This window comes from Excalfactoria chinensis, chromosome 1 (assembly GCF_039878825.1).
Source record: "Excalfactoria chinensis isolate bCotChi1 chromosome 1, bCotChi1.hap2, whole genome shotgun sequence".
NCBI classification, from domain to species: Eukaryota; Metazoa; Chordata; class Aves; order Galliformes; family Phasianidae; genus Excalfactoria; species Excalfactoria chinensis.
Window position 1 is genome coordinate 143,540,354 of NC_092825.1, and position 72,089 is coordinate 143,612,442.

The following is a 72,089-nucleotide window of genomic DNA, read 5'->3' on the forward strand; positions in this document are numbered from 1 at the left end:
ACTGAGTTATACAAAGAACCTTTCTATACTAAATCTCTGCATAGCATAAGAGGAATGAGAAAGCATTGTGTTCTTGATGTCTCAGGCCAGGCCCAGACTAACTTAGACTAAAACCAAGCCATCCTACCTTGCATAATGTATATGCTCTTGGAGGACTGCTGAAGCAAGCACATGCTTGCTCCTCTTCCTTTCTTTTACGTTACAATTCAGATAGGCCAAAATGAGGTCATAATATGGGAGATGATGTGGCTGATAAGATTCCTTCAGACAGCAAAATTCATTCTAATTCAGTGTGTTTCAATATGCTGAGCCTCACAGTGCTTCACGTGTTTTTTAACAGAAGCTCCATATCCCAGATCCTGCATTGCATTTCATGTTTTCTTCAGCACAGCTATCTACCATACTTAGTTTATTAAAAAGCTTGTTTAAAGAGCACTAAAGCTTTTTTATACTTGCTGTTTTGATGTGGAGATTTGGTGGAAATCTGAGCTATTCAGCCTCTGTGATCTATTTCACTTGTTCCCTCCCCTGTATTGATTGTAATGAATTTGTTAACTGTCATATCTTGGAGATTAAGCTTTTGTACAAGTTCTTCAGGACAGACATGTGTAATGGGGCCCTTTCAGCTAGTGAACAAGTGTTTCTTAATGGCCATATGCATTTTTTTTTTTTGGCACACATCCACACATTGGCAGTATGATCAAACATATTCCACCAGACAGTAGAAACAAGACAGTTATAGGTATAGAGACCTCGGGGGCACAAAGAAAAAGTATGTCACTTATGCTTTCTTTTAGGACATCGCTCAGATTGAAGGCCCGCAGTAAGTGGTGATCCTGATTTCTTTGGTGTCATCTATGAGAACTCTCTGGAAAATTCAATACAAAACAAAAAGACTGCTGAGCTGCCTTACAAACAAATTAACTTATCAACTGGAGAAGTTTTGATTTACAGTGAAATTCTCTGTTGGTAACAGAGAGTCTCCCATTTAAAATTAATGACCTCATAGCTGATGGATGATAAAGCAGGAGAGGAAGTATGCTGAAGACTGAACAAAAATCATCAGGTGAAAGGGGTACTCTGTGATTATGGAATAAAAAGTAGTCATTAGGGCTTTAAAAACAAACAAACAAAAAAAACCACGCTGCTCTGCTTTTCACTGATGCTAGTGGTGGATGTTTTCTTGGAACAGAAAAATGACTTCTCCCCCTCCCCCCCCAGGATCTGTGGTACTATAAAAACAGTCCCCTTTAGAAGTAACTTCCAAATCTGCTAGCATAATACTTCTCTGAAGAAGAATAAGGATGTTGGTTTTACAGTTAATTAAGGGGCTTGGGTCAGGAACTTGAAATATATCCATTAGCGCATGGTATTCTGGTTAAGGAGTCATAAATATACAGTACACTTTATTAAATAACTTGAATAAGACTGTTTTCAAAATAAGATAGTTGTTTGGCTGTGTTTAGCAACAGGTAAATCTATGTTGAAAAAAGAGAGACTATTCATCTTGGTAATAATTAGGTGAGTCATTTCTTCAGAAAAAATGTCTTTTGTAGTGACCAGTGCATTCCTTTTCTTTCTCTCTTAATAGATTTGAGGATGGAAGAAGGCATAGTAAAGGTAGAAGGAGGAAGATAGTGCAAAGCAGTGCAGATATTTATTTTTGAGAACCCAAGAAGCACTATTACAAGACAAAATCAAAGAGAATACATTAGAGAAGCACCATATTAGATGACCACATCCTGCCATCTGGGATAATCATTTCAAGAAGAGGAGATGATTAGTGGGGCAAAGCATAAGAAGAAATAACTAGAAAGGAATTTGTGGTGGAAGATGTATAAAGAGACACATCCAGGTGCCAAAATTCCAAATCTCCCTTTGTGGCTCTGCCTCCAAAGAAGTCTTTCCAGCGTTGCAGGGAGTAGAGGTAGGGGGAGAGTGAGAAGCTGGGCCCATGCAGGTACCTTGAACAGTGCACCATTTGTTTGTAAGTAGAATAATCTTTTAGACAGTTCATCTTTTCCACGACTATTCTTATGCTAATTCCCCAGACTTTGGGAAAACTTAAACTCTTTCCCTTGCTGAATGGAACCATTCCTCCATCAAGAGTTAATTTTAAAAAGAGAGCAAGCAGAAGGACTTCATGTTTGGCAAGCTTGGGTTTAGAATGTTCCCATATACACATACACATTTAGAAGTATCTCAGTATTCATGATACTTGGTGATAGAGTGGCAAAAAGCTTTCAATTAGGCATGAAAAACAAATATCACAATTTATCTCAATTCTTCTGTCTTTCGTGTTCTAAAGGTATTTTTTAATGTGGATTCTCTGCCCCCCTTTCCTTTCTCTCCCCCCTCCCCCCCCACCCTCAAGGTTTTTGTGAGTGTCTTTCATTTCAAGTTACCCTTATTCTGGGTCTTTTTTCCATCCCTTTGGTCAAAGCATTTCTGAATTTCTGCCAAGAAGTTACTATGTAAAGCCTGTTGTACTCAAAGAGTTGGATTCCCATTCCTGGAATCATGACTAGCAACCCCAAAATAGAGTGCATTGTTGTTTCAGAAGGAAAACAAGAGAGGAAAGAAACCTTAGGAACAAACAGAGAAGGATGAAGCCAAGCGACAGTTACAGACTCTTCAGAAAGCTTCTCTTCAATTAGACATTAAGACTGGCTACAGATGAATCTAATCTAAATGGTAGAAAAAACTGAATTTGAAGTACAGCTAATTCTTACAGAATAATGCTATGTGGAGCCACCTATTTTTTCTTCCTTGCTACTTGTGTTTAGGAATTAGCATCTTTACAAACACTTGAATGACAGGACATCTTGGAATGTCCTGTTTCTTCTACAGAACAGATTTTTTTTTGGAACACAAAGTAAAACTTTACCATAATTATACTGAAATTTCATTCCCTTGGATAAGGAAGGAAGGAAGGAAGGCAGGAAGGCAGGAAGGCAGGAAGGCAGGAAGGCAGGAAGGCAGGAAGGAAGGAAGGAAGGAAGGAAGGAAGGAAGGAAGGAAGGAAGGAAGGAAATTCATAACTAATACAAGAAGAAATAAAATATACAATAAAACAGTAATAAACAAGTTCTTTTGTTTTTGTTATTTTTTTCATATGCTACTTTAGGCAAATGGATTATCAGAAAAGTCTATGTTTCAGCGAAGCAATATCAAAGATTTACAAAAAGACTCTATGCTGGTGTGTATAGGTCTTTCAGGAGATATCCTTAGTTAAAGTGTGTTCAGGAAGGTCTTTTGCTGAAGGTGGTATGTTACTGAATCCTCACTCAAATCTCTGAAACAAGTCATCTTGTCAGATTATGATGCTATGCATTGCTTTTTGCTGATTTTTATCATACAGAAGTTTAAATTTCATGCTTATACCAGTTCTTAATCCTATAACAGTAATTTTTATTAACAACAGAATGTTTAAAAACATGGAAGTCTTGACTGATTAAAACAAAAAAATCCAGAAAAAAAAAAAAAAAAAAAAAAAAAAAAAGAAAGATTGGCAAACTGTATTTTATATTCTTTGTAAGGAATATGGGGGAGGTTGATCACTACTATAAAAGCTTTCTAGAAAATTTAGTTTAAATGAGTTCTCAGGAAGACTGAGTTTAAATCATTTGAAAAATATGAGAATATATTTTAGATGCCTAGGAAAGTAAAAACATTTGAAAATTTATGGTGCTTGTAAGATTCTCTGTGTTCCCACCAGGGCTTTTATAATGATAGCATGAGGGAATTCAAATTCAGTTCATCCTGCCCCAAAAGCATGAAATCGTTTCACTTCTATTAAGGGGATCCATCTTAAAAATATGTTTTACAACACACAGTAAATGTGCCTGATTCTGTCAATTTAATAGCTTATGATGAACTCATTATGATATCCACAGAAAGTAAAAATTTACTTTTAGCTTAATAAAATTACGGACTACTAAAATGCTCATGTTAAGAGACACATGAGGCAATATAAGACAAAACAACAGTGTGAGTCTGTTTTCAGTGGGTATCAGTACTATGATATGGAGCTTGAGGAACTGTAAAACTGAATACTGAAGTGGAAACGTGCCCTTGAAAAGTTCAGTCTGTTCAAAGCACTGATAAAGATGCTTTTGAAAGTGTTGGCTTGCAGCATTTAAAAAATACATTTGTAGGTGTACATATGTGCAATATCAAACATAGGTTAAAAACCAATCTTAATATTTACTGGAATTCCCAGGTTAGAAATACATGGTGACATGTGAATATGGACACTGTCAAAAGAAAGGAGTGGGTGGATCTGAAAGCCTACAGGTTTTAGTTGCCAAGGTTTAGATGCCTAATTTGGGCACTTAATACAACAACAGATGTGTTCTCAATCTGGACATCATCTTCATATATATTACAGAGGGACTTTAGCCCTAACCTTTTGGACTACACTGTTTGCTCCAACAGACCACTAAAGCCATCAGTTGTATTCTTGCATTAGAGGAATTGAAATTTCTCCTGAATTATCTTAGAGACAAGCTTTCAAAATGATATCATATTGACTTTTCTTTAAATCCTCTTAAATGTGCCAAAAGGTCAGAAATATTTTCTCCTCCACTTTGTGGGTAAAGGGGAAGAGGAAGAATGGGAGACTTAAATACAAATAAAGCTTATGCTCTCACAAAACTGAATTAAAACTATAATGCTGAAAGCTTTATCAAATGAGCATGCACAAAGTATCCTTACAAAAAAATTTCCTGATGGAGTTGCTTGGCCAAAACACAATATAAGACAATACCAGTGAAATCAGATCACAAGGGACACACTGCTTTATTCTTCTAATCCATGTTGGTTCATACTCAAGGCTAATGAATATAGAATGCATATGCATCTCTAAATATACTAGTGTGCTTGCATTTTAAAATGTGAGTATGTCAGTTTCTGTAATTAGATCCCTTAGCATCTGTTACTGATCATTTGTGCACTTCTTTAGCTTCCACTTGTGAATCAAATAAAATATAGAATATCAGCATTCAGAATAACAGCGCTGAAGAAAATATCTATCCTGTCCAGAAATACATAGCCTGACTGGTGTGCATGGCTATCAGTGTAACCTGTTCTTGGCCCACAGCATAAGTCTCTGTCATCTGCAGAAAAGCTGTCTTTGGGCAATCATGTCCCACAACTACAAGGAGACAATGTTCAGGCAATTGGGACAGATAAAGCTAGACTGGGTGAGAGAGTTCACAGACAGACACTCCCTGTTTTAGCACAAACTTGCACTGCCATTTTTTCTTAGGAATGACAACATACTAGAAGAATGTGGAAATGAGTACGACCCAATTCAGATAGTGAGAGCTTCTCCTCCCAAACAACTCACTTGCTTTCATACACAGAACCCAAGCATACTGTTTTACACCATTCAGTGCCTTATTCTGCAAGTAGTACTCCATTCATTTCTAGCAAGCCTCAGTGTATTACTTTCAAGTGACCTGCTAGATATGTGTCTCCAAATATGGGATCCAAAACAAGGGAGAGGTGGATATTACAAGCTCTGACTCATTGCTGTTTTGGACGTAGCTTTGATAGCGGTTGTGATGAACAAAGCAGATATATACAGAGCCTGTATGTTTATTATTTCTAACTAGGCTATGCAAAAAATCATTCAAATTTCCAACAGAACAGACTGGTTTGACACCAAAAAACTGAATTCCATAAAACTTTACTGTAGGTCAGAATACCCAAGGGAAATGAGAAAATGATAATAAAAATGAGTCACTTGGTCTTCCACAACTTTATTTCTTCATAATTCTCACATTTTAAATGTAAATAATAATAATAAGACAAAGGAGGGCTCACAAGATTCTATGTAGAATGTGGAAGTGGAAACTTTTCTCATAGTTCAAAGACTGTGAGGGATTTGATTGAAAATTAATGGAGAAAGTAATAATCATGATAATTTTTTATGTGGTTACTGTTGCTAATGATGACTGAGTGTTACTTGTGTCTTGGATAACATATATAAGAATAGTAAAGTTATAACAATGTCCAAAAATCTTGAATAGGAAAAAAAAATTAAAAAATTGTATCTACAATAGATCAATAGTCAAAATAGTGAATGATATATCGATGCAAACATAGGAAGTAAATCTCATTTAGCTTCCATATTGATCTTGAAGATAATTACACTGTACATCAAAAACAGTTCAGATACGTTCATGAGTTAATTTGTGAACTGCATTAGCATCAGTTGGACTGGTGATCTTGCAGCAGGGTAAAAGCTTCCATATTTAAACAAATGCAAACTGCTACAATTTTTTTTCCTCAGACCTGAAGTATGCATTACAGACATGCAGATACAGTGCCTTGTTGATGTGGTTCTACAAATTTTAACAGAGTTTGAAATACAGAAATATGATGGTCAAGATAGTCTACAGTCTTGTCTTCTACCTTATTTAGACTCAGAATTCATATCTACAGTTATTAGCAAGCTTGCAAGCAGAGGTCTATTAGCATGTCTCAGGTGACTCCCTGCAAGATGAGGCAAGGTTTCTCTTTTGCTACTGAGGAATGCTGACTCTGTGTACAGAGAAGGACTGCTGCACTGTTAACTGCCATTGGCTGGATTGTGTTGTAAAACAGCCTTGTCCTACGGTCTTGTCCATCTGTGTTCAGTTCCACCAGGGATAGACACTTCCTTTGACACCCCATGAGGGATGCCCATCCTTGTATTTTACACAACATACTGTATGAAGCTTCATACGTTAAGCAAAAGAGGCTGATAAATGTGTTGTCACTGCAAGAATATAGAAAGTCAAATGGAAAGTATGAAAATATACAGTTGTTTGAATTAAATGTTAATGTTAGTAACATAGAGAATGTTTGTCTGAGCCAATTGTTTGTATTTTTACATTACTGCATTCACTAGATCTATTAATGAAGGCTGTAAAGCACTTCCAGATGGCCAGCCTTCTGAAAACAAGAATGGGCTGAACCTCACAGCCAAGCAGAGGAATTCAGGTTCATCTGATGCAGAAGAGATGGGGTCTTTTTCCTAAATACATCCCACTGATATCTTGCTTTATACACAATATAAAATGTAAGTATCACCCCCTGACTGGACAACTGACCTATCTTTTATGTATAGCTGAGGGTGTAGCTCAGGAGGGCAAAGGCAATCAGGCATTGAATATTATTAAAACAGTTAATCCTTTGCTAAAGTGATGTAACCCTTTTATTTAGTTTCAATGGCACTGCTGTAAAAACGCATCTTAATGTTGTTAAGGATCTTAATATTTTGATCCCGAAAGAGTTAAAAATGTGCAAGAGTTACAGTGATCAAAGGAAAATTGTGTACTTTTCATATATTAAAAATAATAATAATATTAATAAAATTAAAAAAAAAAAAAAGAGGGTTGTATCTCTACTTAATTTTATCTAAGTTTGAAATTCTCAGTTTGAGATGTGATTGGAAGTTCACTGCTGGCCTATTTCTTTTTTTCACTTTCTCGGCTACTGTTTTTACCAAAGAGATGATTATCACAAAGAATTTAAAAGGAACTGGCACAATATGAAGGTTATGAATTTTGTTAGGACACCCATGTATATATAAACATCTTGAATGAATATGAAGATTTTAACAACTTTCAGAATAAATGAGCTAGTGGATCTTATTCTGATCCATGAAAATCATTGTCAAGCTAGATAAGGTAGGATTTATTGAATTCAGGTGTCGATATCAGAAGCAGTTATTGAAGTTTATCTTTATAACCATGGAAAGAATTAGTTTCATTAAGAATAAGAAACATCTGACCTATTTTCAACATCTATTTTAGGATGAGATGATTCATACTCTAGAAGTGTTCATTTCATTTCACTGAACATAAATGAGAGTGCAGAGAAAATACTTAGGATATTAACTACAACCACACTATGATTTATAGTGATTATGCTGATGTCTGTGTTTGGTCAAATAAATTCCAACCACATTAACTTTTCTGTTGACAGTGAAAGTCATAGATCATAGAATCATAGAATGGCTTGGGTTGGAAGAGACCTCAATGTTCATCAAGTTCCAAGGCCCCTACCACAAGCAGGGCTGCTAGCCTCTATGTGAAGTACTAGATCAGGCTGTCCAGGGCCCTATCCAACCTGGCCTTCAACACTTCCAGGGATGGGACATCCACAACTTCTCTGGGCAACCTGTTCTAGCAGCTCACTACTCTCTCTGTAAAAAACTTCCCCTTGACACCTAATCTAAATCTCCCTTCCCTTAATTTAAAACCATTCCCCCTTGTCCTCTCACTACGTACCCATGTAAAAAGTTGTTTTCCCTCATGTTTGTAAATTCCTTTTAAATACTGGAAGGCCACAATGAGGTCTCCCTGCAGCCTTCTCCTTTCCAGGCTGAACAAGCCTGATTCCTTCAGCCTATCTTCATAGAGAGGTCTTCCAGACCTTGGATGATTTTTGTGGCCTTCCTCTGGACCCTCTCCAAAAGTTCCACATCTTTCCTGTGTTGTGGGTCCCAGACCTGGACAAAGCACTCCAGCTGGGTCCTCATGAGGGCAGAACAGAAGGGGACAATCACCTCCGTGTCCCTGCTGGTCATCCCTTTTCTGATGGAATCCAGGATACCATTGGCATCCTGGACTGCAAGCACAAAATGTTCACTTGAGGGCATATATTATGTCCAGTCAAAAAGGTACCGTGAAAAACTAAAATAATAAAAAATAAAATAAAATCAGGAAGATGCTATGGTCTACATGCAGAGCAATTTACTGGATTGTTAACATACTTGAAATACAAGAAGGAACTTTGATGGCCTTTTCTTCCATTAGCAAGATGTTTTCCTTCAACAGAGATCTATGATTACATGTGCTTGTGCAATTTAATTGTTTATGGAGGCAAGGGAGTACCATAGCATGTAGTTTGGGATTATTTTAAAGGTCAGAATGCAGAGAAAGGAACTCTTTTAGATTCACTGACACTGTGTAACTATGAAAAAGAAATTTCTTGATGGCTAGAAGGAAATCTGCCTCTTACACCAGTATTACAATAAGTAGAGGAAGTCCTATGTTTATATCATACGCATTGCATTAAGAGGTAAAACATAGTATATAAACAAAACAAACTAGAAGGACCTAGGAAGTAGAATGGTTCCTTTCTTGATAACTTCTGTTTTGAGAAGCAGGAGGGTACTATACTTACAGCCATGGTAAGTCGAGAGCAAGTGGTGAGATATTTCTGTTACACCTATTTTTTTAAAAAAGCTCTTCACAAGACAGAAATGACAATTAACTTACTCTTAGTACTCATTCCCTGTTCATTACCTGAAATTCTTGGAAAGCTTCCCATGCCCTTAATTTCAGTTACAATATTCCAGATTTGTCTTTTGGCATTGCCGTTTTTATCTCATATTCATATTGTCTAGAGCCTTCATGTATCAGAGAATATGAGCCTTTTAAAGTGAGGTTTTGTTTTTGTTTTTGTTTTTTTTTTTTTTAGTAATATATTGTTAGCAATGTTGTATGTTAGCAACACTAAATCCTAAAAATTCATGTCTGAGACATCCAAGTGTGACAGAAGTGGCAGGCCAGACATATTAAGCCGTTTCCCTCCCCTGGCAATATCCTCTGGCCTGCAACAAGAAAGAGGAATCCAAGTATGCCCAAAAGCAAGCTTGTTTACAGCTGCATTGGAAGAAGGAAACTTTCATTTTCTTAAGGGTCTTCATTAAATCCAGTGGGTACACCATCAGATCTCTGAGATGCAGAGAGGGTTTTTTTTTCTGCTGGTGCCTTTCTTTTCCTGCTCAGAGGTATTGCTGGTGGCTGTATGCTGGGAAGGAGCTGTTGATAGTGGGTTGACTGCATGAAATTTCACTTCCTGGCCTGGCTGCCTTAGCATAGTTCTGATCACAGTGACACTGTCATTATTTTAACTCTTGTGGTTAATGTGGCAAATCAAATCTGGCTCAGTAAACAGCTCTGGCAGTGCTGTCTAGCCTCCTTAAGATTCCTCCTTAAATCCCCATTTTCAGCAGCTAGCTTTCTGTCAGTAAGCTCTGGGTTGGCACAAACCACTTCTCCTCACACCTGTGATTATATCAGAGGAAAAAAGACCAAAACAAATATTTACAGTGTACATGCAAGAAGAAAAGGGCTGTTTTTCCTTTTCTGTCATTGATTTCCTCTGTTCCTCAGTTACTAGTCATACTCTATTTATTTATGATATTGTGTCTAACTTAGACTGCATTTCATGGGCAAAATTCCTTGTTGCTTTGCCATTGTTTTTTTGTTAGTCTTGCATATGATGACAAAGAATAGGAGAATTAAAAACACTGAGAACACTTTAGATGAAAGTAGTAGTAAACCCACCAAAATTGTCTGGAAGACTCAGAAGAAAATAGTTTCTAATAGAACTCTGAAGTTCCTTTCAAAAATTCATTTGTTTTCACATTTATAAAGTCTATACACAGTACTGTATACACATTAGAAAACTGAATTTAAGGTATCAGGCAGAGCTGGGTTTGGTCCTCATTTGGAGGTCAGTACATTTTCTATTTATAGAGGACTTTAACATCCCAAAGCCCCTAAATAACTGGAGTTCTTTACAATACAGATATTCAAGAGATCATTTTGATGCCTTTATAAGTGAATAATAGTGTCCAGGAAATAAAATCCTATTAAAATGCTGAGTATTCTATAAACCAGTGTTAGTCTGATTCTGATTGTAATATTCTGTAATGTTTTAAAATCACGTGTTTACAAAATAGATGCGTTTCAAATGGGGAACGATCCCATGTATTTCTGGCAGGGTAGATGCTAAGTCTAGCAATGCAAGTTTCAACATGCCAAGTATCAGAAAGAAGGAGGGCACAAGGGAAAGGCTTTGTATCTACTTGCATTTCTTGCATCTTTTCTTAAACACATCCTACCAGAAAAAAAACAAAAAACAAAAAACAAAACAAAACAAAAACAAAAAGCAACAACAACACAAAAACCAAACCAAAACCAAAACATGATGGGATAAACAGACATTCATGTATGAGTGGTCTGATGTACAGCACTCTCATCTCAAGCCTTTGAAAGCTAACAGCTTGCTCAGTCCTAAAGGAAACACTTTCTGCGTACAGGGAGGTACATCTGTCTGCCTTTGCTTTTATCTACTCTGGGGCTAATGGAAGACACCGGTTTCCTGTTCTGTCAATCTTGCCTGTCAAGCAGACACTGAATTCACTTTAATCAAAGCCACAAACCTTTAACAGGGCATACAAGGAAGATCCAGCATGTCCTTCTTTCTGGTACATACATATTTTACCTTTTGAAACATCAACCACTCACATTATGTGATGGCCAGATGCTGAGAAGGTGAAACCCTGCTATCATCCCACTGACTTCAATAACTGTGCTGATTTGTACCAGCTGAGCTTCTGCTCAGTAATTTACATTTTCAAGTCTCTCTACAGTGGAGAAAAAGACTGAGATTCTGATTTTCTTCAGCTGAAACAAATGTACATATTTCTAAATATATATATATATTAAAATAAAACTTTGGTTGCTGCATCTCTTTTTATCATGGCTGATTTCTTTCATTTATACTTTTATTATTGTGATTATCATCATCATCATTATTATTTAAGACTTGTTCCTGATTGACCAAGAAGAAAAGCAAAGATTCGTTTATTTGGATAGAACTTCATGGGGTGTTGTATTACATGGAATTCTATCTTTTTCTGGTATTTTGAATGTGACTGAGGAATGAAGGACAAAGATAGTGATGAGAAACAAATCTGATGTAGTGTGGCCAATGGAATATTGGTCCTACCCATAGTGACACTGCTACCTTTAAAAAGCCAGTCTTTAAAATTTTATATCATCAATCTTCACTTCTTTGTTTTAGGGAATTAACTCCTAACTAACTCTCAAGTGCAAAACAGACAAGATCGCTTAAGACCTCAGGGCACTTGTAACTTGAGTATCCTGCATGTCCTTTATAGATTACTTACAAAGATCAGATAGTGCAAAGAAATTCAGAACAAACCATGTGCACTTTGATACTGTTTTCTTACCAAATGAGGAAACTAAAAATTTCCTTTCTGAAAGCCAAGTTGCCCATGCTATAAAAGCAGCAAAAGTTCCATTATAGTAGTGTTTTAACAAAGAGCTTCCAATTTCACCACTTTTTCGTAATTTGAATGTTAAATTTTTGTCCTGTTTAAAAGAAAGAAGGGGAAAAACCTTCTAAAAATGTTTTATTTATTTTATTATTTTTTTAGCAGAAATGTTAAAACAGAAGCTAAAGGATAAAAAGACTCTGAAGTGCTTTTTGAGACCTATAAAGTCTTCTTTCACTGAAATGCTAAAAGTCATGATTAAAAAGAGCACTTATGATGTCTTACCAAGGTGAAAAAAAGAATGAAAATATTTTTCCAGTCCCATTTACAATGTCATATTCATAATAGTCATAGCTTCGACCACAAGTTCTTCTACTACTGATTTAGTAAAAGCAAATACACTTGCCTCCCCTAGTTTATCAGGAGTAAATACTGGATATCAAGCACACACATAAAGCAAATATCCGGTCAAATGGAGGAGATGGGATTTTTCTGCCAATTAGTAAATTATTCAAATGCTGGTAATTTTGCAGCTGTTTAACTACTGCGAATTACCTTGCTATATCTATTGAATACCTAAATGAAGAAAATCTTCAAATAAAGATGATTTGCATAACTGATATGTCTGACCCAAATCATCAATGCTTGCTGTTGTACTTGAGTTAGTTTCTCTGGAAGTATAAATATCCTCTTGCTGGAAGCTCTAATGGTTGATGCTAATGGCTTCTGTTCTCTAAATGCTTATACACATATGTACATTTACTCAAGTAAACAGCGTATAAGACCATGCCTGTGAACAATGTGACAGATATAGAAAAGTATAGACCATGCTGGCTCCTCTGATGTTGACAAAATGTCCTGTTATCTGTTGGTTAAAAAGTAGACAAATTCAGATATTTTACAAGTTATATCTGATGTTAACTATTTCACTCTTTGTTGTGTCATTGATTGGGACATTTGACATTTCAAAAGAATGTCATTGCAAAAGAAAGTAACACAGTCTGTGACATTGTTCCTCTTCATATTTCATGAATATTCAGACTTTTAGCAATATTAATCTAGATTTTGGGTTTTTTTAGGATAGAAGATCTTTTTTTATTATTTATTTATTTATTAAGTCTCAGATAAGCTAATCAGCAGACATGCTAAACAAATTCAAGGCCAGTGTTCTCCTGCTCCACTAACACCTAATCCAACTAATGCTGTCTAAGTATTTCAGTTTTTCTTAAAATTTTCCTTTCAGATGTAAAAGCAAAGCAACAATGTATTTTCTGTATTTGTTTTTGTTGTTGTTTGTTCTTAAATCAGCTTTTATGCTGTTTTTATTGTTTTTGTTTATGACCAGCATTGCCTCTTTTGCACTATGCTACACTTTCTTGCCTTCCACATCTGTTTCTTTGCTGTACATCAAGTGGCCATACATGCTCACCTCTTGGTTTGATTCCTTGCCCAGACCCCTGTTTCTTTAGCAATTGAAGCTCCATGTACCTGAGTTCTAAGTGAGGTTCTGCAGCCTGTGAAGTGGCAGTGGAAAGGATCACAGGAAACAGGAAGCACCAAGCAACTGGAAGATGCCAAAGCAGATTTTCCCTTGAAATCTGTGTCTTCTTAAGGTTTTACTTGAATCATTTAGTTTGGAAAATACCTTAGAGATCACCAAGTCCGAACATCAACTTGACCTACTGAGTCCCATCACTAAACCATATCCCATATTACCACATCCACATGTCTCTTAAATACCTCCAGAAATGGATCTCTACCACTTTCCTGGACAGCCCATTCCAATGCTTGCTCACACTCTCTGTGAAGAAATTCATCACTATATGCAATCTAAATCTTTTCTGTCACAATGTAAGGCTATTTCCTTGTCTCCTACCACCTGTCACCTGAGAAAAGAGTTAAAACCCTTCTTCTTCTGGTAATCAAATGGCCAATTTAAACCCAATTTCTAAGATGCAATGGTTTCTGTCAGATCAGTGACGATACACAATATTTTAGTCATAGATTACTAGCTCAAATTCAACCTAAACTGAACATTAATATTGCATGATGGCTGTTTAGCAAGCTTTATAAAGTGATAAAAGGAGATAGCGGCACACTGATTCTCAGTAGACAGGTATCTTAATGATGGGCCCACTGATGTACTTGGCACACTTTGTGGAGACAGTCCCAGGATTAAAGCAGTAAACTCCTCAACACTAGGAGATTGTGCCCAGAGTTAGAGTGCCAGAAGTGTGATGATAGGAACCATGTGCTATTTTGCTTTATGCTGTATCTCTGCAAAGATTGCTTTAGATGCAATCACATGCCTTCTATGAATCCTGAATGAGATAAAAGAAAAGCAGATTGTGCCTAACTTCACCAGATAGTGAAGTTCATCTGAAATACATTGGTTTACATGAAAATCAGCAACACATCAGTAACAATATGACACAAGGAATGGAAACAGAAAAACAAAAATGGTTGTGGATCCAATATTTCATTTGTATCTAAATTAATCTTGCTGATCTCTTATTATATAACATACTGAGACAGGCAGAGTGTATTAAATTACAGACAGTCCAGCCATAGAATGTTCTGAAGAATGTACTTCTTGTACTCCTTGTAGTATTTCTACCTCTTCTTTACTGTCACCATTAAGATACAAAAATAGAATACAAATGTTTTAGTCTGACAATGAAATGTTTGATGACATTTAATTAAATGATAAGGGACAGAAGCCAAGGAAGATATTACAGCATAACATCACAACAAATTAGTCTTGCATTTGACATTACTTTGACATGAGAGAGCAACATACAGGGGGAAGAGATTTTCCAAAGCACCTCTTTGCTCTTGATTTAAATTTAAGGTGCCCAAATCTACTGTTCCACAGAAACTCGTGTGCACATAGTCTTCTCTTGCACTTTCTGTTAACTATGATCAGACACCTATTCTAGTGTGTGATAGTTTGCAAGATTCGACCTTTAGTCCCTAGTTATTTAAAATGATCCCTTTCACACAGTTTATGTTCAGACTCGAATCAAAATGACACTGCAAATTTAACCAAGAACAAATGTGGCTCACATTGGCTGTCAACAATTCCTAGTTTTGATTCAAAATGCACACATATGTCAATGCTATCAAGAATATCAGTTCTGTATGGCCCCCTCTGAGAAATACGTGCAATTTCTAACTTTGAATATTTAGCTCTACAAAAAAACATTTCATGGTTTTATTTGAAATATCTTTTCCGCTTGTCTATTTGTTCCCGTACTGACTCATAATTTTTTTAACAGGAAAAAATATGATAAGAGAAATAGGCAGGTATATGCTTATATGTGTGTCTTTCTCTGTATACATGCAGTATGTGGATTCATTGAGATGTTTTTGGCTTCTGGACAACATTTGGAAGTATTAATCAGGCATTCCATTGATTGTGATTGCATTCTTCTTCTGGAAGGATACTTCACTCTAATGCATCAGACATTTTTAAGCAGCAAGACTTGTATTCACAGAAAGGGAGAATGACTTTATTGATTATAACAAGTTATGAAAGTAAAACAGAGAAGAAAAATTACATGCATGAACTGTGATTGTATGTTTCTCATGTTCCGAGGACTATTTCTTTGTGCTTTTCACAAGGGTAAATGCTTTCTTGAGACAACTCCATCTGTATACGTGTTTAATTTTACTTTCCTCTGTAGCTTAAGGTCTACTTCAATGAAATGACAGAAATAGTCTAAAGACCACTGCTATTAATAAGATAACTGATGCAAAGGGGAATTCAAGAGTTAGGAGGGAAGACAGGAGGGTAGAAAAGTGTAAATGCTCCACTATAATCACATTGGGTTATTATATTCTTAAAGAACTGTCCATGACTCATGACAAGGTTTGGCCAACTTTTCATATCCCTTTTCTCTTCTTAATAATGATTTCAATAAATTACTGTCATGTATTGGAATGTCTCCTGACCACAGACTTATTGTCCTTATATGATGCTTCAGAATGCTTTTGAGCACGTGAGTATGTTTGACTTAATCAGGACCCTAAGATTAGATTCATACAGTTAAATTATGAAATACACAAATATGTAGGAATTTTGATCATCTGGAATTTCTAATAATCATGCTCAATGGGCATGAAAGAATTATTTTCATTTTAGCCATGTAAAATTAAAACTCTTATGTGCTTTGTAGGTAGTAATTTAGTTTAAGGAACCTCTCCCTGCTTATAGGATAGATACCTATGTCTGACCTAGTTATTTCATGCTTCTTTTATTGTTAACACACAAGCATTTCTAGTTGGTGGTTCTGCTGAACTATTTTAGTCAACTTATTTTAAGATGAAAATTAAGTGAGGTTGAGCCCATCCGTAGTTTAACATCTTAGCAAAAAATTGGTTTTGTTTTTAATCCAAGAATGATCTGTTATTTATTTTACTTCTGTTTGATGAACTCTGTTCTTAGTATCCCACAAACACACAAAAAAATTCCTTTCCCAAACAAGTTGCATTTTATTTAAATGAAAGAACAGATAAATTTCATGCATAGACTATTATATGCTAATATGAACTGGAGATGGTGCAGAGCTGGAGAGAGCAAAACAGCATAAAAACGATTTACCACAGATTAATACTATATAAAAGCTCTTGATTTATCATCCAAGTACTTCATTTGAACTACAACTAACTTTTTGCACAACCACTGACTTTAAGTCCTAGGAATGTGTATGTACATGATGAGATAAAAAGAATTATTATGGTATTAACCGTAGGAAATAAAGTTACCATCGTGACTCTTCCTGAACTAAAACTATGCTTTGCCTCAAAATGATACCTCAACTGTACTGCAAATGTAAACTACAATACTTAAGGATATATTTATATTGGCATTGGTTTCTCTTTAGTAGTTCTGTATAAACTTAATAAAAGTTTCATTCAGCAAGTGCTTAAATAATTTCTGCATGAAATATTCAAATTATTAAATTCCCCTTATAGTTTGCAACTGCTTATTTTATTTACTTGTACAGCTATCAAGTTGGCCTACAAGCTTCCCAGTTGTACAGCTTGAAACGTGGATTATTCCTGTGGAGACCTATAGTTTCACAGACTTTTTGAAAAGGCTAAAGATTACATTAGTTGGGACACGAATCTTCTTAGAAAGCAATGCTGATGTGGAAAATCACCCTGCTGAGGCCAAAGACATTGTTGCTCTTCCAGTTTTTCCTGACTCTGACCCCACTGCCATCAATCTTTTCCTAAGGCTCACACATATGGAAGAGAACATATCCTGGCATCTACTTGCTAATATTGAGAAGTATGTGTGTGATCATTAGTTTATGTTTAAAATGGTGTGGCTCAGAATTTTTGGTGACATAAAATGTAAATTTTTATTCTTTTAATGATGCTCAATTAAAGATCCTCTTTGACTTCTTTTGTCATCATTTGAAAGGCGATAATTGTTAACTGGAAAGGTATTTGATCTTATTAAATTAGAATGGCTTCCTGCATCCCAAATACACTACAGAATCACTGACAGAGTCTGGAGACTTGGACATCAGCCCCACTAAGGAAGGCTGCTGAAATGAAAACTTTCATAATGTAAAATTGTAACTCTGATGCATTGTTGAAATGAGCACATGGATGCAGGGCATCTGGATGAAACAAAATACAGACAACACACATGTGGATATGGTGGGAAGAGGAAAATAGTTTATTTAAAAACAAAACTAAACAAAACAAACAAACAATTAAACACACTCTCATAAACATTACCTCTTAGTAATATCAAATTGTCTCTCAACTTTTTATTTCTTTTCTACATGTTATTGCTTCCAGATACTTATTATTAGTTTGTATTCTTCTGCACACAGGCTTTCTTATCCTTTGTGAAAACATAATTTGTCACCAACTACTACAGTTTCCTCAATACAATCTACCAGTATACTGAAAGATGTCACTGAGAAGTTCATGGTTTTCTGATGCATGGTGCACAATTATTAGGTCATATAAAGCACAGGGATAACCTGTTTCATCCATAGCCCTTGTGCTCACTGTCCCAGTCTAGACACAGAATAGAGTATGTCTCTGGCTCTGGAATAAGAAAAACTTCACTCATCCTCATTTACAGTCTACAGCTGTGGAGTCCCATCTCAACCGCATGACTTCATTCAAGGGTGCTGCATTCACCTTCGTTTAAGTGCATGTTTACTTTTCTGTAGTTAAAGAAACAGAAAATGAAGAAAAGAAAATGTCCAGTTCATACTCACCTCAAATATTTTAGAACTCAGAGCACAGTTTAAAAACAAACAAACAAACAGACAAAATCCTGCTTGTTTGCTTTCTCCCATCTTGCTGTACCACAAGAAAATGAATAAAATGAACAAAATTTTCATGAGTACTTTGTGAAATATTAGGAAAAAAGTGAAGCAGGCAGTGATCTTGATTTTCTTGGTGGTAGAAAAATGTTTTTTCTTCATGTATAGGAAAGCAAGGGGAAAAATGGATAGGGTTCTTACGATTATTGAAAGAATAATGCAACTCAGTATAGGAAAAACTACACTCATCAAACAGATAAGAAAATAGCTTAGGAGGAGGAAAGTTATTTCAACCTTAGGACTTTTGTCCTGGGACAAGAAATCAGCAATCACATTCTTTACCTGTTAAATCTGTTGAATTTATTTGACTCAATAAAACTTTCAAATTTTGGTTTAACTAGATTATTTTTTTTTTCTTAAATATATAGTGTTAATAGAAATTCATCTGATGATTTTGGAGGGAAAAGGTAGACATATTATAAGCAAAAGTACTGTAAGATCTGCATTTGCTTACTTCTGAGAACTCAACTTTATTCATGCTTTTCCAGAATGGCTAAGATTAATAACAAAAATAAATCCTATTGCTACATTATTTTACACATAAATGCTTGCTCACTGCAAAGGCTTTTACGCTACTAGAAACTAAAAAGAATTTTATGCAGCTGAGAATCACATTTTTTTTTTTTTTTTTTTTTTTTCCATATAAACATTATATTATCATTATGGAAAGTCCCAGCAACATTCGAGTTTCTAGACAGGTATAGAAGCATAGTGATTCATAACATGTTGAAGAAAGGATATTTTAGTCTTTGCAGTTGCAATCAGTCATGTATTTTCACTGCTGAAAGTCTTTGAAAAAGAAGGAACTAGGTCTAGACACTCAGGTGCTCTCAACAAGTCAAGAAAGAAAAATGGATGCCACCAGTGGGTAATACTTCCTAGCAGTCTTTGTAACTGGTCTTAAGAAGGGATAAGCTATGCTGTGGAGAAGTTCACCCTTTGTAGACACAGAAAACCTAAAAAAGAGCTCAGACTTGATGGCTTATTTTGGCTGACATGAATCCTGTTTTTGTCACTTTTACTCAACTGCTTTAAATGTTTACATGTTTCTGTGATTGCCTTATCTTTACTGTTTACAAAACTTTACCACCGGGTAAATGCCTATTCTGTAAAATGCAATGCTTTTAAGGATTTAGTTATCAAACATCTTGCATTATACATCCAATCTATTTCAGTTGTATTTTCCTCTATTTTCCTTTGAACAGCTGATTCAAGACATCCAGTTTCACACTGTATTGCATTTTAAACAGTTTCCCTTAAGAAACATGACTAAAAAAGGGCAATAAATAAGTGTTAAGGACATGTCCTTGTCATTCTTTGTAAGGTCATAGAATGATATATGGTAGGATCAAGTAGTGGATGTTTGGTTTAATTAAGATACCCTTGCTTTATAAAAATGACCTTGTTTGAATATGCATATTAAACAAGCAAATAACTTCTTATTCATCTGGAAAAAGTCTTTGGCTATCAGTTTATTCAAAATATAGTAAAACATTGTCTTCCTTTTCTTGTCTCATGATGTGCAAATTAGATTTAAACCAGCAGAGTGATAACATGCTTACCACTAGAAGAATGTTATGCTATCAAACTGAACTTTGCACACATGCTGTATGCTTTGGAGTATACTGAAATGTACACTGCAAAAGTGGCAAGTGAGTACAGTGAGTTCACAGAAATCAGCATCTGTGTCAATTTAAGCTAATTGAAAAGACAGGCACGGGCACTCAAGAATACTTCAAAAAGACCCTGAAAAAAACGTTCTAAACAGATGTCAGTTAACATTTTGAACACAAAATACTTTAAATAATAATGCATATTATTAGCATGGGGATGGAGAGATAGCTACAGATATACAACAAAGATGGCTGAGCTCATTCTGGTTCTGAGAACAACATTGTCTTTTGTCAACAAGCAAATTAGAATAGCAATAATTCAGATGTAAGTCCAGGGAGAACATGAAGGTGTAATGGAAGGTGGATACAAAACCTAAGGTTCTTTCTTCATGTTAAGGCTATAAAATTAAGCATAATTCATGACTAACATCTATCAGTATAAAATATTCCTGTTCTCATCCAGCAACAATCTTGAAACATTTTTTCTGATAGGGGCTTCTGCTAAGTGTTGTTAGGCAAGTGAAGGACATGTCCAGTTCTGGTGTGCTGCACTGGTAAGCTTGGTTCTTGCACATGCATTGCTGGCACCTAGCACAATGATGAAATAAGACTCAGGAAATTTTTCCTTGGGCTTGTAATGGTCTAATTGGGAGGGACCTCAATCTTGAATGCCTCCAGGGATGGGGCATCCACAACTTCCCTGGGCAACCTGTTCCAGTGTGTCACCACCCTCCATGTAAAAAGCTTCCTCCTAATATCTAATCTAAACTTCCCCTGTCTTAGTTTAAAACCATTCCCCCTTGTCCTATCACTATACACCCTTGTAAACAGCCACTCACCCTCCTGTTGATACACTCCCTTCAGGTATTGGAACGCCGCAATGAGGTGTCCCCAGAAGCCTTCTCTTCTCCAAACTAAACAATCCTGGTTCCCTCAACCTTTCCTCATAGGAGAGGTGCTTCAGACCTCTGATCATATTAGTGGCCCTCCTCTGGACCCACTCTAAGAGCTCCAGGTCATTCTTGTACTGGAGGCCCCGGGCCTGGATGCAGTACTCCAGATGGGGCCTCACAAGAGCTGAGTAGAGGGGGACAATCACCTCCCTCTCTCTTCTGGCCACTAACATGAGTGGGCTGAAGCCAACAGTGGGAAATCTGATGGGCTGTTCAAACAGTCATAGGTCCAGCATACAGAAAAGCAGTAGATGATAGTACATGACATCTCAGACTGCTTTGTTGATTGGAATGTTTCATACAGGGGAAGGTCAAAGAGAACTTGAGATAAGGGAGGCATAGGGATAGTAATTGGGCATAGGGATGGCATCTAGAAGAGCAAGCATGTGGGGAGCTAAGATCTCTACCATTGGCCATGATTGCATGCACTCAGCAAAACATCTGCCATGTGTTATCTACTGTGTTTCTATACTTTCTATGGTGCTCCACCACTAACATTTTCTATGCTGTCATAGGAATAATTGAGGTTGTTTTTTTTTTTTTTGTTGTTTTTTGTTATTTTCATTTCAAGATCAGATTTCCATGAGTCCTAATTTAGCCTGGTTATGTATTTCAGAGTAAACAGCTAGCTTTTCCTAAGTACTTCTGTGAACTGAACAGTCTGCCCCGAGGCAAGCAAATCCAAAGCCAAGGAGGGATGCACCCTTCATATTCTGCTAATTGATTGAAGGGGCAAATGATCTATAGGAAAAGTTGCATCATTAACTTAATTGAGGGCAAAGCCTAATTAGAGGGGAAATGAAGTAGACAGAACCAGAGACACAGCAGGCCTTCATGTGAGATGTCAACAAACAGACATTGTAACTAAAACCAGACAGCAACTGCAGTACTTCATTTACATCTTCAGTTTCAATGTGAAAACATTTACAGTGATTGTGATGTGTATGTGAGATTTCTGAGCAGGAATGCAAGAAGTTAACATAATTAAACTGAAAGCAACACATTCAGAGTTATAGAAAAAATATCCACTGACTAAAGTTAGTTAAAAAATCCTTTGTAAATGGACAGTAGTTTATGACAGCATTCACACTTCTCCAGTATATTTGAATTTGAGATTTCTGAGGTTATTCAACAGCAACTGTACAACAAATTTTACAGTAACAAGTAAGAAAATTGAGAAAATTCTGGTGGATGACATTGCTTCAGTTTCAATATAGAGAATCCATGAATGAAGACATAAAATGTTGCGCTTGCTTGTTTGTTTTTTAAATGTTTACTGTATGTAGTCGCTTTCTTGGAGTCCTCTTGCTTTAACAAAGGTTTGCCTCCACAGTCATGAGCTTCTGAGCTGTGAACTGGCAATGTTAAATTCTAAAGGCTTGTTAAATATTTTAAACATTAGTTTAATATCTGAACTAAAACAGGTGGCAGTGGTCTTTTCAAGACCTTTTCCATTGCTTTTTAGGGGCTCTTTCTTTGCATGTAGCTCCTTTTTTAACAACTGTAGAAATACAAACAAAACCTTTTCATACAAAAAGCCACTTAAGTGAAATGAGGAATGCAAGCAGACATGTTTTGGCTGTGGTGCAAATCTTTAAAGTATATAGGCATTATTGTACAACTCAACGGCAGTCACATGGTTATTGTGAGTCCATTAAAAAGCTTTGCATCTGCTCCCTAAATACACACAAACTTTGTGAGAGTATATATAACTAAATAGTGTGTAGATATGTTAATAACCAGAAAGGAAGAGTGAATTTTACTGTGAAAATCAAAACTACACAAAGCATGAAAAATCACTACATACTAATTCATACATTTGGGTTGACCTTTTCTACAGAAAATTATCAACAGTTTGTGGTTCCACAAACCTAATATTTTATTAGTCAATGTAATTACCAAATAACAGAAAGTGGACACTGAATAAATGCCTCCATATCTGTCTGTATTTTTGTCCCCTTTTGCTAGCACAAAAATCCTCATCTCCCATCTCCTTCCACTCAGACTTGAATCTGACATAGGCTCTGATTTGAATCTGCTGATGCAGCTCTGTAACAAGATATGATAACTTCCACCGATGTGTTAGAAAAATTTACTTATGCTGGATCACAGTGTGATTCCCAAATCAATTTAAGATTTTCCTAGAAACAAGACAGGTGGGAGCCATTGATTCAACCAAGATAAAACACTAGCTTCCTTGTAATTCAAACTCTTATATGTAAAGCTTGAAAACACTGACTTCAGGCAGAAGTACTGAGTACAGTATTAGTAATTATCTGTGTTGTTTGACAGGAACACTAAATGCACCTAAAATCAGCCTAACAAATGCATATTGTGCCATTCTTGCAGCTAAATACCCTCAGGGCATATCTCCTTTTAATTCACTGAAAGTACATTAAGTCAAAGCTCATTTTGGTGGAAAATGGAATTTATAAAATTATGGGTTTCAAGACAGCAATAATTACAGCAGCCGACAAATCACTGGAGCAGTCTTTCTTATTCCAACTTTGTAGTAAAGTTTGTTGTAAACTAGGTAATATGAGGAAATCCTGTTTGGATCATATTAGAGTACAATAGCTGAATGTTAACACATTTATTATCACCTGTCACATCCCCATGAATGCATCATTGTGAACATGCATTTAAATCTAGGACAGCATCATTAATCATCATTCCCTCCCCAAAAAACACAACAGTTAATTATTTGTCTCAACATATTGCGTTTAAATCATCCTCCTCATTAAATACATTATGAAAAAATATAAGTATCCCAAATGAGCTACTAAGAACAGAACCATTGTTGCAAAATAGAAATGGAAAGAAACTACCAAAACCTATGCTATTATAAGTATATAAGGTCTATTTCTTTTATTCTTTATCAGAAATCATACAGTTTGGGAATCAAATTAGGAAACCTTTCCAGGATATATTAGCTGGGGTTTGGCAGCACCCTACCTTTGTCATGTGGCTTTTTGCAGCTGGGAACACAAGCAGAACTTACTTAACACATGCTTATAATATGTACTGTAAACATATCTTATCATGCAAAGGAGTTTTTAACACTTTCCACTGTTCCCAGTGGAATATAGTAAACAATGGAAGCTATTGAACTCTCTACATTTTTGAAAATATGGTCCAAATTTATATCAAGCTTGCTTTCTCAGGGGTGGCATTCAATGAAGCAAATACTGGCTTGTGTGTATCTGAAATATCTGCCCCAGGCTCTTTTAATAGGAAGTCAAGGAAAACATGAATTTAAGACTTGATTCATCTGACTTATTTTAGATATCTGCTTTCGGGTAAGGTGAATCACATCCTAGAGTCGTCTGCTTTTCTTCACTGAACTGGAGTCTAAGACTTCTACCTGACAGCATAAGGATGTCTACAGTTTAGAAATCTAAATTCTAGCCTAAGATACATCAGCCTGGGGACAGATCTATGCATGTAACATTAACCTGGAAACTAAAAAGAATGAAGAGATGTAGTCCTTTGACTGTTTACACCTATGACATCACAGAAGTCATGAATTCAAGGATTTGGTTGCAAGGGATGTTTGGACACAGCCAAGCAAATAGATGTGGGAAATGGCATGCCATGGAAAATACAAAGCAAATTATCCTATGAACGGGAATATTCCTAAAGACAACATTGAGTAATTTGTTGGAATATGCATTCTTTCCAAATACTGTTTATTTCTATGGCTACTTCAGTTTGCTTTCACAATTTTCCCATAGAAAATACAGAAAATTCAGATCCCATTCTACTGAGTTCATAGTATTTTCACAGTTATATTCTGTTCCCACTGTGATATTAATTTTGTTCAATTCAATAAATCACTTTAGCCACTTTGAACTCTCAAATTTAAATAATCTAAGACATGGCTTAAGTCTTCATTATTGTTGCAAAATGCATTATTATTATCTCCTTGCTCACTAATTCTTACTAATATCTTACTTTGTCTTAGTAAAAATATGTCGTTTCTGAAAGGAAAGCTGTATTGTTTAGAGTACATTTTGCTTTGCTATCTCTGGCATCTGCTTTGCTTTGAGAAAAAAAACAACCAATGATTCATTTTAGCATAAAGTCAGTCCTACTTCCAGTGTTAACTTAGATATTTTGGTTTTCTTTTAACTTAAGGCCACCAAAGAGCAAAAGCATGGCACTGTTTTCTGGAACAATTCCCTCTGGCATTCCATGGAATCCTGTCTAAACAGTGCCCAGGCATAGACTTTCTGGTTTTATGAATTGATTATTGAATTTGTAATAAGACAAACTTTCCATTCAGATAACAGACTTAATACTCCTCTCCTCAGAAGGAAACAAGTAGCCAGTACAATATGTATTAAATGTTTCACATCTGACTGAATCAGCAACATGACAAATATCTACATTTAGAATACTCTTACTCAGAACATCATTCTTCACTGAGTAAAAACTGTTTCCACTATTTTCTGTGTAGTAGCTATTGACAGATTCCTTTCTCTTTTCTCTCACAAGTTGCAGCAAGAGAATCTATATAATTTTTCATCTTCTCCAACTGTCAGATTGAAAATAGACACTATATATTTATCTTAGCTTTTATTACCATGCCTCTCAAAACAGCTTCCTGCCAAATTAACTACAATCATCAGCCTTTTTTTTTTCCCCTCAAGGAAATCTGGAAATAAAAAGAGAAGGAAAAAAAAAAAACAAAACCAAAACAAAACAAAACAACAACAACAACAAAAAAAAACCCAACAAATAAAAATATATGCATTCCTTTAATTGGAAAATAATAAACTTGAAAAATGCGTATTCTATTACATCCATTGTAAACTGTATCTTCTGAGTTTCAAATGAAGAAACAACCATTTGTCAGCAATTGTTACTTGATGATATGCAACACTTGTTTCAAAATATTTGGGGTTACTTACCATGTATGTGCACTGTATATGGACAAATGTTGATTTTAATTGCTCTTATTATATATAGGAGATACAGACTTTTCCTGAATTTCTCACTGACAAAAATGCACCAGTCCTCATCCCAGTGACAGCAGCAGAGCACACTGTCACTGTGTCCAGTGTGCAGAAGATTCCTTCCAGAAAAGAGAAACATTAGCTAACGTGATGGAATAGGGACAGCCTTGTTAGCAGATCTCTTTCCAAGATGTCAGAAGCTGATTAGCTCTACACTCAGTGGGAGATGTCAACAACATCTATAGAAATTATGACGGGCTCTTCAAATTACATTAGGAAATTGTGAGGCATGCTCCTGAGCAAGGCCCTGCTCTACAGAGTAAGGTCAGGGAAAGCAAGATTTTCCAGAACATGACAAATAAACTGTTGATCCAGGTAGTGGCCAACTGTTAATAAACAATTCATGAACACTACTACCCATAATGGTTTAAACTGTCCATGTCTTTTGAGTTTGGAAGATGAGTATAAATTAGCCTTTTGTTTAAGTCATCTGGGTGAACAAATGCAGATGAGTTCATCCTGTGCCATTCATAATGCTTTTTGTATGATCGGGGAGACTTTTGGTCTGAAAGAAAGAAGTTATTTTGGCTACTCTTCAATCTCATTTTCTCTGAAAAACTGAAATGTGTCTCTGTAAGCATGTTAGTGGGAGGCACTTGCAGCTTTACTCTTTTTTTATTTTGCCATTGGACAATCATAACAGAAATTATCTCATTTCTGTTAAAAATCACAAAAAACACTATTATGCTGTTACTTGTCAACAACCAGTTAGCAGACAAGTACAAAAACCTTTAGATATCATCAGATGATATCATAGAATCATAGAATTATAGAATCACAAGGTTGGAAAGGACCTGCAAGATCATTTAGTCAAACCGTCCTCCCATTACCATTGCTACCACAATCTTTTTCACCTTTAGGAAAAGAGATGGTCTAAAAATACCTTACATCTTTCTCTACTTCACTTGTGACATGGTTATTAACTAGAAAAAAAAGGGATCCTAACGATCAGTTTAAGTATTCCAATTTATATTGGTATGAGGAGGAAAACGATTATGAAGAATACTTTAATAATACATTTTATTTCAAAGGGCTTATTTCATTTAAATAATTCAACTTAAATTTAAACAAAAAAGACCAGAAGTTATGTGACTAAAATGCCAATAAAAAAAGTATCTGATTTGGACAAAATTATCCAAGTAAACCTTCTTTCACTCTTAAAATTTGGCTTTATCACTTTAAATGAGAATTACATTCTCTTCAAAGACTGCATAACTATGTCCTCCATCAGGAATGACTAAAGCCCACTGAAAGATTTCAACACTAGAATTTTCATCCCTGTGTTTTTAGGTGTTTATATTTCCTAGATTCCACTGTCCAATGAACATTAAAAAAAAAAAAAAAAAGAAAAGAAAAGAAAAGAAAAGAAAAGAAAAGAAAAGAAAAGAAAAGAAAAGAAAAGAAAAGAAAAGAAAAGAAAAGAAAAGAAAAGAAAAGAAAAGAAAAGAAAAGAAAAGAAAAGAAAGGTTTGCTAAATTTTGTCTGAATGCATAAAGTCCTCCTCGGGAGTGTATGGTCAGTTTACATGCAATAGGAAGTCTTTCACTCATACAATAACTAGTTTTAAGTTCTCTTTGTTAGAAAATGGTATTTGTTTTTAATTATGTGTTAGAGAAAGTATAATTTTAATGGGGGGAGGGAGTTATATTTGTTTGTATTTTAAACACAAAAATTAAACGATTGCACTTTTCTCAAGACTTCAGGTATATATTTTTTTAATGTTTCCCATGGATTAGAATTCCATGATGACAATTTGTAATTAAACGGTTCTGAAAAGCTTTTTAAAAATAATAATTAAAAAATAAAATAAAATTGCCTTATTGAAAAAAATGTCCCTGGAGAGCTCCAAGGGGGAAAGAAAAGAGTAAAAGTTCATTTCAACATAGTGATTTATAGGGAAAGGCTCAGCAACTTACATAAAATCAAAAGGGGAAGTGGTCAAACATTGGGTCAAATCTCCATTCACATGTTTTGTAATAAAAGGGTGACTGTAGCCTTTGAGCCTTGCTTCCAGTCACAGACAATGGCAATTGCAGAGCAGGACTAATAACAGGATTTAGCATAAATCCGCCACAGGAAGTGAACAGTTGTACTGGCAAATAATTAGCCAGGGAACTTTTTATGGCAACATCAGGATGCTCTCAGTGCTTTAAAGCATTGTCTGCGATTGTGATCTTGGGAAAAAAGGAAAAAAACAAAAAAACAGAGAAACATCATCAACAAAACTTCTCTCCATTTGTAGAAAACTTTTATTTGTAGCTAATATATATAACATCTCAATTATTCTTCTCCTTGGTGAAATTTAGTAGCAATGGTGTAAGTATTGAATTTGCATTTGAAGAGATTTGTAATTCCCCCCCCCCTATTTTTTTTTTTTTTTTTTTCAAGGTGAACTGTGTTTATTTTGCATGGCTAACAAGTGGGTTCAAACAACACTTTGATCTTGAACCCCTGCCAGATTCCAAGAGCTGAAAGCCCCTGTGCAGAGAAGTAGACCTGTACTCACAAAACCTGGCTAATTTGCAAAGGAATGCCAAAATTATTGTCAGAGCTGTGTGTGTGTGTTGCAGTTTTTCTAATGCACAGATACCTGCTTTCCTCCACATGTTCATTTGTCATTGGTTAGAAGACTTAAGTTTAAGTATCACTTCTCCTTCTCCAGATAAGGAGCTTGTTAGGTATTAAGGCACCAAATAAAACAAACAAACAAACAAAGAGATCACAAACAAGTTACTGTGACATCTTTAGCTTTCAGAAGAGAGATTTTTCTACATGGCATTCATCGCAGTATGACTTATAGAAACCAGTTACCTGTTCTTCTAAATTTCACAAGTATGGCAAAGAATATTAGCTAAAGAAAGCTACTCAGATCCCATATGAACTCTTTTTGTATGCCTTCAGTATTCATTGGTTTTGCCTAGAGACAGAGATATTTTTTCTTCTGGACATGGGACACTCTACTAATAAAACTTCCTGTCTCTTTTCCATTGCCTTTGTATAGCCACTAGCCACAACAAACAAATATTGTGAGACTATTCTCTTGGTGTATCCACTCAGAATATGATAAACTAGAAATACTAAAGGAAGGTAGAAATTTAGCACTGCCAACCTCATATTGGAAATATACAGCAAGAGTTCCTACACATGCAAAACCAGTTAGTATTTTTTTTTAAGCAGTAATGACTGACATCTTAAAACCAGTAACAGAAGTGGAATTCACTTCTATGGGATATTTTGCAGCAGCTATTATATTAATGCAAGGTCTAACAATTTCAGAGCTTGATTCTACTACCTTTAATATATTTACAATAGATGGAAATGTATCTAAATCTTTTAGTCTGTGAGTTGCCAGCTTGTACTTGTGTAACAAAAAGCAACAACAAAATTCCTGGATGTTGAATTACAATTTAACTGGAGAAACAGGTCCTGAAATGCACAGCAGAGATCTGCATAATTCTGACAAAGCAATGGGGGAAGGAAGGGACCTCAGATCATCTCCATTTGCAAACAGTGATTGTGTAGATCAGTCCCTTTTGGACTGTGGGGTACCAGAGAGGAAAAAAGCACAAGATCCGTAAAAATTCTGTCTTTCTGGATTTAGTCTGTATTTGCAGTTGCTGATTAGTCTGTAATGTATTCCCATACATGTGCGAGTCCAAGTATTGCCAGCAACAGCAAAAGCACAGAAGCTTTTTTTGCACACTAGAAAATGGATTACAATCTCTCTGGTGTCCTTAAGCACATTCCTTCTCTTTACTGTGTGGACATGAGAGAGCCCAGAGCTCTCTGTGTGTTAACAGGCATATGCTGAGACAATGAGGTATACTCAGGGATTTTTTTTTTGTGTGTGCAAATAGGCAAGATTGACAAAGGGCAGGAGAAAGGAAACAGTATTAGCTGTAATGTCACAAATAAGGAACTGAGGCACAGAAATATTACCAACTGGATTTTCATAAGGATTAAAGCAGCATGACTTTATTGACTGAGCTGCATTAACATTAAATGTGGTTTGACCCTTAGTGATTTCTTCAAAGTGAGACTGGAAGCAGAACAGGAACCAAACCCAGGTCAATACTAAAACCACAAAACCATAATTTCTTTCCTTATTTATTTTCTATATTTAGGAAAAAAAATTAAAAAAGGAAAAAAAAAAAAAAGCACATGTGCCTGTAGGCTGACCTGTCATGCTGCTAAGTCTCTGCAAATTCAGTACCTCTCATTTTAACTAATTCTAATTTTGAATGCTGTCTTTGGCGTTCTGCCTAGGACTTCTTACAAGGTGTTTTGGGTGTCATTTTTTACTTTTCCTTCCTCTTTTGAGAAGGGAGATAATAATTATTTTTCCATGAAAAAGAGTTGTTTTGGAGTCAAGTTTGGTATCGCTATCATTTCTTATTTACTTTAAGTTTAGACTAAAACTACGTTATTTGTACCATAAAAATCCTTAGGAGGTTTCAAATGAATGATTTATGTGAGCTTCTGGCAAGTTGTTATATTATTTTTATGTTCTGTTTATTGGATCTGTTTTCTGTGTTGTTTTGTTTGCATTCTTGGAGAATTATGTTCTGAACACTCAAATTGTTCATTTTCTTTTTTGAATGGTTCATACAGAATAACTAGATTAACCCGGGCATCAAATAAATCATCCAAGAGGATGTTTCCATGAGGAGTTTGTTTCCGAGTACAGTTACAGAAATGTAACATCATTTTCAGAGGAACGTGCATATTGTACGAGATCTGGTATACAGTGTATAATATGTCTAGATATTTAGGGAGGATATGAACAGTAAGAAGTGATCCAAGGAATGAGGCAAAGAGCTGGATTTTGAATTCAAAATACACACAAATTCCTATCCACAGGAGTAAGTAAAAGGATCATTTACAGTATAGCTGCCCTCCCAGGATCATTGAAATTTGAAGTACAGCTCTGCTCTGCTAATTGTAGTTTTGTGAACAAGCATACAAACAAATAAACAAACCCCCTCTGCATATCAACTTGCTATCTATAAGTTTCGAATTTACATGCTTAATGATAACAGGATACAGCTTTAATAAGAGTAAAAAATTTAGCTTGCATTTCCAACTAGATACAACAAATTCAGCTTAATTCTGTGGGAAAATGCAGCCATGTCAAGCAAGTGATAGTATTTTTGCAAAAAACATATGCTTAGTGACAGTACTTTGGTATATGTTGAAAAGTTTTTTTGTACAGACCCAGTTTTTTCAAGATGTGTTTGCATAGTTGTCATGAAAAAAAAAAAAAAAAAAAAAAAAAAAAAAGGAAAAAAAAAGAAAGAAAGAAAGAAAGAAAGAAAGAAAGAAAAAGAAAGCAAAACAAAACAAAAAAACAAAACCAAAAATGGAGAGCATTCTTCCAGAATTAAATGCAAATTTCATGCAAAATCATAACTGAGAATTTTTTAAATTAGGTTGCACAGAATTTGGCTCTCTACATTTAAGCACTGAACTGTAAAAGTGATCTGCATCATTTGGGAGGTTAAGCAAAAATATGTATTTTGAAGTGAAATAAGTTACTTAGGCCACATTTTAAAGATAAGGCCTATTTAGAGTGAAATTTTAGTTACTGCTATCTAGGAAAGGATCATGATAATAAGAAAATGCTCTTATTAACCTTATACTATTATTCTGTGACTAACAAAGCATGAAGTGATTCTAGCATTTATGAGCAGGGAAATATGAAGTAGGTGTAATGAGATTTTATTACTTTAGGTACAGCTATTACTGCTGAATCCAAATCCAGTACCTAACCTGAAGATAGTGTTACATCAGAGGGAATGTGCATCAGTCACTAAACAAATACTAGGCAAAGAAGACTTGTGAAACATATATTATTATTGAACATTTAATGAGAACACACATAGCAGAGGAATTTTCAGTGTAGCATTCAAACACTTCATGGAAGAGAACGTCAGACAAGAGATAATCTTGAAGTAAAGCACTGCTTTTGACATCAGTGGTAATTAGCTCACTAATGTTTGCATTATGCAACATATGTAACTCCAGATTTAATGGTTTTCTGTCATGGGTTAACCTAATTTTCCTAACACAGCTATTGGGCTTGAAGCAGGTATCAATTAAAAAAAACCCTCGTGGTTCCAGTTAGACAGGTCTGATCAGATGATCACAATAGACTGTTAGCCCATTCTAGCTATCTTACTTAAATGGATGTGCTCAAAGGAATAGTCTGTGCCAAAAACTGAAGGATTAAGACTCCTCTGTGAAGTTTCTTGTTTCTTCCCAAGGAAAACATGAACACCACATCCTGAGCACAGGATGAGAGCCTCAAACACTCCATTAACTTTAGCTGTCTTGGTTAATTTATTGATTTTGATTGACAATCACTGGACAGAAACAAGTATCTCTTCAGGGTAACTTATCATGATTAATACTGAAGCTAGACAAGAATGCTTCACTCAGCTTTTCTCTTACCACAGAAAACAGAAGTTCAGAGTTGTGGAAGTAAGGAGCAAGAATGACATCACCTATTTCCAGCTGCTGACATCTGTAACGAGAGAAATAATCACTTCTGGGACTCAATTAATTTGTCCTGCTTTGGATATCTTCTCTAGAACAAAATGTATCATGTGAAAGGAGTGCTCGACTTATTTTATTGACAACAGGTTGGAAATAAGCATTTATGAATACTAAGAAGCTGCATAGGCTAAGTGATGGCATACATTTGCAGAATGAAAATGGGATGCACCAGGATTGTTCTGTCTCTGTGAGGCCACCTTGCAAGAAAGAAAGATCATGATGTATCATCAAACTCTCTAATCCTTCAAGACTCACCCTCTTAGTCTTTAAATATCAGTGTCTTACCTATTGGGAGTTTGCTAACTCTCAAGCTGTTAAGAGAAGCTATGCTGCAGGATGCTATCTGGAGCAAGACAACACTATGACCAGTATAGTTCTACCAGTGTTGCAGTATCACTGACTGAATCTGTGAGCTTCCAAATTCCTGAATTTATTACTAAGAATACAGCATCAGAGACCAATCTTCTTACCAGTCACCACCATGTATGACTTTACTTCCGTGCATATTGCTGATTTCAACATGAACTAGGTCCAAAAGTCAGATAAATTACACTGTGAAATGTTTGCATGACCAATGTACTCATACTAGGAACAATGAGTAAAAATTAAATACTGTAGTTGCTATGTCTCACAAAGGATGGGGGATGAAAATGAGAGAAAAATATATATTCAGATAGAAAATACAGCTTCTGCAAATAGTGTATTATGAAAGGGAAAGGAATACAAATAAGGGAAGGCAAAGACCAAGGCTTTTATTACAGCTAGTAGATTACTTTGCCTCTGGAATAGTTCCCTTGAGACAAGTCTCTGTAGGTTAATAATCCTCATGATTAGAAAGTGTTTTCCTGATATTTCACCTAATTATACCATCCGTAATCTCTTCCCAAAAGCCTCTCCTTGTTTTACCTTTTTGGCATACACTAAACAAGCCTTTTCTTTCAGCTCAGTCTTTCAACTAAACAAGTCTTTTCAGCTCAGTAGCTGGCTATATAATACCCTATATAACTGGAATCCAAATCTGCAAATTGCTGAGCAGTCCCAACTTTCAGTAATTTATAAAAGGCAGGGAAGTTTCTTGCCTTCTCTCAAGTTAGTGTCCAGCATTAATAAAAATGTATGTACTTAAAAAATAATAATAATAATAATAAATTAGACTTGTTCTGAGTGTAAAATATCTAAATACATAAATTGGTTTCTTTCCAGCACTGTCGTGTTCCAAGAAAGAAGAGAATTTCATTTTTGGTAACTACTGTTGAACATACTCTTTCAGGAAAGTCTATCTCCAATGCATACATTCTGGGAAGAAAATGAATTACTCTGATAATTTTCTGGGAAGACAATGGCTTTAATTTGATGTTAAAAAATATCTTTCACTAATTCTTGCAGCTCCTGCTCTTTGAGGGGTGAATGCCACAAGCTTGCTTATGCCAGCTTCCAAAAACTAGAAACACTGACTTCAGTAATATGCTAAAGCATACCTTGCAAAAAGTAGTCTATAGTCTGCTAGAAGGTGGCCCAGCCACCACTGAATGATCTTTGCTACAGTTTCTGTCTGCAGTATGGAATAATGCTGCTCCTAGTAAAGGATCGAAGGTACACTGCTTTTCCCTTGTTTTTAGATATGTAAAGATAGCAAAATTTACAATTTTTAAGGAAAAAGAAGTTGCTATTGAGCCTCCGTTTGTACATAAGACTTACATTGCTTCACTCCAGTGCCCTGCTTATATCTCTGTGAGCTGAGTGCAGAAATTCCCAAACATCACAGAAATTACTAAAAGTTCAGGCTCATGACTGCGTAGTCTATCTGTCCTCCAGCATGGACTCACTTACCACAGGACTGCTTTTCCAAAACTGTTTTCTTTCCAGTTGAGTAGGTACTGGCTATCAGCTCCACGAATTATCTTTAGTTTCCTTTTCTGAGGGGGCTATCACAGTTGTCCACAGACTCTAATAGTCAGTGTCATGGTTGCAAAGCAAATGAAAGAATACCACAGGTAGCTCTGAGTTTCTACAGTGGGCTATGCAGATAATGGTTTATGGTAGATTTGCTTTGGTTACCAGCCAAGTTCTTACCCAGTCACATATTCACTTTACAGAACCCGGGGAGAAAATAGAATGAGAAAGCTCATGGATTATTTACTGATTACTGTTGTGTATAAAATAGATTTGACTTGGGAAAATTAATTTAATTTATTGTCAGTTAAAATGGATTTGTGTAGTGAGAAATATTAATATAACATTATTTTAATTCTTATTAATATTATTAATATTAATGTGAAATATTAATACTTTTCCTTATCTCCTACACTCAGCTACAGTCCTTAACACTCTTTTACACATTTCAAAGCTACGCTGTATATAGCAGTTTCTCTCTGCTGCTCCTTCCCTATCTTATTTTTTGCCTTCTCTGGCATGGCCACTCCATCACCTTGGCTGAATATCTGCTCTGCTGTGGAACTCCTCCTCCTACCAACTTCAAGCAGAAAGAAAGGCATAAATGCTTTGTCTGGAGAAAGATCTCCTAAGAGGTCAATAAAGTTCTACCTATTGGTTGCTGTTGAAGGGGTGATACTGGATTAAATATACATTTTCCTCAGTAAATAACCTCTATTGCTTATTTATTAGAAATTTCATTTTATATTATCTTTAGCAACATTTCTTCATGAAATAAGAAACTAATTTATATTAAAATAAAACTAGGGATTTGGTGAGAATAGGTAACAAGTTTTTTAGGGGAAAGTCATTTTCTATCTATCTGTCTGTTGGATCATTTAAGCAGCCTGTTATTTGATCCCTGACCTTGCCATAAGAAATTGCTTAGTAGCAGGTTGCAGACTTCCATTGGCAAACATGTTGGAAGTGTAGTCAGAGAGTGGTTGTTGATTAATTATGTATACTCCATGTCACCAAGATCTCTGAGCACATCAGGGGGTTTAAGATAGAAGAAGGTATATTGTTTCTGATTTTCTCTGCTACTTAAAAACATTTGAGTTTGCTAAAACAAAAACTGCGCTAGCTGAAAAAGAAATGAGACAAAAAGTGAATTCTACATGTAGGGGTGTTTGAATAAAGCTGTGATTCAGACCACAGAGAATCCAGACTAACGGGATTTTATCTGACAGCAACCCTTCCTCCTAAATTTGGTCTCTATTCCCGGGAACATACAAGTAAGTAATGAAGCCAGAAACAGAGCAGGCAGGAAAAAGTTTGACTCTCGAAGACCATTTTCTGGGAGAAATAAAGTTTAGGAGAAGTTTTGAATTACCATGTTTTTGAGTGAAAGTACTGAGGTAATCATGCCTAGCCTAGGCATAAATGCAGGTGAGAAACATTCACATTTACCTTCCTTACAAAGCCTTTCAATACTAAAAAAAAAATAACTATAAATCTGCATTTCTTCAGCCATTCATGTAAGATAACTGATTTGAAAATGCAGATTAAAAAACCAGTAAGTTTTTCAAGCTGATCTTAGATATGTACAATGTTATATAGATCTGGCAGTGATGAACAGACTTTTAATGTTTTAGATTTCATGTGAAGAAGTGAGAACAATCAGTTCTTCACAATCTAACTCCTCTTAATGAGCCCAAACTTCCATATCAGATGACAGTACACCTGCTAATTTAGTAGTAGACAGCCTCCACAGCGGACTTTGAAATACAAACTAGATTTCAACATTTAGCCCTGAGTTTTTTCTTTTCAGAAAATAAAGAAACTTGAAAGTCTTTGGCAGTTACAATCAATAAAACCAAGGTAGGAACAGTTACTACTACTAAAACGTCAGTAATTGAAAGTAGTTAGAAAGTAAAGAAAAATCTAATTTCTTCCAGAAGCTCAAAGAAAATTGTTTCTTTTCAGTGTATATTGTAACACTGGTCGATGCCCTGTGGGAAACTGACTTGAACAGTGCTAGGCATGAGGAAATTGCACTTAGGGCAATAGCAGCTAACTCAAATAAAATAATAATAATAATAATAATAATAGTTTTACACATGCTATTATCTCTGTCTTGTTCATTTATACCCATGGATAGACCTGAAATGGGCCCACTATTCATATCTGAACAGAATCGATCTCCCCAAGATTCTGTCCCACAAAATGCACCAAAAAGAATGAAGAACTATGGTAAAACTCAATACATATTTTAGGGAGAACTAAATGTGCAGTAAACAGAATCATAATTTGTATAGTTTTCAGATATTTATAAATCACAGGGAAAAATAAAACATCCTCATCTTCTGGAAGGTTCAGAATCTGTTGTTAAATCAGCCTACCATAAGTTTGTTATATTATGTAGTCAAGATTTTTCACAATTGTCATTGATTACGTTGCCTTCTGATAAAAAACAAAGCAAGCAAACAAATGAGCAAACAGAAAACACCAAAAAACACTCATCGAGTTGCAAATATGTTACGTATCTGCTTTAGTCTGCTGTAAAAGATTTATTTAATATGTTGCCTGTTTTGAAGTTATTTTGTCATTATTCTTGTTTTGAAGATTCCAGCTATATAATCCAGTGCTAAAAGGTACGGGAAGGCATAGTTTGTCAGGGTCAAAATCATTATTACTATACAAAACATTCTTACAGTGCAAAACATAGCTTTTCACCTAATCTGATTTCTATATAGAATTGGGCAAAGAATTAGGTAATAAGGCTTTTAATGCAAAAATAAATTTGAATTTCTCCTCTGGATTTTTTTTTCTTTTCCTCTCTCCACCTCCTCATTATTATTTTTTTTGGCTGTGTTTGTTCTCCATTACTTGTAGAATTTAGTAAGCATATTTACTCAACAGACTTCAGGGAAATCAATCTTATTAAATGTTTTATAACATTTAGAAATGTTTCAGCATTTAAGGTTAGGTATAATCTGTTTTTTCCTAAATGATTGTAAAGTATATTATGTCACATGAAAACATGCTCTTCTCACAAATACAACATAGTGTTTTCTGTTTAGCTCCATTAAATCACAGTTTTCTGCTGGTCCTTTAAATTGACCCCAAAAAAAGTTCTCCCCAAAAGAACTGCAGTGTTATTGATTCAGGTTCTGATTTTCTGATCTCACCAAGTATCACATTCTGCCTTCCTGTATCCACAGAGCTGCAGAATGGAAAAATACCCTGCTAAGTGCTTCTCTTCATGCTTACGGTTAAAGTCAGTCTATTCCTTTTTACTAATATCTTCATAGATAACAAAGAGTGAATTCTTGGGGAAAAAAAAAAAAATAAAGAAAAAAAGAAAAAAAAGAAAGAAAAAAAAAAGGAAAAAAGGGAAAAAAAAAGAAAAAAAAAAAGAAAAAAAAAAGAGTCATTCTGTGTGCAGCTAATTTCTCATAAGGATTGCACATGAAAATATGTCCATGTTTCTATGAAAAAAAATAAAGCTCTAGGAAATACTATTCTTAGTGATAGGAAACAGATTCTTAGTGATATTTTTTCTTTCAAAAATGAAATAGTGTAAAGAAAGTTTAATGAAGAAATTGGCACAGATCTGTCCCATTTTTCAGATTTTGAGATGCAAAAAAATCACTAGGTTTGCTGCTTGAGCATGTTTTTGCATGTGGATGCTGAAAACAAAAATATGATAATCAGCTGTGGGTACGGAGCACATTGTAACTCAGTGGGCAAACCTTTCACCTGAGACCTTATTAACATACTTTTTTTTTTTTTTTTTTTTTTTTTTTTTTCCAGAAATAAGGTGACTATGTTACTAACAGCTTTATTTTACCTATCAGTCCCCAGAACTAACATAAATGTACAAATAGAAAATTCATCTCTGCATTTACACTCAACTGCATAATGCACTTATTGTTAAATTAGCTGGTTATTCCTACTTGTTGAAGTCACTGGAGGCCCACATTTTCACTATGGAACTGGACAGACAGGATTAGTCCAGAGTTGCATGAACTGGTCATAATGAAATCCAAAACCGTGCAAAACACCCCTGAACTTGTTGTGAACTTGACGTGCAGTCTATGCAGGAGATGTCTGAAAAAAAAAAACAACGTCTTCTCCCAAATTTTTGGTGGTGAGACCAGAACAAGCAAACAGGCAAGGCTATTGTTGAACAGAAGTAGGGGGAAAGCTTTTATCTGTCTGGACTTTCATATTACACACATCCCCATGAACCCTCTAAAGACCTAGATCATATTAACTGTGGGAACACACAGTGCTTCCTGGCTGCGGGCCAATCAGGAGTTTCTGAAACAGCTACAAGTTAGTTGAAACAGGTGCATGTAATAAAGAAGCCTGAAATAAAGAACCAGAACAACTGGACTGTGTCAAGTTAAAGTTACTAATACACAAGGCTGTGCAAAATTTTCACAGTGAGTTTAAAAACTCTCAGAATCTGTGCTTTGTACATTTTCTCTCTCTCTCTCTCTCTCTCTCTTTTTTTTTTTTTTTACTTAAGCAAATTATTTGAAAAGGTATAAACCTATGTATTTTCCACACACAGATCGCCCCAATATCATGCAAAACCTTTCCTGTTTTCAAAAACTTGTGCAATTTGAACTATGCAGCAGCATAAGGACCCTGTCTAGAAACAAATAAAAAAGAAAGGTATATGTTTTCAAAAAGGTGAGGAAAAAAATACAGGCATCTGACCTCATCAGTCCAGAACAGAGACAAGAATCATGTGCATTCTTCTCTACAGCTCTGTCCCAAGTGCTGTTGGAAAACTGTGTTTGGCATGTAGTCAAAGGAGCAAAGGAAATAAGCAGTCATGGTGAAAGGATGCAAATCTCCACTGCTTGAAACAGACCAGACGTTATCTGTGCAGAGTGCCAAGTACGACATTATCCAGAGGAAAGTTTGTGGAAGTTCACCTTCCACTTCCCCAACCAAGGCTATGGCTAGAAAAAGGAAGCTGCAGGTTCACTGGTGAGTCAGACTACACTGTTTGGGCATAGTAGTGTGTAAAAGCCCATTGCATCCTTTTATCAATAATCATTAATGCTAGCAGTGTACGAATTCATGCACATACAGATAAAGTCACAAGAAATACCCAGGATGCAAAGAAGATCAAATTTTAATGAGCTCTTCCACAAAAAAAAAAAAAAAAAAAAAAAAAAAAAAAAAAAAAAAAAAAAAAAAAGGTGTTAGAGGTATGAATGGTAGTGACTTTTTATCATTTACACCTGGGTAACAGTAAAAAACGGCTAGAACTGCTTAGAAGAACTAAGTCATTTGCATTAGGAAGGACGGGATAAAACTGTTTGCTAACATGAAATTTATCATGTCAGAAACAGCACATTAATTGTACAATATCCAATTGTGTCCTTTTTTTTTTTTTTTTTTTTTTTTTTTTTTTTTTTTTTTCTTTATAGAATCAGTACCCATATGTTTAGAAGTTTTCTAAGGAATGCCTCTTTGAAAATAGTAATGAGTATTTCCTAGAAATAATTACTAGTTCCCTGGAGCAGAAGAATGAATAACAATAAAACAGGGTCTGGCAAAATCACTTTTGAGTGTTATCAGACTTTTCCTCTGGATGGATGATGAAAGAAAAAAAGTTCCATAGATTAACTGTATCACATTTTTTTCTATCAGATTTAATGTAGCATATTTCCTGCCAACATTTCCAACATATGGAATTCATGTTCTAAATTTAATGATCTTAGCAACATAAAACTAAGAGTTGTGGATAACAAAAGCAGAATTCTTACAAAGACTGTTAGTTACAAATGTGCATTAAATTGTGCAAATCTGACTTGTAAAGGCTGTAGCTTATAGCTCATACAATATAGTTCCTAAATCAAAAGACTCAATTAAGAAGATTCAGTACCCAAATCTTTTATAGTAATATAAAAAATATCACCCTGAAATCAGCAGTATATTATATATGTATATATATATTATATACATTATATTATATTATATACATATAATAAAAAAAAAAAAATCAGTGCATAGACAATGGTAGTTTTGATTATTATCACACTATCACCTTTTGTATAAGAAAAAGCATTCTAGGGCTTTTCAAGTGTCCAGCATGGGCACCTAATTTGGTTGTTTTTCTCAATATCTTTTGGTTGCTTTTCTTCATATCTTCTTCTTACCTAATACAGAACCATAGTGGCAACAACAAAAACACCAGTAAACTAAAGATTTCTAAACATTTTAAAAAATTTTTGAAATGTATCTTGAGAAGATTTGCTCTTCATGGTGGAGAAACAGCATGAAACAGAATGCTCTTACTTATATTCCTGTATAAAGAGAATGCTTTCACACAGTAGGCAGGTTTTTGTATACTATCGACCTCAGGAGTTGTGCTAATAGGAAATTTTAACTCATGGTAGAGTTACTTAGACCAAAAGGGTCAAAGCAAAAGGGTGACCAAGTACAAAGAAGTCCACTTGCACTTCACTTTGGTGTTTTAGCATTGGGACAAAAGCTTAGGCTCATTAAAAGTCAAAAGGAACCAAGTAAGCCAAGGTAGCAGATTCAATTTGGGTAGAAATAAGAGATGCCTTAGAAAAGGTCTTTCAAAGTACCATCAGAAAGCCAAGAATTTAAGAGCATCTTTATAGAAGGTGATATAAACCATGATGGAACGTTTCTAGAACAATATAAAACTGGCTTGAGTAACAAAAGGTACAAAAGGAACTGTCAGCTGTAATTCTGAAATACCTAAATGAAATAAAAGTTGATAGCGAGGAGCTGTCACAAAGCAGAATAAAAAACAAAACCCAAAAAAGCACAGTCACTGTACATAAAGAGAGGGAAAATGCTTATGAGGGAGGGGAAGAATCATTAATTAGAACTACCTCCATTAGCTTCTTATGAATGATATAATAATGACTGCTATAAAGAATTTCCCATAAGGTAACATCCTCTCTTTAGCCAGCCTTCCTGTGTGCTCTTAGGAAGGCAAAATGTGTGCACCCACTAGATGCCAGTCTGTAATGTGGGAAAAATTCTTCCCAGCTTATAAAAACATGCTTTGGCTGAAATCCAACACAGAGTGGGAAACTTAGCCATAAGAAACAAGAAAAACAAACCCCACAAAAAGGCAGGTGGAGGCAAAGAAAATAGATATAAACAGGAATCTGGATGAAGCAATTTAAACTCTTGCCAGTTTAATTATGGTGTGCCCCTGTAGCTTACAGACAAGCGAATCATAGAATAGTGACGGATGTTCTCATAGACCTTTCCACAATTTCCTGCCCCACATATGAAGCTCCCAGGAAGAATTGCTATGCCCTTTTACAGACCTATGGTGCATCTCTTCCTGAGAAGGAAGTAGGGAAGTAGTCTGATCCACAGTTGACAATTTCATAGAATCATAGAATCACAAGGTTGGAAAGGACCTACAAGATTATCTAGTCCAACCGTCCTCCCTTTACCATAGCTACAGAAAACTACTAAACCATATCTCCAAGCTCCCTGTCCAGACACTTCTTGAACACTGCCAGTGATGGTGACTCCACCACTTCCCTGGGAAGGCTATTCCAGTGCCTGACCACTCTCTGAGAGAAAAAGTTCCATCTTATGTCCAGTCTAAACCTCATCTGAATCAACTTGTGTCCATTTCCTCGAGTCCTGTTTGTTGCCTGGCAGAAGAGGCCAAGCCCCTCCTCATCACAACCTCCCTTCAGGAAGTTGTAAAGTGCAATGAGGTCTCCCCTGAGCCTCCTCTTCTCCAGGCTAAACAATCCCAGCTCCCTGACCTCATAAGACTTGTGCTCCAGACCCCTCACAAGTTTTGTTGCCCTTCTCTGGACACGTTCCAGGGCCTCCATGTCTTTCTTGTAGTGAGGAGCCCAAAACTGAACACAGTACTCAAGATGCAACCTCAACAGAGCAGAGTACAGCTGAGTACATTCCCCATTCTAAAGGAGAAAAAGCCTATTTTTCTGCATCAGTTTGATGAACTGGAACATCAGCTAGCATCAAGGATTGAATCTTTGCTCAACATAGGCAAGTGGTAGTACAGTTGTTGCGTAGCAATCTTGTTTTTGCATCACATAGTGATGCAAGGCATCCTATGCCTTAAAAATGCATCCAAGTGTGCATGTGTGGTTGTGTACACACTGCCCACACCATGAACAAGTTTCACACACTGAGAAAACTGCTAATTCCTAACTAGTGTTTTGGAGTACATGAATGAATAATTGTGGGAATCACAATGAGAGACTGAATACATACTTAACTTATACGTGCTTAGGCACCAGAAAAATGAAAGTTAACCTGAAGCACTTTGACACCCTCAAGAATGGTAAGAAAGCAAAGAGGTTGTTTCCACACTGATTTGTAAGTGACAGCACTGTACATTTAATTCTTATTTTACATGGTTACCTAATAGTACAGCAAGCATAAAAGTTAAAATCTTCATAGTTAGTCACTTTATGCTACTGATAAAAAGAAACTCCTTGAAAGCTATAGATTTTCTGAAGATGCTTAGCTAACCTTATTATTGAAAACTGCAAATGACATTTTTTATAATCCTTGTTTGAAAAAAATGTAGAAAAGATTCATTTAAAATACAAGTGATTTTTCTTAATCCAGAAAAGCCCAAGTGTATCACCAGAGTCATAAAAACAAAAATTCTTTGGAAAGACTGAACACCATAACAGGGATGTATGAGAAGTGACGTGATGAAGGCATGCAAATAAGCAGTAGTGTTAAATTGTATGAATCATTTATTTTCATTCCTTCTAATAACACAAAAGCAAGTGCTCATTAAATGGAAAATGAAATTAAGAAAAGGAAATTCCTTTTCATGTGATGCTTAATTAAGCTGTTGACTTTATTGGCACAAGATATTTTGATGACCAAGAGCCCCATATTGCTCACAAAATGATCAAGAAACAGAGCATTAGACAACCTGAATAAATTGCCTTACTGAAAAGCATGAGATATCCCTGCTCTAGTAAAGGTTTCAGAACGCCTTCCCTCTGCAGGCAAGTTATTCCACAACTGTCTGCTGTGGAGTTTCCTGTACATTCATCTGTGGGTGATAATAGTACAATTTAAGACAACTACTTTTTCGATAGGTATTCAAGTTTATGGACTTCAGAGAGAAGTCCATACCCATTACTAAGGTTAATCTGTGCATGAGTTTACAGCTGAGATAAGTCATGTTAGGAGAATTACACTTTATATTGAGACAGAAGAAGGATTTTCATAATTGAAGAAAGTTAACTGATGAAAATTCTCAGGAAAAAAAAAAATGAGATCACGTGAAGCCTGTTGGTTACAATGTCTGCAAAACAATGTTTTAAAGAAACAGTGAACTTGATACAATTTAGATATCCAAAAAATGACCATAAACCCCTCATATTAGACAATGTTTCTCCCCCTTAAATCTTTTTCTGTTTTTAGATGGAACATTAATTTATTGACATTCTGATTAATAGCATTCCTCTCTGTGAAAAATCTTGAAATATTTTTATCACTTATTATGATCTCAAGTCAACTTATCTAACTTTAACTACATAATTCAAACATATTTGTTAGGATTACCCATGTCAAAGCCAAAATAAATTATCAGTAGAAGGAAATTATTATTGTCAGAGTGTAATTAAGTTAATATGAAACTTAAATGTCTGTCTTATGAATTTGATTTTTACTTACAGAGGAAGCCTAGAACAAATGCACTCTTAAGTTTAGTGCCTGCATGTATTTAGATGGGATGAACCTGGGTCTGAATGTCTGAAGAGGGGGAACAAAGTCTATCTCAGTTTCTTATGGAGTCCAACATTTATATCCAATTTAAAACCAGAATTGTATCTCTGTCCAACTGACTGTAGCCCTTCACTGAACAATGATAGTCTTTCATATGCACTCTACTAAATCAAACTTGGGCAGAGTGTCACAACATAACTGGAACTGACAGAATGGAAAGATGAGTATGCTCAATATTTTTATTTTCATGAATATACACCACTGATTACCACCTCCGGTAAAACTACCTGTGTATCTTGGGAGCTCAGAGCATCACCCAAAAGATAACTGGATACAAATATAAGTACTCTTCCTTGTCTTTCCTAAAGAAATTCCCAAGAAAGATAAAGGAGATATTCTGTACAACCAAGTTTCACCACAAATACGGATGTGCAGTTCTGGATTCCCTTGGATTAATTCCACATGTGAGTGCCAGAAATGCAGGTCTTTGAACAACTTGTACTACAAGATGTAGTTATGGAATGAGTGCCCCTGTACTCACTGGTGCAGCACCCAAGCTAGAAAAATGCACATCAAGTATCTGCTGCACTGAGAGCCTTAACACCATCAGAGTTTTGAAGAGGTGATTCCCAGGCTCTGAGGAAACAATAAAACTCAGAACCATGTTCTGTGCTACAGGAGGTACTCCGGGGAATATTTCTTCTGTGAGAAAGACACAGGTGCTATCAGAGAAGAAACTGTCCAGTGTGTTACAATTTTGTGAGTATCTTTAATTTTTTGGCTTTTCAAAGAACAAGCTCACTTGGATAAACTATAAGGAAAAACAGTTCCAGTGGTGGCTGAGTGAAACATTTCTTTCGTGCAAGTTCAGAATTAGATAAAAACATGTTTTTTTTTTTTTGTTTTTTTTTTTTTTCCTATCAGTCTCCATAAAAACTTAGGTGAGGTACAAAATTCCCGTCACGGCTGAAACATGGCCATACTAATGTGAAACATTACAATACACTGTGACACTGGTGAACACCTACAAGTTTCATCTTGGCCCAGAAACCCAGTATGCCATAAGAAATGGAACTACAAACCAGATTTGCACACACCAAAACTCAGGCATGTTCAGATGAGTAAACTGCAGGGCTCTGAAGCTCTCCAACACTTTCTGTGAGCCTGTTACAGAAGCACAAGTATTTTAGAAAGTGGGTGCTAAAATACAATTCTGGGGAATTATTTACTGGAATAAAAGAAGGCTTATTTTTCCTTCTACTCTTAATTTTATCTCTAAAGATAGTAAAAACAATCCAGAAAAGCTGATAAATTATGATTTTATATAGGGACAGTATTTAAATATATATATATATATGACATATCTATAGGAAGAAATACAATCTAAAATGTAGTTTGTCTACAAAGTATTTCTTAGTAACCTAGACCATTTGTGAAGGCTACTGAATATGAATATGATAAAAGGAATGAATGTTACTGTGAAAGTTAAGATACTGTACGAGGCATAACCTACAGCTGCACTACAGAAGATCTACAGTACTGTACGTGTACAGATCTGTGCAAAGCTGCCAGGTTTTGCTTCACTGAATTTCTGTAGCTAAAACAGAAAATCTTGCCTGTAGGGCCAGGACTTTTAAACATGGAGACTTAAGTATACAAATGTCTGAAAGGTGCAAACACTGTGGAGTGTTTCATTATAGAATTACAGAAAAGACTTAGTGTATATATATATATATGTAACACTATAATAGTTATAGCAAATAATTATTTAGGAAAATAGACACATCTTTGAATACTGATGATTAAGGTACTTCACAGTAACACACTTTCCACTCTACATCAGAGACCAGAGATTTATTGCTCATAAAATTTTGGTTAATGCACAATGACTACACTGTCAGTGAGGTTCACTAGAAGTTAAGACTGCTCACAAAACTCCTGCTAGCTACTGGTGGTGATTGTAGAATATATGGCTATCTTAGTTTCAACTGTGACGGTTGTTTTTCTTCACAGCATCCAGTATGATGCTGTTTTGATTTTAGGGGAAAAAAAGTGCTGATGACACATTGATGTTTTAGTTGTTGCTAAGAAGTGCTGTACAGAGATAAGGATGTTTCAGTTTTCTCAGCTTCTCCTAATGCTGTGCCAGCAAGGTGGACTGAGAGGGGATGGAACCAGGACAGCTGACCTAAGATGGTCAAAGGGATATTCCATACCATATGACATCATGAGGAAGGGAGGTTTGAATAAAGAGGGAAGTTCATTGAGCACTGCTCAGGGTCTGGCTGGGCACTGGTCACTGAAAGGTGAACAATTGCTTGTGCATCAGTTGTTATATATATACACATATATATATGATCATAATAACTCTTATCCTTTTTTTTTTTTTTTTTTTTTTTTTTTTCATTTCCTTTTCTCTATCTTAGCAAATAGTTTCTATTTCAACCCACACGTTCTATTTTTTATTTTTTTATTTTTATCTTTTTTTTTTTTTTTTTTTTTTTTCTTTTCTTTTTTTTTTTCCCAGTTCTCTCACCTATTCCACTGGGAAAGGGATGAGTGAACAAACAGCCGTGTGGTGCTGAGATGCCTGTCAGGTTAAACCATAGCCTATTTTATGACCTTGGTGTACTATGTACTAGTGATCACAGAAAGTGTCATTAAGCTGGTCTCAGCATCTGAGGCATCCATTTTCTTTACAGTGTTAATGGAAGCTCAACTTCTTGTACCTACTGATATAAGAATATTTCTGGCATATATTTTGCAAACAAATGTATGAGAGTACAGTACTTATCACCATTCAGAATACAAATCCTTGTTTCAGAGAAATATTTCAACCCCAAAGACTGAAACCAAAGATCATTAAAATTACTTCATTAGAAAAAGCAAAGAGAACTTTAATTCCAGAAAAGGTACAATGAAATTCTAAGTGAGTGTCATATGAAACATTAAATGACAAATAACAATTCATTGTCCTAAGGAACAATATACTGTTAGATGTTCAGTGCTTCTTTTTTCCTAAATGTATCAAACATATAAAACACTTTTATGTACAAAATGAATCAGTAAACTGACTTCTTTCCATGACCTATGCAAATATTTATCAAACTGCTGAACATCCTGACATGCATTCTGTGCCTATGCACTCTAGATTTTTACAGTAGGATGCTTCCATGATGAGGCAGAGAAATATGAAGATTTTGTGCTGTTAAAGAGTTTGAAGAACTATTATTTTCTCAGCCAAGAAAGAGAGTACCATCGTTGTTCTTTTCTTCCTATTTTGGTATGTTTCTCAGGACATTGGAAAGGCTGAAAAGATATTCAGCATGTAAGTTACTGAATCTTGCTAGATGCATCCATATCCATGTCCTCAACACAAAATGACACTACTGAACACAGTATTTGAGCTAATGAAGTTGTTCTCAACTCTCTGAATTAATTTATAGCAAGTCAAAAAATTGCTGAGCACAAGATCCCTCCTATTTAGTGTTATTTGTGACATGTAAATCAATGGTGTTCACCTAGCTCCCATCGGGCATGCAGGAAAGCCAAGGAAACCATCAAAGAGAGTTGATTTTTGTTTGTTTTTTTGTTTCCTCCCCCAAGAAAGGCTGGTTCTATTTTCCCCCCAAAATGCATTAGTCAAATTGTCTTTTGCACCAGATCAAGCCAGTAATCCATGGAAGGCTCAGTGCTCAAAGACATCAATAAAATCATTGTGTTGCAGCCTGTGGTTATTGTGCTATTTCTCTTTCTGGTACCAACCTCCTGGGTTGAACTGGAACCTGCGTGAGCTCTCTCCATTATCCCCAGATGGCATCTGACTAGAGGATCATGATGCCTGGTTCAGCAGCAGATGAACTTCTAAAAAATATTCTCATTCTCTATATTCAGGAGTTGAGTGACTTGAAATTAAACAACAGGACCTTCCAGTTCTGCCAACAGATGTGACAGCATGAGATACGGAGAGGGTCATAAAAATGACCGTTGCATACTTTTATGAATTAAAGCATATCTGAATATGACCTCAGTATTTCCAAAAGGCTCTGGTAGGAACAGGAGTTTTATTTCAGTGATACTGTATCTATTTCTTTCCCCTGTATATATGTTTGAGGAAGCCATTATGGGCCATATCCAAAAAAACAGCTCAAGTTCCCAAAAGAGTAACATGAAACCAAATTGCCTAAGTCATTAAAAAAAAATTGCCATTCAACAAGAGCACTTTAAATTTGTATACTACTTTCCCTGGCGCGCAGAGCTGTGCCTTAGCACATGCCCAGAACAGCACTATTTCTGGCATGACATAGGAGCTTAGCACCCAGCTTCTCAGGAACCTAGGTCAGATTCCAGAAAAAAAGGCATCTTGTCTTCCTAAAAACCCTTAGAGAATTTATCCAGGAAGCATTTTCAGAGTAAATTTAACACACCCATGAGTTCCTACTGACCTCAAGCTACAAGTTAAACCTTATGCATGAATATCTCACTGATTTTAATAAGGTGTTTCATATACATATATGAAGTGAAGTATGAAGATAGATACATCAGGGATCAGATTTAGGGTTGTCAGCTTTATAAACTTGCCAGGTACCAGCTTCTGGTGCTCTCTGTTGAGTTACTCAGATGCAGGGAATTCAGTGCATCCTGGATAAACTGGACTCACACTTGTTTTTAATGTTTTTAATTTAAATTAATGGTGCCTGAATGGTGACTGGGGAGACAGTCTCAGACCCTCGTGTTATGTACCTTATATTTACTGAACTGATATATGGTGCCTTTACAACATCCATCAGAAACCAATCTCACTGGACTTGCCTAAATCAGTTCACACAGGTAGAGCAGGTCTCATGTTCTCTGAGTATATTAGAAATATTTTACATACTCAGCTTATTTATACATACAAAACAATTGTTATATGAGGGTAATCAAAGCTGATAGCAACCCTGCCTGTGTAGAAGAGAGTCTAGAGTAGAAAGCACAAGCTGTGAAAGACAGCTTAGAGCTTGTAGCCCTGCATGTTCTCATAGTACAGAGGTGAGTCAGTCAAGCAAACATCAATAGCTTCATCCAAAGGAAAAAAAATAATCAGTTTTAATTCAACTGTATTAAAGGTCATCATATGCAAGTAAAATAAGGTATTTCCCTGAAAGTCATATAATGTATTATTTTGTTATAAACATTTTAGTCATAGTCAAAGCCAAGGCCATGTTCCCAGATCATGGACACACACAGTGAGTGCCAGTCTGTTCCCTGAAGTGCTTACAGGCTGAGCAGACAGGACAGAGAACAGAAGAAAGGAAGAACTGTTATCCACATTTTAGAGAGAGCAGCATTTTAGAGAGACAGCTAAAAGGATTGGCTCAGGGTCACACGGGATGTCCAGGGCAGAGCCTTAGAACAAAATCCAGATCTCAAGGTGCACTTTCCTGTCCATTGCCAAAACAGATTTAATTTATAGAGATTAAAAGTAAAATAAAAATGAAGAAACAGCCACTTCCCAACTAGACTTATGCAGAATTTCAATCTGACATTTCCAATTGGCTTCTGGATCCAGCAGCTAAAATTTCATTACATCTTTGAAAACATAACCGTAACTGTTTTGAATCATGCTATAATACATATACTGCCAAAAGCAATCCCTAACGCTGTAATATTTTGCTCCATTAGAGTTGCTATACTGCCAGCAAGCAGTGAGCTTACTGAATAAAACTGCAGCTATTGAACAGTCTCCTCTCTGTGTCTGTGTGTCTTTTGGCCTAAATAGAATAAATACACAGCGTTAAGGGCCTGATCCTACTCCCACTTAAGTCAGTGGCAAAATTCCCATTGACTCCAATGGAAGAAGAAACCAGCCCTAACAGGACTGGTGATTTTTATTTTTTTTTTCTTTAAATTCCTGGCAGATTAGTTCATGTGTGATTTGCAACAAAGGTATTGGTTGAGAAGATGTGTATTCATACATAATTTTAAAATAATGAAGATAGAATCAATTTCATTATTGTACTGACCTTGTACAAAGACATTCACTGCAATAAATACTGTACTAAAAGATGCAAACAGGTTTTCCCTAGGCAGTGTTAAAAGGAACATGAAGGATTTCTGCTATGGAAAGTGGAAGGTAAAACATATTCTAACATCTCATGATATGTAAAATAAATCTCAAAATAAAGATTTAAGTTTTTTAAAATTTACCACAGTTCAAACACACACACACACAAAAAAAACAAACAAAAAAAAACCAAAAAAAACCATTGACAGAAAGCATGGAGGAGTCATGGATAAAACATTATCCTTAAACATATACACACACGTACATATACACACACACACGAGATTTCTACTGAGATTTAATTACTCTGCCCTTGCATCCTTGCACGAAATTAGGATCTTTCTACTGCTTTCACTTTACTAATTTCTTTAAAGAAAGTGTATCCAAGCAGCCTTTAGAGATGTCATGCGGTCTTTAAAAATGTACAGGCTCTATTATGCTGCTTGATCCTAAAAACAAAAAAAGACATTTAGATCTAAACAGAGGTAAGGAACAATGAATGACCCTCCAGCAGTTGACCTATCAGTGTAAGAGGAGGCAGAATGCATAACACAACTTTGAGAAATAAAGTCCAGTCAAGCACTGTATTTCATTAGGGAGAACTTGTGATAGACAGTACTCATGTGCTAGGAACCAAGAACAGCATAAAATATTGGTTTGCTTCATAATTCATAGCTGAAATTGGGCAACAGCAGGAGCTGAAGGCACTTGAATCGTATAGCAAAATATTTGAGTTTGACTCATTCATCCCTCAGAGAGACAAAATACTTGCTTCTGCACAGGTGATGGCAATGAGCAGATAAGACCTTAGACCATGTTTTCTTGGCTGTAGGTTGTCTCCACCATTTACAGAGAAAGCTTTTAATCACTGCTTGTCATATTTTCTTACAGAAAAGTAATAGCTCTACGGCAGTGAGCAAAGGCAAGAAAGGCCTCAGGTCTGCTTATCAGAGCGGGGCATCCACACTTCTCCCTAAGAGCTGGATACAGCTAGGAGAACTTGGTATGTCTGGAAGACAAAATGAAAAGCTAAGCCTGTGCAGATCCAGACAACAGTACAGGAAACGGGAAACAGATAAATACCACAGATGGTAAAGTGTTTTGTTTTTTGTTTGTTTGTTTGTTTTAAGCTAACAGACAATTATGGCATAATTAAAAATAGATATAATCTACTTCTGAGTTAGAAGAGACTTATTATAGGAGACATATTAGGAGACATAATCATCAGAGGAATAAGATACTAAATATGTTTTCATTGGTAGTCATTAGTACTATGAAATAGAATGTAGGTATAGATCAATGCCCAACCAGTAAATTCTAAATATAACTGATATTTGGAAGAAGCATGCAGAGAATTATTTTAATCATTGCAGCAACAGATATAGTTCACATTTATGAATAAAACAGATATTCAGTTGCTGCCATCAAGGATATTTTAATTTATATGAGAGAATAACAAGTAAAAAACTAATTCTTTCAGGAGACACAATTTTAGAAAGCCTCCTCAAATGCTGTTCTGATTGAATTAAGCATCTGAACAGAATGCATGCGCTGCCTGAGGAATCTAAATCTAAACAACTTTTCTGTGACCCGTTGCAAAACACATTGGGTTGAGTGCTTTCATTTGCATATCAGTTTTGGATTGAAACCACTGATAGAATAGGATATTCACGCCTTTGTACTATTATATTTCTGTGCCTTCAGAATTGTACCAAAAAGAAATTCACCAGTTATGTGGGCCTGTGTTCTCACTGAGGGCATAGCAAAATCTAGAATATGCCTGTCTTTATAATTGCAGTTAGCTAAGCAAAATACTCATGTAAAAATCCAATTTATTGTGATTTTAAAATGCATTTATAAAAACATATGTCAAATGAGAATGATGTCTGTGTGAACTCCTGTTGTGAAGCAGAATTCACAGCAGAAGCTTTTGTCCTTGTATATCAGCAAAGAAGTCCGCAGCCTTAAGAGTTCAGCCCCATCTGGAACAGCAGCATCTTCGTGTCAGAGTCCAAGACAAACACACACTTAATGAACCTTCGGTCTCCCCAGGCTCAGCTTTCAGTCCCTGTCTTCCAGGGCAGACTTCAGCTGAAGCAGCCAATTTGGCTTCTCCCCAGCAGGATCTTGGTTAGAAATCAACTCAGCCACCTGCATAAGGCCAAGTGTCCCCCAGGGAAGGCAGCAGTCCTAAGTTAAGTGTCAGTATCCTTATAGTTTCAGGCCTAATATTTCCTTTCACGCCAGACACCTGGTCACATTCATCAAGCTTGCTATAATCTGATTGTAAACATGTGAATGATTGCATATATGTGTACATCTGTGAAAGAAAGAATGAAGCATTACTTCCTTCCTACCTAACACAGTGAGCATGTATTTCCCCTCCATCTCTGTTAATTCAGAGAGGAACAAAAATAATTTCCCTGAACTCTGAGGGACTATAACATTTCAACAAGACCAAAAGCTCCACTTGAATATTCACACCTCAAACTTTTTATAAACTCACTTATGATTGTACTGAAGAATAATTTCTCAAAACAAAATTCAGGTAGAATATAGCCATATTCAGGCAAATAATAGCTGTGATGAGAAGCTGGACTATTTTTTTTTTTTTTTTTACATTTTTCAATACTTTTTTTCCCTGTCTCCTCCACATGAGGGAGATTTCCAACTGGTCTCATTCTGTTCTGTGCAGATCGGCCCTTTCCCTTTCTTAAATAAAAGCAGCCCCATTAATTTTTGATAGGATTTAGTGTACTGTACTGTGAGCAGCAAGATTGGCTCACTGCAGCCTCTGACTGAGAGATGTTCCTGTATTCAAACACAGCTCTGGGCACAATGCTGTTTCCCCAGTCCTAAGTCCTTCCCCAGCGCCTGTAGACTGTAATAAAAAATGCCTGCTTGCCTCAAAGCAAAATGCGTGAGCAGTCCTGGAATGACACCATTCCCACTACAGAATAATGACTGTATGCTAATAGTGAATAATGACCATTCCCTCGTGTTCATTAGAAAAATATGAGCATGTCCCTCCACTTACAGCTGGCAGAGGCCTTCTCCTGTGGATTCTCTCTCTAGTCTGAGGTATCTCAAGATTTTAGTGCTGGGATTCTATGAAGACACAAAACAGAACTGAAGACTCTTTCTATCCCACAACACCAGACCCAGAGTACATACTCCTGTTAGTCAAAGTGAGGTTTCTTCATTTCCCTGCCATACCCTCATTTGAACAAACCCTGGGCTGTAATGATTTAGAAATCCTTGGTGCTGGCAGACAGCAGCTGAAATGCACTGCTTACAGCATGTACAGTACTGGAACATCCAGTGCCCAGGAAAGTTTTGTAATAAGTACAGTGAAGCCTGAGTAGGTAGATAGGGTTCCTAAAGATTGCTCTGATACAGTTGGGCACTTTTCTTCTTCCTAACATATACAAGTAGTGTTTGTATTTGGACTGTGATTTGTAGCTGGAGTCCTCAGAAGCAGATAATAATAACTCCTTGATTTCCACAAGAAAAATGGCCTAGAGAAAATCTGGGAGTGCCTGGAAGCAGGTTATTTTAAATGTATTACTTAGCTCTTAGGTTGCAAGGGATTTAACTTTCCAAAGAAATACATCAGATGTCTTTTAAAAACTGAGCGAGTCTGTGTCTCAGCCAGGGTTAGTAACACAAAAACAGAGGCACAAATAGACCACAGGTGACATAGCCACCAGGGGTAAGACTGAAAATAGGAATGTCAAAGATGATGTATGTGCCTTGTCCTTGGCAGCTTGTACATTCGTATTCCTTTAAAACAGGAAGACTGACAAAATATAAAAGAAAAAAGGTATACTTCAGTTTTCCCTTTATCCTGATCTTCTCATAAACAACGTGAGTCCTTCTAAATGCTGTGTTAAACACATTAAAAGAATCAACATGGAGTAGCTGAACCTCATTGAGCTACTTCCATTGTAGGATAAAATCCATTTGTTTTTTTCCAAGCATGAGTAACAGAAATCAGATTTTTCTAGTCTTTTTCTTCCTGCTGCCCTCAAAGGGGTTAAAGAAGCCTAATACAAAGGAGTTAAGCAATGCCTGAAACGGGATAATAAATGTGACACTCTCTGACTATCAGTAGCAAATATTTGAGCTTATCAAATAACGGAGGAAGTAGTTTAGTTACAAATAAACCAATCTCTCATAAAACAAGTCTTCACACAAGGTAATTTCATTGAACTGGAGACAGCTAAAGGCCACTGGCGGGCAGAACTCCCACTCTGTGTGCACTCTGTAGAAGTGCTGTGTGATTAATGGGCAGCCAGGAGGGAGGCCAAGCCCGGGGACGCTGCCGAGGAACCGAGATGGGCTCCATATCAGCAGAGTGGCCATAAATAAGGCATCTCAGAGTTACTGCGAGGAAGTGACTCATCCTTCTGGAACACAGCAGGATTTGTGCTTTCTCTGGCTCGTCCCCATCCCCCTCTCGCCCTTTTTTCCTCTGCGGCGAGACCAGCATGTCCTAGAGACTATAGTAGATGTCACCGCTTGGCACTTGCTGTGTAAAGAGAGGACAAATATGTGGGTGTGATGTGGATCTGGAACGATAGCCTTAAAGCTGCAGTGCGCCTGCTGTTTAGAGAGCATCTGGACTGAGACAGACCCAGCAAAACACATTTCAGAGGCCAGCTTCTTTCTGAAAGATTTCTGGGTGCTGCTTTTTCTTTTTGCAACACCTAATCCCACAGAATGAAGACTCAGTAAACAGGAAAAGGCTTTCCTCCCAAAAGTTGTGCAAAATAATAATAATAATAATAATCATCATCATCATCATAGAATCATAGAATCATAGAATTACTCAGGTTGGAAAAGACCTTGAAGATCATCAAGTCCAACCGCAGCCTAACCAGTAGCCTATCTCTTAAAAAACAACCACGAAACAACACCACAACAACAAACCTCTGCTAAATCATATCCCTGAGCACCACATCCAAATGGCTCTTAAACACATCCAGGGATGGCGATTCAACCACCTCCTTGGGGAGCCCATTCCAGTACCTAACCACCCTTTCTGTAAAGAAGTTCTTTCTAATATCCAACCTAAACTTGCCCTGGCGCAACTTGGCGCAACTATAATAATAATAATATAACAATAAAAAAGCAAAGAGATGGGGGAAGTGAAGCAGAATGGGTTGCAGCATGCCCTGGGCTGCGTGGGGTGTTATGGGGTGGTTAGCAGCATGAGCAGAATGGGAGCATAGGGTGCTGCCAGGGGCCAGGCCATGAGCTCCCACCCCTCCCCAGCAGCTGCTGCTCCAGGGACATGACCCCACATCTGCATGAGCACTTATGGCAACAAAATACACTGGAGAAGGAGGGCAGGGTTATTCTTCTGACAGTGGTGTACCTGAAGCATCACTTCCAGCCTGCAGTCCAGTTTTGTCACTAGTAAGAGTATGTGAACTCTCCGTAAACTCATTCATATCTTCATTCACTTTCCACCCCTGCTAAACACTGAGACATCCTGATGGGTGTTGGTAATAAATTTATTTTTCTTTTCTTTGTTTTTCAGGCCTGACATGGCTCTTATTTTCCATGCTATTCATAATGTATTAATTATGCACACCACAACTTTAATCTCCACATGCTTCTATCTAAGCTTGTGAAAAACATTTGCAGAAGATGATAGAGGCTGATATTCTCGTTTCAGAAAGCACTGAAAAATTAAAAAGTGTGGTATTAGGAAAACATAAAATCAGACATGCTGTGTTTTGAGTCTGTATTCTCCTGTTATTTCAGATTTTTATATTTTATACCAATGGTCCTCTTTCTCTATTCATAAATGTGGGTATATACATGTGTAGAAATATAAATAAAAATATGTAGGTAGAAAAGCAGATCCAAAACAGATTAGGTGGCTGCTGTTGTTTCTGAAGCTGACCTTGCTGGCATGATTGCTATCTTTGGTGTAGCTATTAATTATGATACCGCGTGGAAAAGTCCATTAGCAGCCTGATGTTAAGGTGGGCTTATCTCTACTTTGCTAGCTGAATCACAAATATACGTACACTTCTGGAAGTAAATCTTAGTACAACATCTGATCAGCTATCCTCTCCTCTATTTTTGCTGTCTTTAGGGAAAAACAGACTTCACTGCCTTTTTAAAGAGTTTTGAGTCATACCAGCAATACACTTCAGTGAATTCATTAGTGTAAGCTGTGACTTCCAGGGGCAAAAGGGATGCGCTTTCAATGTGTGGCTGTTAAAAGATGTTATTCTGTTGGGACTGGTGTAGCTGTCAGGACTAGAGTGGTATCTGAAGACTCTCACTCCTTTCTGCAGGTGGATTTTGCAGGGGCAGCTGTATCATTGGGTATTTCCAGCTGCTGGTCTCACTCTGATGCCCAGGGTTCCTGCTTTTGACAGGAACTGCCCAATGAGGATCGCAGCACCTCTTCAGAAGCACTAGTCAACATTAAGGGACCAGGCCAGGAACTGAAGCAGCAGAGTTTTTTCTGTCCTAATGGTACAGATAAGTGTTCCTCCAGGAACACAGATGGCTGGATGGATGTGGTTTGTGGGAAATCTCGGCTGTGGCAATTACACCCCCATGCAATTTTAAAGCCTTAGATTTGTGAAAGTGAAAAGAAACTGACACTGATTCTATGAGTCTGTGTACTTCAACACAGACAGACTTAGACTTATTTCAGCTTATGCACTGAAGTAGCCCACAGAGAGCAGTAGTCGCGATAGCTGTGTAGGTTATAATTAATTGGGAGGTAGTAAAAAGAGATTTGATATACACAAAGCAGATGTGATAACAAGATGGAAAAAATGAAACAAAACCATGCCACCTGACACCCTAGTCAGGCTTAGATTGTTCTGCGCAGAGCACCTTGCTTACCTTCTCTGTTACAGTAAAATATTTTCTCTGAGAATGGAAGGATGAACTGCTCAATAGGTTTTATTGGTGTTTTATCCTCTACCAGATTCCACACCATGAGTTGGCTTTGCTCCTCATTTAGACTGTTATGTTTTAACCTGACACTTGTCAGTCCAGGCTGCACGCTCATCTGAACCATGCATAGAAAACATGGGAATGAGATATGTTGTAACATGTCCTGTAAACAGTGCCATCTCTACTGAGAAAGAAGGGCCTGGCCTATGACAGATACAGTCCTAACTTGCATCCAAGGGGTTGAACCAGTATTACAATCCAAACCAAAAGGTCTGGGAGCATTAAAAGAATAAGAGGAAAACAAAACTACCCATTTGCTAGCCAGCTGACTAGATGAAAAATGTGCACTAGACAGAGAAAGCACTGAAAGAAAACACAGTATTTCTCCCCCCCCCCCCCCCCCCCCATGAATATTGCCTGAGAAGCAGTGCCGCAGTGCAAGAGTTAAAGGAGCTCAGAAAGTCCTGGTGCACTTTAGCTAGGGGCGGAGACACCCTGTAGAATAGAGTCCTGTGCTGCTTTGCTCCGGAGGCTTTTAGATTAGTGTGCTTCCAGCTGCATTTCCTTGAAACTGATTCAGTTTCAGCCCATATCAGAGTCCTGTCATGGAGCCATTCCTATTCAAAATAAAGTGCTTTAAGAAAAACACTGTAGTGGCATTTAAAGTAATCCAAAAAGTATGGGGTGGCTTAGAATTTTTGGTACAGCTAAAAGGGCCAGATTCAGGACAGGAGTAGAACAGAAAATATGCCTCTCTGTACATACTAAGCCTTTTTTGACCTGAGGCATTTACTCCATAGAATAGGAGTCTTTACCATCTCTCACAGGGTTTACGGTAACGGAGGTACTCCTGTACTTCCCACCAAGATGTGCTTCGTTATAAGATATCACTCAAAATTATGATGAATTAACTATCTGGGAATTTTCTCTCTCAAGATAGCCACAGTCATTTCTTGATGTCTGAAATGTAATTCTGAAAATATCATCCAGTTATTACCTCAGTACCAGCAGTTGTTTTCCGACATAATTGTCCCTTAAGTCATGAAAAAAATATATATTTTTTTCTAATACCAAACCAAAAACACAGATGTAGTTGTTAGAAATGTAGATAGTTCATGAGCAGTGTTTATCTTGTAAATGACAGCCAGGCATATGTTCTTAGAAAATTAGTTACTTAAATTACAAGATTGCCAAGGGGCCAAGCAAGAACAGTTAAGAAAAATGCCATTGTTCCGGGCACTGCACACAAAGAGTAGCAGAGGAGTCATCTAGGCTGCAGAACTGAGGAGCTCTTCCAAGTACCATCTCTGGGAGCAGGCAGCGGCTGTGTCCTCACTGCACTGTGGACTCCAGTTTGGGGAAGTCCTCCAGGTGAAAGGTGGGACTGCTCTACAAAACATAAGGCATGGGCTTGGCATGGGCCCTAAGAGGGCTACAATGTGCACTTCCTGGTAAGTAAGACATAGCAGGAGATTTATTATCCAAAAGAGATTTGTGATCTAAGTAAACAAGTTGGACAATGGGCTGGAGAGAAGTGATGGAATACATACTGAGCTGAGTGATGTTTTGTATAAGTTGTCTTAGTTTAAGGACATTTGTTTCTTCGTTTGTTCATTTTTCTCAAAAAGAAAGCAACCCTTTCTTAAACTACTAGGGTGGGGTTTTGTTAGATGGTGTTTTTCTAAACTGAAAGACAAAGGATGGAAAGGAAACAGCATAAGAGGAAGAAGCCTGGTACAGAAGTAGAATGCAATGGAAGCAAAGCGAGCACGCAGGAAGAGACTACAGAAGGCTCCTACACAGCCCGAACAGCACTGTGAAGTACGTCAAGACCATTAGGATATGGTTAAAAAGTTCTGATAGCAGTTCAAGAGCTGAGACAAGATAAGACTCAGTGGACAGTTTTAATGTCAGACTAGACTTGTCCAAATACCTTTTATAAATGTGGCAATAATGTCTAAAAACTTGCATATGTTGATTTTTTTATTATTATTATTTATTTCATTGGAATCACTCAGTTGGAAAAGAAAACCATCAGATATTGAAGAAAACTGCCAGGTCGGTTAGAATTTGCATGGCTAAAAGGTTCAAACTGCCACTGCTTCCTGGCTAGAGTTTCACCCGTTCCTGTTCAAATCACACACAGATGGAACATGTAGGCTGAATGACATTGTTTGGAAACTGTATGAACTTAAACTTTTCCAATCACTACCCCAGAAAGTCAATCCATTCCTAAAAACTACAAGAATAAGACAGGTGCTAGCCACAGTATTGAATATACTGAGAACAACATATGATGCATATCCTAGTAAAGAAAGAGCAGAAGGAGGGGCACTGTCATGGGTTTTCAAATTACAGAAGACAGTTGAGGTCTTTTTTGTTTCACTTGGAAATTCTTGTTGGGTCATTATTGTTCACTTTGTCCAGTTGCTGCAGCATGAAAACTGCACAAGTAGATGCACAACTGCTCATCATAACAGTAGTATTTTATATGTTCTTAGCATACACAGAGATAGCTTGAATTAGGTCTGCTTTCCATTTCCCTCATTGTTGGATGCTGAACTCTGCGTGAGGTTGTTTGCTGGGCTTCCTCCCATGCAGTATGACTACAAACTTTAAAAGAAATTGTGATTTCCATGGATACAGCTTTTCCTTACTTTGTGTCATGTTGTCTCTCTTAACCACACCAACTGTGAATGAACTCATGCACAAGACATCATCAGTTTTAGCTTTTAGATTCACTCAGTGAATGATATTAACATTAATCTTAAGTCTACAGCTTTCAATTTAATTCTACATAGAAATCAGTTTAGAACTACATGCTCTGTGTGCCTTAATCCAATTTTTCCTTTTCTTTTCAGGCTGAACAAATGGAAAAGTTATGTGAATGCTTCACCTGGCAGCCAGCTTGAAGCTCCAGCACAAGGAATTACTGTGACTTCATTTGGACTTCAAAGGGAAATACCACAGTTCTGTTGAACAAATGCTAGAGAGTGCTGAGAGGCAGCAGTGAAGAGGTTAAATATATATTAATGTGGGCCAAGATTCTATTTTTTACCTAAACTTGAAAGCAAGAAGAAATGTAAGAAGGAGGAAGAGGAGAAGGGATGGATCTGGAAGGTGAAAGGAAAAGTCACTTGCTCCGTATCCGGGGCAAATGTTTAGAAATCATTGCTTATAGACATCAAATGGTTTGGAATATCCTTAGAAATATGCTTTTTCCCCAAGACAGACATTTCTAAGCAGGGGGAGGCAGGAGGGGAAAAGGGAGAATAGGGGTATTTGCCATCTTGCAGTATGTCTGGAATCCTCTTATCTCCAGCAAGACTGAGAACACCTGGACAACACTTGTCTTTTTCCCCCACCCACCTGTGCAAATTGCTCAGCACATTGCTTTTCAAAGCACTGTTCCATATGCCAGTCACATCACAGAGATCCATTGTGACTTCTCTGAATATCAAAGAAAAACCATTGCACATCTTTGCACAAATACTGAGGGGGGCAGTTGTGAAGGGGTTAAGAGATCAAGTTCTGCTATAAAGATAACGGGGACTGGAGAACACATAGCAGATGTTGTATGTGGAGGCACTTAAGTTTACAGTCCCACCTGTGTCCATTTAATACCTTTAAAAGCAATCTCCTGTTCATTTGTGAGGGAGAATAGAAAATCGATGTTCCAATCTCAACATCTGCTCACAACATCCACATCCCACATGAGGAAAGGGAGGAGGTGATGGGATGAGCAGACAAGACAGGAGGACTGAAACTGAGATTTAAGAACATAAATATATGGATATTTATGCAAGTACACATCCCAGTGTGGAAAGTGAGTCCTGCTTTTGTATGCAAGACAACTCGTGCTCTGTGCTGGGGAACAGCAACCCAATCTTAATGCTAGTGCTTAAATGTCTTAAGAGCAGCATGAACATTAAATAGATGTGTCACAGAGATACATCTTCCTTTTTTTTCCTTCTTCCCTCTTCTCATTTCAGTTTATCTTCTGAGCAAGCAATGTAGAGGAAAGCACCCAAAACAATTTATCTAGACTTATGGAAATAAACAGCCAAAGAGGAAAGGGATGAAGCTTAATATGGACACACTGTTAGACACCAGAGAACCCACGTGCTCATCCTCTTGCCTTTCCTCATTCAACCACTGCTTGGAGAAATGCATAGAATGTTTCACTTTAGATAAATGGGATTTCAGTGTTGTAGGAATATGTTAGAATACCAGTTGATTCTCAAGAGCTGAGGTCTCAGTAGCAGAAACCTGAGGAAAGTTTCAGTCAGAAAGAAGTAGGTAAAGTCTGAATTTTCTTATTTGACAGTGGGATCATCCCAAGGCACAAATCTACAAGGAAACAGATTTCAGTGTTTGTGGAATTACTTTTCTGCTATGTACATGCACTAGGTTCAAAGAGAGCATTAAGTTTGTTTCCATTCATACCGATTGAGATGAAAACATAGCCTGTATGCCATATCCAAGGAAAAAAGATATAAAATCCTGCTTCCACTTTTAAAAATTCCTAGTTACAAAGAAAATTTTCCAAACATGACTCTACATAGCTGATAGATACACACCCAAGTCTTTCAGCCACCCAAACTGCTCACAGACTGATCCCTGAACACTTTTCTGTGGCACTACTAGTTTTCAGGAAGCAATGGTGAAGAGGAAGAAATGTCTCTCTCAAGGAACTAGAATTGGCAGAAAGAAGGAAAAGCAGAGATGAGACAGCTGTGATCTTAAAAGGGAGCAAATTGTTCAGCTGAGTGATGCTGATCTCTCTGTGAACTTGACATCACTGGGATACGGTTGTGCTAGAAAGTATGCAATTTGTATATTTATACAGTGACCCATGAACCATAATTTAACATGGAATTCAACCCTCTGTGCTAAATGACTTTGACACCCCGAGGCTATAGCAATTCAGAGAACAAAAAAACTACTGTCTCCTCAGGCAGGCACAGTTCTTAAAAATATAACGTTACACAGAAAACAAAGGTAGAATAGTTTCATAACGATGTACAACACACCTTAGCGCCTTGTCTTATCCCAGATGTCTCCTTGCTTCTGGCTATCTGCCATTTACACCAGTCTCCCATTTCAGGTCTTGGCACAACCCAAGTCACTTGTCCTCGTGACCTATCCAAGGGAGGACTTAAAACCAAACAGCAGTCATGCGGTAATTGTGAGATGCCTGATGGGAAAGTAGACTGCCTTGCTAATGAGCAGAGTGCTGCACTAGTACTCCAGAAATATTTAGTCTATTGCTAGCTTTCCCAGGTGCCTGGTGATGGTTGTGGGTGCATTGCTTTGTTCTTTCATACTTCAGAGTTTGCTCATCCTCTTGCCTTTCCTCATTCAACCACTGCTTGGAGAAATGCATAGAATGTTTCACTTTAGATAACTGGGATTTCAGTGTTGTAGGAATATGTTAGAATACCAGTTGATTCTCAAGAGCTGAGGTCTCAGTAGCAGATAGTTTCTTGCATGTAAGAAAACTTCCGGCATTATTTGCACAACTGGATGAATATGTACATATGCATAGTACTGAGCAACTACAAACTACGATGTTTTCAAGTGTCACTCTATTTAGTAACGTTTTGATACAGGAGAAGCATTGTGAATACATTTTCTTCATAGTATATGTCACAGGAAAAAAAAAAAAAAAAAAAAAAAAAAAAAAGCTATTCCTTGGTCCCCTCAAGCCATTTACAATATATAGAAGTACTTGCAAGTCTATAAGCTTACAGATTTCACAGGGAACTATTTGCAGATAATTCTAGCTCAGCAGCAGAGAACAGATCTTCAATGCTAGTAACAGCAGTTGTAATTATGAAAGAATTTGTGACACAAAAAAGCTGTTGTTTCATGAGTGACGTCCTCACCATACAGCTACTACCTCCCTATGGTTCAAGAGGTAGAACCATGTGGGTTAACATTCACATCCAGACAGAAAGCTGGTGAAGAAAGAAAGACACAGGAATCTCTAATTTCAGATTTGCTGCCCTGAAAGCTCACAATAAGCTGCTTAAAAACATGGTGAAAATATCCTAAGAAGTTTCATTTCCATTTATCAGATGACTGTAAATCAGGGCAGTGATGAACTGCTGTGACACAGCATCATGCAAGATGTAACAAATGATGCAAAACAAAAGACATTCCCTGCTAACTTGCTTTTTGCTACCTTGCCCTCTGCTGTTGGTGGTATGTGCCAGCTGGGATGTGGATTCGCAGACACCTCACAGCTGGTTCTTTGGCTAGTACAGATTGCTTGTTTGGATACAGGATTAATCCAGAGCTCCACACAATCATGCTGGCTTTCCTGGCAGTTTCACCAGTTCTCCTGCTCCCCCTACTCTCACCTTTAAATTTAATAATTTTAGTTTCTTATTTTTTTTTCTGCTACACTATGACCCTTTGTTTATTTTGCCTGTAATTCCATCCCTCTCCCCAACCAAGCCCAATGGCTTAGTCTAGAAAGCACTGCCAACAGTCTAAGCCTGTATTTTATGAAAAACATTTTTGCACTGCACTGTTCCTAGCCCAAGATGGAGAGATGGGGTCCAGGCACCATTCCACCATCTAGGAGCCTGTGGGGTCCCCAGGAGTATTATGATAAACTTGGCCATGCCCAAGTGGCAAGGTTGAAGAAAGATAGATTAGCATCTCCTTGGGAGCTTTCCTGTGCAAGGTTTTCCTTTGGAGCATTCAAGGCTAGGTTGGATGTGATCCTAGGCAGCCTGGACTAGTAGGCGGCAGCTCTGCTTATGGCAGGGGGGCTGGAACTAGATGATTTTTAAGATCCACTCCATCCTAAGCCATTCTATGATTCTTTTCAACTTGAGATATTGTGTATCAAGGTTCCTACTAATGAAAAGTAGTAGGCTTTCTGTTCTGTTACCCCCCAGACCTCTTGAGGGCAGGGGGAGAGCTGAGGGCATACCTCCAGGAGTAGGATCTGTGTACCTGTTTGTTGACTCCTGTGAGCCATGGATGGTAACATGCACCTGAGGTCACAGGAAAGATCAATATTGGTTTCAGTATTATAGAATAAGTGTAAAGGGTCCTCAGGGTCCTTAGAGAGCATAGGCACCTAAATGTAATAGGAACATTATGCTATGAATAATGCATTATTTCACTAAGAGCTGCCTTGATATGAGGGATACTTCCCTAAGTATTCTCCAACCCTTTTAAATCTCTTTCAACTCTAAAATAGTAGAAAATAGGTCTCTTTTACATTAAGCACAGAGTTTTCCTGGGCAAAAATCCTTGTTTGTTTCCTACCGCAATTGTTTTCTGCTAAAAATAACTCTGTAAGCACCAGATATCATACCATTTATCAACTGGAGAATAGATAGGTGCTGCACTCACCAAAATTTGCAGTACTGGAATTCTAAGAATCCTGATTCTAGGAATCATTTGATGCTTCATCTTTAAAGACCTTTTTTTTTTTTTTTTTTTTCTTTTTTTTTTTTTTCTTTTTCCCTCCACTGACTTGCTGCTTGAACTTGCTTAACATGCTCTATATCTAATACTTCTAAAATATTTTCTTCTTGGTTTCTGGTAGCCAAGAAATAATTTTATGCCTTATCTGCAACTAAAGCCACTAAAAAAACAGACAAAGGGCTGGAACCAGTCACAGGGTAATGGTAGTTTTCTCTTTCTTTTTCTTTGCTGTGGTTATTATGATTATTTGTTTTTCCCTTTTTAAGATGAATAAAGATAGCTGCAACAGAGAATTAAAGCCTTTGCTATTGTGTAAAATTTTATTTTTTTTTTAAGTGGAGAAAACTTATTAAATGCTTTTAAAAAAGAGCTTTTTCCACTGACCACAAATAGAAACTGTTTTAACTTAAGATTCTTTTTAGTAAAAGGTTGGGCTTTTGAAGTTGGTCAGGAGGGGCCCTTTGATGCCTCTTGTTTGTTTGCTGAGGAGAAGGAAAGTGGAAGAAAGAAGACTTTCTTGGTATATTCTTGTTTATACTATTATTTTCTCTTCGGACAATGTTTAAACAATTTGAAGCAGATCAACTCATGTCCTTAATGCGGAGTATCTGCTGGGAGAGCAAGATGACAGTCTACTGAATGAGTCCAGTTCTACACCCATGTTTACTTTCTAGACTCTCAGTAAAGAGAAGTAGATATATGGATGGCAGAGAATGTAGTGGTTCACTTTGCTGAGTGCAGTCCCAGTGGTAGTGTGGATGTCTATCCAGCAGCTTGCATGTAGAATCATTAATTTCAGATTAGCTGGGAATGGTAATTCCAGAATACTTTAAAATAGATATGACTTCTCTGATTCTGTAAGTTTTTTAAAAAATAAAAAAAATAGTAGTGATTGCCTCTGGCATTACAGCCATTTACAAAATGAAATGCATATGTTTTCTATATGTAAGGATACACATGTACCACTGTTCTATAAAAGTGCATCTGTGCATCATCTTGGATCACATGTCATCAGCATAGCATGGCATTTACTGGCAGGATACCATTAGAAAGAAAATTCACTGTATAATTAAGAACACATATGGTTCTTACTGCCCATCATTTTTCCCCTTCTTATCTTTAGTATAAAATGAATCTGTAACATCTGAATTCCCTTAAATAACATGAACTAGCATGTGGCAAACTTGCCAGCTACAGTGCTGACCAGGCTGTGCTCTTCTTACTCTACTTTCTTCCAGACTACCTTAGCTGGCATATCATGTGTCAGCAAATCCTTTGATTTACCTTCTAGAAGTCTGGTGTCTTAAGTGTTAATGATGCTCTCTGTAGCCTTAAAAGTTTTGTTGCTGTAGACATCAAAAATCTGATTCTTGAAGATTATCAGTGCACAGAGGTAAGACATGAATTTCAGCATAGCTGCAGATTTACACTTGTAAAGGAAAAGAGGACTGATGTTGTCAGTGGTAATGATACAGACTGAACAAAAGGTAAACCTTCTGTGTTCTCAAATTGGCTCCAGAAAACTATCATTCTAAATGTATATGTTAAACCTGAGATTATACTGTGGTTTACGATTGTTTAAAGTTGCTTAAATATTTTAAAGGGATTTTGCCAAGCAAAACAGGATACATGAAAAGCCATATCTTATTTCAAGCAACTGTGATTTCTTTTCTTTTGGTGTTATCTAACTGTTTATTTATTTGAAATAAAAACAATAATAATAACAAAATGAAACAGCTAGCTGGAAGGGAGTATAGTTCACCAGGGAGACCTCTTTTTCCAATTGAGACAAACTTGCAAAATGGGCTCAGATGAGGTGTCTGTAGTAAGTTGTCTTATTTGACTTGCCTCCTTCATTCATCATAGGGTAACTGGAAGATAAAGAGGAGAGCTGCCTGAGCAAGTAACTGGGGGAGGTTGACATCACTCCTGCCAGAGGCTTTGAGATGTAGATCTACCTATTCTACCTGCTGCTAATTTCTATTTGATGTGGAATGTTGAATGCAGTAGAGGCTTCAAAATTTTATCACAAATTAAAAAGCCTAGGACTAAATCTAGTCTACAAAGCCAACAAAAATCTCAGACCTATCATTCTTCCCTCATATTTTTTTTTTCAGTGATCCTACTGCATGAAAATTTGTTGCAATCTTCAATATGCAGCCACCATATCTATCCAAAAAGTTATTTACTTTCATTAATCCCACGTTATTGAGAATTTGAGGGGATCTCTACATTGTGCAGCAGAAATGTTTCTTTACCTGTGAAGCAAAGTGTCTGCGTCAACTTTTGCACAGACTCTGATGACTGGGTGTGTTGAGAAACAGGACAGATCACTGAGGCTGCATGGTAATACTGGTATGATATACTGTTTTCAATGCAACTCCAAAGCTGTACAACACTGTACAACATAGATATATATCTCAGTTTGTGTTTTAGGATTTGTATCACTATGTGACTGAGACTCATCATCAAATTAGTAAGGCAAAATATAAGAGATGGAATAGATGTCTATAGTGGGATTTGTATGGAGCTTCAGTTTGAGATCCCACAATGCTGTGTGAAAAGTCTTTTGTCTCCTCCTTTTTCTTCTTTACCCCGGTAACGTATCATCAGACTGGGGCATTCTTCAACAAAATTAAGGATCTGAATACTTTTAACAGGGTAATATACTGACCCAAGATCATTCATGCTGTCTCTAAATAAAATGTTTAATATGTTTTACTTCAAAAAGTATTTCAAGACTTGGGATTCCAACAAGTAGAAATGTTTCAGTGTCATTCTGTCTCAAGACTGAAAGAAACAGAAATTCCTAGGTTCTCTATTCCATATTACTTATATCTAGGTGGATGCACACTCAGTATACTAACTGCTGTGGACTGTATACAAAAGTATCTAAATTCCTTAGCATTGCAAAGCAAGATGATTTTTTTCCTGAACTTTGTACTGTTTGTGTATGTGCTTTAACTGTTTGTGGTCTCTCTTTAATACCCTATTAGATAGATGTCGAGGTATAAGTAATGAATGAAACCAAAAGCAAAAAATTATCTTTGCATTTAATAAATCATGTGTGTACATGATAAAAATACATGCTATATGTCCAACACTTGGGAGGAACAATGCAGGTTGTAAGTGTTCAGTCAGATTTATTTTTCCCTGGGATCCCTTTTCCCTTCCTTCCTTCCTTCCTTCCTTCCTTCCTTCCTTCCTTCCTTCCTTCCTTCCTTCCTTCCTTCCTTCCTTCCTTCCTTCCTTCCTTCCTTCCTTCCTTCCTTCCTTCCTTCCTTCCTTCCTTCCTTCCTTCCTTCCTTCCTTCCTTCCTTCCTTCCTTCCTTCCTTCCTTCCTTCCTTCCTTCCTTCCTTCCTTCCTTCCTTCCTTCCTTCCTTCCTTCCTTCCTTCCTTCCTTCCTTCCTTCCTTCCTTCCTTCCTTCATTTTTCCTGTCAGTTGTGATTTGTAATCATTAAGTCATCAAGAGGTTTGCCAATCACATTTTTTCCCCTCTTTTTTAAGGAGTATTTCAGTGTTAGTGTCATGTATATGTGACACTTTTGATCATATTACAGGGTAATTCTTTTCACATTGAAGTTGTATTTTACTATTCAACTGACAACAGTGGGACAAATCAGTCCACTATAAAGCCTACTCTGTGAGGAAATGTTTGGCAGCCCCTGGGGAAGATCCAGCTATTGGCTAAAACCCTCCATTACAAGTTGACAGGAAGCAGCTCTAATCAGGGACAGCTGACCTGGGGATGACAGTGCTCTTCCATAGTCATTGCATGGTTCCAGAATTTTGTTTTTGTTCCATCTTGGCACAAAAAGAAAAATTTTGAACCTTTTAATGCCAATCAATCTCTGACAAACTCAGAGTAATGTTTTCCAGATAGTTCAAATCCAAATCCAGAAAACCAAGAACTAATTGTAATGAAGCTCTTTCGTGTGTCGTGTTAGTATCCTTACTGACTAGCCACTGAGTTAGTCTCTATTTCTGACCCTGTTATTGTGATCCTTGGTACCACCCTTTCAGCTGAAATTCAGCATTTCTCCCAGTACGTCTTAGTGTACATCATCAAGACCAAATCTTTTTGCTAATTCTAATAATTAAAAATATATATACATAAATTGAAACATTTTACCAAAAAAGGGAAAGAAAAAAAAAAAAGGGGGGGGGGGGGGAAAGACAGAAAGAAAAATGTCTTGGTGCCAATATAGCAGAGGTAAACTTTGGACCTCCCAGAATACTGCCAATCTGTTTCATGAAAAGTTTATTGAGTATCTGCCAATTGACATCTTGGATCAAAAAAAAGTACCACATGAGTACTTACTATCACAGTGAAATTCCTTCATTGGCTTTGCTCATTCTTTGGAAGGGGGAAACAATGTCTTCACTGACTATGACTGACCTAAGTGGAGCTCTGTCAAAAAGGGAGAATTTAAGTATATGCATTCAAACTGACAGCATAAGACTGAGGCCTTTTACACACAATTATTCAATAACCAGTCAAAGGGCAAAAGGAAAAACTGGACTGGGTTCAGATGAATACATTGAAAGTCTTAGTAAAAAAATCAGTAAGTCTCACTTTATAAACATAGTCTTTGATATCAATAAAATGTAGAGAAACTGTTTTCATTTTTTCTTTCTTGGGACAAGTTGTATATCTGTTCACTTACATCATGTTTAATTAACCTGTGTTTGGAACCCAGAGAGTACAGTGTGATTGAAAAGCAGAGACAACAGCTGAGGAACATTATGAAACAAGCAACAAAATGTGTTACTTCATACTTACTTCATAAAAAGAACAGTGGTTAGGAGATGATCTTTTAGGAGGTAACAAAGTACTAGCCATAAATCTTTTACATAATGAGAGTAACCAGGAAAATTAATACACTAATGGATAATAGAAGCTATCACTCACTCAAAAAAAAAAAAAAAAAAAAAAAAAAAAAAAAAAAAAAAAAAAACCTAACAGGCCAAAGGTATGAACTAAAAGCAATAGGACTGATTTTAACCTATTTGTCTATCTGTCTGTCTGTCTATGTACCTATCTTGCTTTCCTACAAATGTTTTAGACTTCGTTTATGTTTTAGCTATAACTGAGAGGATTCAGTAAATGACCCCAATTAGTTTGGCAATAAATAAAATGAGCACAGGAAATTATACATAATGACACAGGGAGAAGACATAAGTCTCCCAGTCCGAATGAAGAAACGCCCCATCTACCAATGTAAAATGACATATCTTGGATATTTTAAGAAATGGTTGATACAACAGACTGATACAACACTTACTCCCAGTGCTGGAAGATAAACTTTGTCAGAATGAAATCATGAGTGTCAGGAAGAACTAATACACAAAAAAGAAATCTAAATAATCTATTAATACATAAGGACACTCAACTGAAACTAAAACTTGCTGACATGATGAACAAACAGTGAGGCCAAGCTGATGACATTTTAGACTACTTTACTAGTGAGGTGAATTGTTTAAGTCTGAAACGTATATAAGAAACAGACCTCTTTTGCTGTTTTCTTTGTTGTTTTCCCACCATCACTACCCCCAGACTGAGGTAGAAAAAATAATACTATAATATGTCTTTGTAAGAACCTTTATCTTAAATGCTATAAATGGGGAAATTAATAATATGAAGAAATAGAGGAGACAAGATATGCAATCACAAGTTACAGTATAGAAAGACAGGAAGATACTTCACGAGGTCTCCAGTCCAACCTCCCATTCTAAAAAAAAAATAACTTCAAAGTCAGACACAGTTGTTCTGGGCTTTTTCCAGGCAGGTCTTTAAAGCCTCTAAGGATGATTCAGTCTCTCTAGGCAACAGTCTTACTATTGTAATTGGGAAAAAAGTTTTTTACCTCGTTTATTTTGGTTTGTGCTGTTGCTTCTCATCCTACCACAAAACACCACAGTGAAGAGCCTTGTTCCTGTTGGACCATTCATTCAGCATGCCTAATCTCCTCTGAAAGGCACCATTTTCCACCATTATAGTGACTGATCCCCTCAGTTTGATGTCATCTGCAAACTTTATGATGGCCTATCTGTCAGTTCTTGCACATCACTGAAAGTGACATTAAGTGACACTGGGACCAGCTACTGGCCTTCTGGCAGAGTACAACCCATTAACTTCTGCCTCCCAAGCCTGATCATCCACTGTGACAAGATATTGTCCCATTTTGGTATATTCTGACTTTGGTGGGAACAACATTCTGAAAATAAAATAACTTCCTTATTCTGCCTTAAATAAATAATTCTAGCTGTAATTTGTACAAGTGGAATTGGGAAAATAAATAAATAAATAAGTAAATTCTTTGTCTATTCTTGTCCTGGAAACATTTAAAAAGGAACTGTTTAAAAAAAAAAAACAAAACAAAAAAAAAACAAAAACCAAACAATAAACTGTGTTCTCACTAGCAGGATGTATCTCTTGCCAGCATATACAGAGATGGTCTATGTTATAAATGATTTCACAGAACAGTACTATTGAGCCCTGCTGAGAAACTTGAGTTGGCATTCCATTGAGAAGGCTCTTCCAGCACAAGTATAAAAATGGCCAAAATCATCAGCATCAAACTGAATGAAATATCACCAGCAAGTTCTTGTAGAATATATGTTAAAACTGTTCTCTTGAGGAAAAGAAATTATTTTAACATATAATTTAAATGTTCCTACAAAATAACTACTTCTGATTTTGCTAACATTCATTTTGGTCCCAGAAAATTCCACAGAATTTAAGCCTACAAGATCTGGATCATCAGATAAATTTGGTGAATTCAGTTAGAAAATACTCCCATTTTCCAAGTGACTACAAGCAAAACACTGCTACAGAATAATATAACTACTGGAAAAAAAGAAAAAGAAATAGAAGTAGAAATAGAAAAAAGAAAAAGAAAAAGAAAAAGAAAAAGAAAAAGAAAAAGAAAAAAAAAAGAAAAAGAAAAAGAAAAAGAAAAAGAAAAAGAAAAAGAAAAAGAAAAAGAAAAAGAAAAAGAAAAAGAAAAAGAAAAAGAAAAAGAAAAAGAAAAAGAAAAAGAAAAGAAAAAGAGGATAATCAGCTATTTCATCTATTATTTCTCAAAAATATTCATTTTTCCTCTTCTAAAATTTACTCAAAATGCTCTATTTTAAGGGCACTGTGATCTTGATACTATTTTATTTTTTATTTTTATTGATGTCTATAAGATAAAGAAATATAATAGCACATTGAAAGTATAGGTAAAAAGCATAAACAATTTCTCAGACCAATGAATTTCCTATGTTATTAAAAAAGCTCAACACCACACCAGCAGCAAACCACTGGGATTACAGAAGCACCTGGGCCATACACCGATTTACTAGCACATTGTTATCCACTGCATTTTGCCTCTTTAAATTAATGTGTTATTGTTGTTTTATTTGGTTCTTAATAGATGTGCTAAAAATACCCAAACTGCTCTAAAAGTTTA